The 67949-nt window shown below is 49.6% G+C and overlaps 6 protein-coding genes across 8 annotated transcripts; 3 read left to right on the top strand and 3 right to left on the bottom strand.

Moving 5' to 3' along the window:
• Positions 1–2452: 2452 nt before the first annotated feature.
• PVRIG (PVR related immunoglobulin domain containing) lies at positions 2453–4048 on the bottom strand. Its single transcript, XM_067705090.1, is given in 6 exon segments — positions 2453–3020; positions 3124–3184; positions 3267–3390; positions 3482–3832; positions 3921–3972; positions 3974–4048. Coding segments are annotated over 6 exon segments (960 nt in total). The 3' UTR covers positions 2453–2723.
• Positions 4049–18453: 14405 nt separating this feature from the next.
• On the bottom strand, positions 18454–43816 carry STAG3 (STAG3 cohesin complex component). Its single transcript, XM_067705712.1, has 34 exons — positions 43669–43816; positions 42345–42527; positions 41132–41234; positions 40628–40744; positions 38808–38904; positions 38007–38083; positions 37517–37721; positions 36936–37087; positions 33817–33890; positions 32527–32650; positions 31943–32041; positions 31656–31735; positions 31218–31325; positions 30836–30950; positions 30568–30673; positions 30279–30382; positions 29945–30037; positions 29746–29835; positions 29285–29485; positions 29095–29165; positions 28900–28987; positions 28349–28429; positions 28169–28261; positions 27840–28008; positions 27608–27744; positions 26734–26835; positions 26067–26215; positions 25680–25808; positions 25423–25580; positions 21011–21185; positions 20661–20762; positions 20282–20360; positions 19142–19201; positions 18454–18861 (listed from the first exon to the last, which is right to left on the bottom strand). The coding sequence occupies exons 2-34, from the start codon at positions 42515–42517 to the stop codon at positions 18853–18855; spliced, it is 3720 nt and encodes a 1239-aa protein (XP_067561813.1). The 5' UTR covers positions 42518–42527; positions 43669–43816; the 3' UTR covers positions 18454–18852.
• A 533-nt stretch (positions 43817–44349) lies between these two features.
• Positions 44350–50841, top strand: GPC2 (glypican 2). The gene is made up of 10 exons (XM_067705701.1): positions 44350–44720; positions 45382–45540; positions 45863–46185; positions 47000–47080; positions 47814–47976; positions 48227–48357; positions 48568–48717; positions 48807–48946; positions 49051–49226; positions 49973–50841. Exons 1-10 carry the CDS (start codon positions 44555–44557, stop codon positions 50218–50220), a joined length of 1737 nt encoding a protein of 578 aa, XP_067561802.1. The 5' UTR covers positions 44350–44554; the 3' UTR covers positions 50221–50841.
• Positions 50842–52682: 1841 nt separating this feature from the next.
• GAL3ST4 (galactose-3-O-sulfotransferase 4) lies at positions 52683–57161 on the top strand. 2 transcript variants are annotated; one of them, XM_067705703.1, is made up of 3 exons: positions 52683–52952; positions 53133–53436; positions 55718–57161. In XM_067705703.1, exons 1-3 carry the CDS (start codon positions 52828–52830, stop codon positions 56738–56740), a joined length of 1452 nt encoding a protein of 483 aa, XP_067561804.1. In that variant the 5' UTR covers positions 52683–52827; the 3' UTR covers positions 56741–57161. The 2 variants fall into 2 exon arrangements, with proteins under 2 accessions (XP_067561804.1, XP_067561803.1); XM_067705702.1 differs by having other exon boundaries at positions 53133–53577.
• A 227-nt stretch (positions 57162–57388) lies between these two features.
• On the top strand, positions 57389–61834 carry TRAPPC14 (trafficking protein particle complex subunit 14). The gene is made up of 11 exons (XM_067705700.1): positions 57389–58025; positions 58238–58333; positions 58439–58568; positions 58735–58821; positions 58971–59091; positions 59197–59344; positions 59475–59557; positions 59660–59823; positions 60366–60520; positions 60752–60945; positions 61057–61834. Exons 1-11 carry the CDS (start codon positions 57618–57620, stop codon positions 61208–61210), a joined length of 1740 nt encoding a protein of 579 aa, XP_067561801.1. The 5' UTR covers positions 57389–57617; the 3' UTR covers positions 61211–61834.
• Positions 61835–62081: 247 nt separating this feature from the next.
• On the bottom strand, positions 62082–65508 carry LAMTOR4 (late endosomal/lysosomal adaptor, MAPK and MTOR activator 4). 2 transcript variants are annotated; one of them, XM_067705711.1, is made up of 4 exons: positions 65367–65508; positions 64772–64852; positions 62768–62885; positions 62082–62418 (listed from the first exon to the last, which is right to left on the bottom strand). In XM_067705711.1, the coding sequence occupies exons 1-4, from the start codon at positions 65367–65369 to the stop codon at positions 62321–62323; spliced, it is 300 nt and encodes a 99-aa protein (XP_067561812.1). In that variant the 5' UTR covers positions 65370–65508; the 3' UTR covers positions 62082–62320. The 2 variants fall into 2 exon arrangements, with proteins under 2 accessions (XP_067561812.1, XP_067561811.1); XM_067705710.1 differs by lacking the exon at positions 65367–65508 and adding an exon at positions 65224–65359.
• Positions 65509–67949: the final 2441 nt, after the last annotated feature.

Genomic DNA, 67949 nt, shown 5'->3' with positions numbered 1-67949 from the left:
GGAGTGTGTCAGGGTCGGGCCAGGGGGCGAGCCCGAGGGTGGGTGCGGGCTGGACGGCAGAAGGAGGGCTCCGGGGCCGCAGAGGGGCAGAAGACTGGGGTGGGTGCGTTCGCAGGGACCCCCTGCTGGACCCGCTGTGGGGTGGGGAGGGAGAAGCAGCTGACTGGGGCTGGGGGGCGTCACGGGGAGGGAGGGTCATGAGGCTGGTCTGGGGAGTGTTGAGCTCGGTCCCGGGCTCCGGGGTGGGCTCCTGGGCCAGCTGCAGTGGGACCCTTTAGAGTGTGTTGGTGGCGCCACGCCTCCCCTCCTCCCCACTAAAAACATCTCTGCCTCCCAGCTGCGTGACCTTGGGCTCTGTTAAATGGGCTTATAACATGCCGAAGTGGTAGGTGTTTTCAAAGTAGTAAATAAGATACTTCGTGCCAAGCTGCTTAGTACTTGGTCCTGGTTTACAATCTCCACACTCCCCTCAGGCCTTACCTCCCCTTATGTGAGGAGCAAAGTGAGTCTCTTAGAGACTAAGTAAACCACTTGGGGGTCCCACAGCAGGGGAGTGGCCCCTGGGATTCCAAGCCAGGTCAGCTCAGAGCACAAGGCTTTTGAGGGATTCTGGCTGAGGGCGTGTCCTGGATGCCTCGTGGAGGTGCTGGGGCTGGTTCAGTCCTGTCCCCTTGGGCCAGTTCTCTCCCTCTTGGGCTTCAGTTTCCCCATGTGTTGAATGAAGGAATAGCAGAGCATGGTCTCCACGACTGGGTTCTGCGGGGGGGCCTGGATGCTGCTCTGGGGGGCCGTGTGCAGCCACACCTCCAGGTGCAGGGCCACAACTTGGCTCTCTCAGCTGGTCCCTTCACTGCTGCTGGTTCTGGCACTTGGGACTGGGCAGTGGGGGTCAGGCCAGCTGCGGAGACTTCCTGGGTCCCGAGGATTTTGGTTTCATGTAGTGCAGGACCAGGCTGGGCTGTGGCCTCCTGAGCTTGTGGAAAGTGGGCTCAGGCCCGGGGTTGGGGGGGGCGGGGGATGGAATGGGGCCTCTCCCCTGACGCTCTGATGGGCAAGTGGCCAGGCTGAGGGCCTGGGAGCCCTAGAGCTGCCCCCCCACCCCATGAATAGTCTCTTCCTAGGGAAGTGAGGCTTCCTACAAGGCCTCCCCTGAGCCCCGTTGCCCACACACCCCTGTGCTTGGTCTTGACTTGGTCCCAAGGCTGCCTGACCCTGAGCTACCCCCTCCCTTACATCTCTTTACCTTCCTCGGGGACTTCTGCAGCCCCACCTCTCTCCCTTGAACCCCCAGCCCTGCAAGGACTACTGAGCTGCCCAGGCCAGTGCTGAGGGCGCCTCAGAAGATGACGATGCCCACGGGCTGAGGAAGGCAGGCCTGATGACCCTTAGCCACCCCCTCACCCTGTCTGGTTCACCCTCTCTCCTGCGTGGTATAGAGCTGGTGGCTTGATGGGGATGGGTTCTGAGAGCACCATGTCTGAACAATGCCTGCAATAATAAGCTGGGTTTCTGGAAGATTCTGTGGTTGAACATAGCCTCTGGGCAGGCCCTCCCTGAGCCAGGCAGAAGGAATGGTTCCTGGGATAGCAGGTGGCACTGCCTGGGACTTTCCACATGCAGGACCAAGGAAGGGGCTGAGCGCCAGCTGTCTCCCCCAACACCCCCCACCCCCCAGTATTCACCCTGGTTGGGTGCTGCCTTAGCCTGGTTCCAGGCCCAGGCCTCCACCTGTCACCGGAATCCATCACGTTCTGTGGAGCCTTGCAGCTTACAGAGCTCTCTCACCATGTTGTCTCATGTGGCAAAAGTGCGATGAGGCCCAGGCTGCTGGGCCTGTTTACAGGAGGGCTGCTCCCGGATGGGAAGATGAGTGGGCGGGGGAGCATGGGCTCAGTCCCTGTGTCTGAGCGGGCCTCTGCCTCCCCCTGACTGGCCAGTGGGGAGTAGTCCTGGTGCCCTAGTAACAGGAGAGGAGCCGGAGGAAGCCACTGTGGGCAGATCTGAGGTGGGTCCCCTGCCTCTGAATGTCCACTCTGTGGAGGGAGGGCATCAGGGCCCCACCCCCAGGCCATCTCAGGGAGCCCCTGTCCCAGGGACTTTTCTGGGTTGAAGCTCCAGAAGCCCTTGCTGCTGTCCTAGGACACAGTGGGATTTGAATATGGGCCATCCTGTCTGGGGGCCACCAGACCCCCAATCCTGTCTTCCCACTTGGCATCCCTCAGCAAGGTCTTCAGGGCCAGGAACACCCCTGTCCCTTGTCAGGCAGAGGAGAGATCCCCACGCTGAGTCCCCCTCCCCCTCCGGGTCTAACCTGGCCCCTGCATCCCAGGGGGTTGAAAACCACTCTAACATCTTAACCGCCACCCTCCCCCCCCAAAGAAAAAAAGGCCCAGCCAAAGCCCAGGTCAGAAAAACCATTCTTGTTGGTTTAGTTATCAACCTCATCTGGGAGGGCTGGGGACTTGAAAACAGGAAACGACCCGGGATGGGGTTTTGTCACTTCACATACATACACGTGCGCCCACGCATGCACTCGTGCTGACCACATCCACAGCAAGTGGGCCCTGGAGGGGTATGTGTGGAGACACTTACTGGAAGCCTGAGAATAAAACAAGCTGTGCAAAGACAGTGGACCACCAGGACACACACCCAACAGAAGGGGGTTCTAGGGGCCCAGGAGAGGAGAAAGGCAGAGTGGACTTGGGGTCCCTCTCATCGAACTCCTAACGCCCCTCCATGGCTCTGCGCCCCAGACAGTCCGGGAGCGGGATGAGGTCGGTGCCGGCGTGGAGAGGCCCCTTTTCTGCTTGAGCATAGAGTCGGTTCTCAACAGAGATGAAGCTGCTGCGAGTGGAGGCCGGCAGGGCTGCCCAGGGGACGGGGCTCTGGCTGGGGAGCGGCGCCCACCTGGGTAGGGGCTGGGGTGGGAGGACCCGGTGCAGAGTTGCCGGGCTGAAGTAGCTGGTGTTGATGGTGGCATAGGGGATGTGGAGAGAGGTCAGGGAGGCTTGGCCGGCTGCCTGCAGGGGAGACGGGGAAGGAGGCTCAAGTGAGGCTCCACCTCGTGGCTCCCACCTCCAGCCCCCTCCATTCCCCTCTCCAAAGCCATCCCCCGATCCTCACACTTGCTCTCCTCTGTGTCTGGGGGCTGCTATGGCTGGGTGGCTGAAGCTTCATGACAGACCTGGGAGAGAGGAGGGTCAGAGGCAAAGCATGTGGCTGGCCCAGTGCCATGGGGATTTGGATCAACAGGGGCTGGGTCTCACCAGTGCCTTTGCCGACGCAGGAGGTAGAAGAGGTAGACACAGCCAAAGAGAAGGACCCCCGAAACCCCCAAGATCCCAGCCAGGTCAGCTCGCAGCATGGTGGCTGGAGTAGGAGCAGGGAGCCCTGTGCACAGGGAGAGACATACTGGTTAGGTGCCTGGCACCCCCAAGTCCCTCCCTGTCCTCCCAGGGCCCCCTCTCCTCATCAGCCCCACCTTGGTCTGGGCTGAGGGAGATGTTCCCACAGGCCTCCTGGGAGCCCTCGGGGAAGGAAGTAAACTTGCAGCAGAAGGTGGTGTTGGGACTGGAGCTTCTCCCCTCGGACTCTTCCAAGGTGAGGGAGATGCTGGTTCTGGTTTCCCAGTGGGCCCGGCAGGCAGGGTTCCAGTGCTGGGTGCCGAACTTTGGGTGCAACACAGCCAGCGTGCTCCCTCCGGCACCATCGGGGCCCCCGTAGCTTACAGTCACCAGGGAGACAGAGCCAGATCCCAGGAATCCACAGCGGACAGTGAAGGACGGGGACTCGGTGGCCTCCATCTGAACCTGCACCCACACCTCAGGAGTCCCTGTGGGATATGGGCACAGGAGCTAGGACCCAGGCCTGGGTCTCTGCCCCATCCCCATGGCCTCTGCCTCTCTCTGGCCCCCACTCACCAGCAGTGATGCAGAGAGTCAGCAGCGCCAAGAGCAGGCCCAGGGCCCGGGGCCTGTCCATGGCTCCCCTCTGGCCCAGGCTCTGGGGGCTGCCGTGGTGGGGACAGCACCTGTGTTTCCGGTCTCATCGCAGGAAGTTTTTACGTGTGAGCGGGCCCTAGGAGCGCTGCTTGGTGCTGTCCGCAAACCTGCCCCACTTCCTTCTCTGTCTTCCTCAGGGTGGTGAATCCAGGGTCGAGGACCCCCTCCCTCAGGAGACTTAAAGTGACAGTGACAAGGTTTTCCCTGTCCTCAGGCTGTGCTGTAGTGTGAGCAGGCTGGTGGCTCAGGCTCCCTTCCCAGCCCTGCCTTAGGGTACCAACCCTGGGCAGGCTCTGGGGAAGGGCGGGAGGGGGAAGGGAAGAGACGCCACAGGGGGACCTGAGATGTCCTTCCCGTGGGAGGGAGGGCCCCCCTTGTTTCTCCTTAGGAAGAAGGCTCTGACACCCCTCTCACCCCCAGCTAAGGGGTAGGGAAGTGGTGGAACTTGGGAAGAGGAAGACCTGTAAGCAGGAGAACCAGCAGGGGAGCTGCCTAAGGGGCAGGCACAGCTTGACCAGTGGCTTGCCTACGGAACTCTGCCCCATCTGCAGCCTTCCTTCCCACAGCTGAGGGCAACTGGTTTCTAGCTGCGAAGGCCAAAGGCGCATAGCCACCTGTGACTCTTCACGCATCTCCAGCCCATCAGGAAATTCTGAAGGCTTCCCATCCTGACCACCTGACCTCTTCTTACCACTCCCACCTCTCGGACACAAGCCATCTTTCCCCGCAAAGTGTTGCTGTAAATTGCTTTCCTGTGTATGTTCGTTTACAGAATGAAAATTGACCAGCATGCTGCTGTAAGCAGTGACAAGTGATCAGAAGGCTTTGTGTCCTGTCTCATCCTGTGCTGAGCTTGCATCTGGAGTGAGAGTAGCTTGGTGAGCTCAAGCTTAGAGCCACGGGTCTGTGTTGAGGACTCCTGTCCAGGGTGTGGTGAGAACTGAGAGGTGGCCCCACCTCAGGGCTGTGGTCCCCTGAGGCCTGCCCTGCACACATGCCCCTGACTCAGCATCTCTTCTAATCCTGTGGTGTTAGCCAGTCGGCCTCTTAAGTAAACTCTACCACCCCATCCACACCTGAGAGGCTGGATAAGCAGGGCCTCCAGTCACTTCACTGCTCCCAGCCCAGGTAGCATTCATTCTCTCAACCCTTTGAACTTCTCTCAGGCTCGGTGTGCCAATCTCCAAACCTGACTCTGACCCACTCTCACCACTTCCTCCACTACTGTTCCCGACACAGGGGAGGCCTGTGCAAAACCCACCCACTTCAAGGAGGCCCAGCCCAGCGTGGGTGCCAAGCAGCTGGGCACGTGGGGCTGCCAACCTCAGTCTCCCTAGCCTGGAAGACCCTTATCTTCTCCCCAGTTTGCAAGGGTCAGATCAAATCCCACCCACTCCAGGAAGCTGAACTGAGTGAGCTTTTCCTTCTTGGACAACCATTGCACAGATAGCGGGCCCTAGGTGGTGGCTCTTTTATTAACCTCCACACAGTCCAAGTACACATAGAGGAGCTCAATACTGGGTGATCAATGGATGAATGAAAAGCCACGGCACGAAGTTAACTACTCACAAAATTTTCCATTTTTTTTAGTCTTGTAAGCCACGTTGTCCCCAGTAAGTTCTCATTGTATAAGATTCAAAAAACAGAGTAGAAAACATTACTGTTTTTCACCAGCCTGCCCATTCCCTTTTCCCTCCCCATTTTAATTTTCAATAAGGCTAAAATTATCAATCTTTTATTGTTTCTGGATTTTGTGTATTGCTTAGGAGGGCCAAATTATAAAAATAACTTTATAGGTTTCTTTTTATGCTTAACTCTTATGAGGGTTTATTTTTAGCCCATGAATAATTTTAATTTGGAGGTGGTGTTATTTTACAATTTAGGTGGACAGCCAGATGCCTTCAAACTACTTGTTGAATAGTCACTTGCCATCTTTTAAATTTATTATTATTATTGATGTATAGTTGAGTTACTAGTTTCAGGTGTACAACACAGTGATTCAAATTTTTAAGTAATTATACTCCACTTAAAATTATAAAATATTGGCTATATTCCCTGTGCTGTACAATCCTTGAAGGCTTATTCTTTTTTTAAACTGAGGTACAATTAAGGTACAAAATTATACAAGTTTCAGATGTACAACACAGTGATTCACAATTTTACAGGTTATATTCCATTTATAATTATTATAAAATATTGGCTATATTCCCTGTGTTACACACTAGATTGTTGTAGTTTATTTATTTTATACATAGTAGTTTGTACCTCTTAATCCCCCACCCCTATCTTGCCCCTCCACACTTCCCTCTCCCACTTGGAACCACTAGTTTGTTCTCTATATCTGTGAGTGCTGCTTTTCTACTATATTCACTAGTTGTATTTTTTAGACTCCACATATAAGTAATAACATAGAGTATTTGTCTTTCTCTTTGTTTATTTTTGGCTGTGTTGGGTCTTTGTTGCTGCGCACGGGCTTTCTCTAGTTGCAGCGAGCGGGGGCTACTCTTCATTGGGGTTTGCAGGTTTCTCATTGCGGTGGCTTCTCTTGTTGGGAGCACGGGCTCTAGGCGCGTGGGCTTCAGTAGTTGTGGCGTATGGGCTCAGTAGTTGTGGCTCGCGGGGTCCAAAGCGCAGGCTCAGTAGTTGTGGCGCATGGGTTTATTTGCTCCACAGCATCTGGGATCTTCCCGGACCAGGGCTCAAACCCATGTCCCCTGCACTGGCAGGCGGATTCTTAACCACTGTGCCAGCAGGGAAGTCCGTCTGACTTATTTCACTAAACATAATACCCTCCAGGTCCATCCACACTGTTGCAAATGGCAAAATTTCATTCTTTTTTATGGCTGAGTAGTTTTCTATTGTATATATGTACACCACACTTATTTATCCATTCATCTGTTGATAGACACTTAGGTTGCTTCCATATCTTGGCTATTGTAAATAATGCTGCTATGAACATTGGGGCGCTTGCATCTTCTCAAATTAGTGTTTCATTTTCTTTGGATATATGCCCAGGAGTGGAATCGCTGGATCATATGGTGGTTTTATTTTCAGTTTTTTGAGGAACCTCCACACTGTTTCCACCAATTGGCTGCACTAATTTACTTTCCCAACAACAGCGTACAATGGTTCCCTTTTCTCCACCTCCTCACCAACATTTGTTATTTGTGGTCTTCTTGATGCTAGCCATTCTGAAAAGTGTGAGGTGATAACTCATTGTGGTTTTTATTTGAATTTCTCTGATGATTAGTGATGTTGAGCATCTCTTCACGTGCCTGTTGGCCAATATTTGTCTTCTTTGGAAAAATGTCTATTCAGGTCTTCTGCTCATTTTTTAATTGTTTTTTTAAAAAAAATATTGAGTTATGGGACTTCCCTAGTGGTCCAGTGGTTAAGACTCCGTGCTCCCAATGCAGGGGGCCTGGGTTCGATCCCTGGCTAGGGAACTAGATCCCGGATGCCACAACTGAAAGATCCCGTATGCCACAACGAAGATCTTGCACGTGGCAATGAAGATCCCGTGTGCTGCAACTGAGACCTGGCGCAGCCAAATAAATAAATATTTTTTTAAAGTATTGAGTTATACGAGCTGTTTATAAATTTTGGGTATTAATCCCTTATCAATCATATAATTTGCAAATATTTTCTCCCATTCAGTAAGTTGTTTTTCTGTTTTGTCAGTGGTATTTTTTGCTGTGCAAAAGCTTTTAAATTTAAATAAGTCCCACTTGTTTATTTTTACTTTTATTTCCTTGGCCCTTGGCAAAAGATTTAAAAAATACATTGCTATGATTTATATCAAAGAGTGTTCTGTGTTTCCTTCTAGCATTATGGTTTCCAATCTTACGTTTAGATCTTTAATCCATTTTGAGTTTATTTTTGTATGGTGTGAGAAAGTGGTCTAATCTCATTCTTTTACATATAGCTGTCCAGTTTTCCCAGAACCACTTATTGAAGAGACTGTTTTTTCCCCACTGTATATTCTTGCCTCCTTTGTCATAGATTAATTGACTGTAAATGTATGGGTCTATTTCTGAGCTCTCTCTTCTTTTCTGTTGATCAATGTGAATGTTTTTGTGCCAGTACCATACCATTTTGATTACTGTAGTTTTGTAGTATAGTCTGAAGTCACAGAGCTTGATACATCCAGCTTTGTTCTTCTTTCTCAAGATTGTTTTGGCTATTTGGGGTCTTTTGTGTTTCCATACAGATTTTAGAATTATTTGTTCTAGTTCTGTGAAAAAAAAAGTCATTAATATTTTGATTGGGATTGCACTGACCTTATAGATTGCCTTGGGTAGTATGATCATTTTAATAGTATTCTTCCAACCCATGAACACGGTATGTCTTTCCATCTGTTTGTGTTGTCTTCAATCAATTTCTTTCAGCAGTGTCTTAGTTTTCCAAGTACAGGTTTTTTATCTCCTGAGGTAGATTTATTCCTAGGAATTTTATTCTTTTGATATGACTACAAATGGGATTATTTCCTTAATTTCTCTTTCTGATAGTTTGTTGTTAGTGTAGAGAAATGCAGATTTCTGTATTTTAATTTTGTATCCTGCATCTTTACTGAATTTGACGAGTTCTAGATTTTTGGTGGCACCTGTATGATTTTCTACATATAGGAAATCATTAATCATGCCATCTGCAAATGGTGACAATTTTACTTCTTCCTTTCCAATTTTGATGTTTTTATTTATTTTTCTTTTCTGATTATTGTGGCAAGAACTTCCAATACTATTGTTGAATAAAAGTGGTGACAGTGGGCATCCTTGTCTTGTTTCTGATCTTAGAGGAAGTGCTTTCAGCTTTTCACTGTTGACTATGATGTTATTTGTGGGCTTATCATATATGGCATTATATCAAAGTATATTCTTATACCCATTGTGGAGAGTTTTTTTTTTTTTTTTTTTGGCAATACGCGGGCCTTTCACTGTTGTGGCCTCTCCCGTTGCAGAGCACAGGCTCCAGACGCGCAGGCCCAGCGGCCATGGCTCACAGGCCCAGCCGCTCCGCAGCATGTGGGATCTTCCCGGACCAGGGCATGAACGCATGTACCCTGCATCGGCAGGCGAACTCTCAACCACTGCGCCACCAGGGAAGCCCAGTGGAGAGTTTTTATCATAAATGGATGTTGAATTTTGTCAAAAGCTTTTTCTGCATCTATTAAGATGATTATATGATTTTTATGCTTTAATTTGTTAATGTGATGTAACACATTGATTTGTAGATACTGACCCATCCTTGCATCCCTGGGATAAACCCCATTTGATCATGGTGTATAATCCTTTTAATGTATTGTTGGATTTGATTTGCTAGTATTTGGTTGAGGATCTTTGGATCTATGTTCATCAGTGATATTGGCCTATACTTTTCTTTCTTTTTTTTGTGATATCTTTGCTTTTGGTATCAGGGTGATGCTGGCTTCATAGAATGAGTTCAGAAGCATTGCTTTCTCTGCAAATTTTTTGGAATAGTTTGAGAAGGTTAGGTGTTAACTCTTCTCTAAATGTTTGGTAGAAGTCACCTGTGAAGTCACCTGGTCTTGGTCTTTTGTTTGTTGGGAGTTTTTTAAATTACTGATTCAATTTCATTAGTGATCATTGGTCTGTTCATATTTTCTGTTTCTTCCTGGTTGAGTCTTGAGAGATTGTACATTTCTAGGAACTTGTCCATTTCTTTTAGGTTGTCCATTTTATTGGCATATAGCTGTCTAGTAACTTTTTATAATCCTTTGTACCTCTGTGGTGTTGGTTGTAACTTTTCCATTTTTGTTTCTGATTTTATTGATTTGGGCACTCTTTTTTCCTTGATGAGTCAGGCTAAAGGTTTATCAATTTTATCTTTTCAAAGAACCAGGTTTTAACTTCAATGATCTTTTCTATTGCTTTTTAAATCTCTATTTCATTTATTTCTGCTCTTTATGATTTCTTTCCCTATACCAACTTTGAGTTTTATTCTTCTTTTTGTAGTTTTAGGTGTTAGGTCAGGTTGTTTGATATTTGTTTCCTGAGGTAGGCTTACATCACTATAAACTTCCCGCTAAGAACTGCTTTTGCCATGTCCCATAGATTTTGGATTGTTGTGTTTTCATTTCCATTTGTCTCCAGGTACTTTTTAATTTTCTCTTTGTTTTCATTGACCTATTGGTTATTTAGTAGCATTTGTTTAGCCACCATGTGTTTGTGCTTTTTGCAGTAGTTGATTTCTAGTCTCATAGTATTGTGGTTGGAAAAAATACTTGATATGACTTCAATTTTCAAAAATTTGCTGAGACTTGTCTTGTGGCCTAGCATGTGATCTAACCAGGTGAATGTTCCATGTGCACTTGAAAAGAATGTGTATTCTCCTGCTTTTGGATGGAATGTAATATATATATAAAGTCCATTTGGTCCAGTGATTCCCTGATTTTCTCTCTAGATGATCTGTCCATTGATATAAGTGGAGTGTTAAAGTCCCATACTATTACTGTTACTGTCAATTTCCCCCTTTATGTCTGTTAATATTTGCTTTATGTATTTAGGTGTTCTATGTTGTGTGCATATATATTTTTATTCATTGTTATTGGATTGATCCCTTGATCATTATGTAATGTTCTTGTCTCTTGCTCAGCCTTTATTGTAAAGCCTGTTTTGTCTGATACAAGTATTGCTACCCCAGCTTTCTTCTGATTTTCATTTGCATGGAATACTTTCCATTCCCTCACTTTGTGTATCTTTAGATCTGAAGTGAGTCTCTTATAGGCAGCATATATACGGGTATTATTTTTGTATCCATTCAGCCACTGTATGTCATTTGATTAGAGCATTTAGTCCACTTACATTTAAAGTAATTACTGATAGGTATGCACTTATTGCCACTTTCTTAATCGTTTTCTGGTTGTTTTTGTAGTTCTTTTGTTCCTTCTTCTTTTATCCTATTCCTTTGTGAATTGATGACTATCTTTAGTGTTATGTTTGAATTCCTTTCTATTTTTTGTGTATCTATTACAGATTTTTGGTTTGTTATTACCATGAGGTTTACATATAGCAATCTATATATGTGTGATTAAGTTGCTGATCTCTTGATTTCAAATGCATTTTAATATCTTTTTGTTGTGTACCCTTTAACTACTTATCGTGAGCATACATGATTGTACTACTTTTGCCTTTTAACCTTCCTAATAGCTTGTATGTGGTTAACTTACTACCTTTCCTGTGTATTTGCCTTTACCAACGAGCTTTTTCTTTTTGTAATTTTCATGTCTCTAGTAGTGGGGTTTTTTTTTTTTTTTTTTTTTTGCTTAGGCAAGTCCCTTTAACATTTCTTGTAATGCTGGTTTGGCGGTGCTGAACTCGTTCAGCTTTTGCTTGTCTATAAAACTTTCGATCTCTCCATCAAATCTGAATGAAAACCTTGCCGGGTAGAGTATTCTTAGTTGTAGGTTTTTCCCTTTCATCACCATATCATGCCACTCCCTTCTGGCCTGCAGTTTCTGCTGAAAAGTCAGCTGACAGCCTTATGGGAATTCCCTTGTATGTACCTTGTTCCTTTTCCCTTAGTGCTTTTAACATTGTCTAATTTTTGCCATTTTAATTACAATGTGTCTTGGTGTAATCCTCTTTGGGTTGATCCTGTTTGGGACTCTGTGCTTCCTGGACCTGAATGTCTGTTTTCTTTCCCAGATTATGCAAGTTTTCCACCATTATCTCTTCAAATATGCTTCCTGCCCCTTTCTCTCTCTCTTCTCCTTCTGTTCTGGGACCGCTATACAGTGTGTGTTAGTGTGGTCCAGTTGTACTGTCCTCACTTCTTTTTATTCTTCTGCAGCAATTGCCACTACTGTCTTCCAGCTCACGGATCCATTCCTCTGTTATCACTTTAATCTACTGTTCTTTCTGGTGTATCTTTCATTTCAGTTATTAAATTCTTCATCTCTATTTCATTCCTCTTTGTATATTCTTTCTTAAAAACTTCTAACTCCTCACTCTGTTCATCCATTCTTCTCTGAATTTCTCTGATCATCTTTACAATTGTTACCTTCAACTTTTTATTGAATAAATTGCCTACCACCTCCACTTCACTTAGTTCTTCTTCTGGGGCTTTATCTTTTTCCTTCACTTAAAACATGTTCCTCTGTCACCTCATTCTGCCTGATCTGCTGTTTTTATTTCTATGTAACTGCTAGATTGGTTACATTCCCTGACCTTGGAAAAGTGGAGTTTTGTAGGAGACGTCCTATACATCCCAGCAGTGCACTCCCCTCTGGTCACCAGGTCTACATGCTCTAGGGGTGCCCCCTATGTGGGCTGTTGTGGCTAATTACCATGGGCAGTCTGGTAGGCAGAGCCGGCCCCCAGTCCAGGTGGCTTCTAGACCCTGCCTTGCGCAGAGCCCATCAACTAGTTGGGGCCGGGTCACAAGGCAGCTGGTTGCAGAACCCCAGGAATCTTGATGTTGGTGTCAGCTGGCTAGCTGGGTGGTGCTAGATCCTGGGTTCTCTGGCTAAGAGGCACAAGGTGTCCCAGAGCTGAAGCTGACCTGCTTGTGGGCAGGGCCAGGGCCTAGGGGATGCTAGGGCTGGTGCCTACCTGCCTGCTGATGGGTGGCCTAGGTCCTGCCATGGCATGCTGTGGTCTGTGGCTAATACCTACCTGCTAGTGGGTGGGGCTAGTGAATGCTCACTGGTGTGAGGTTGGTCCTCAGCCTAGTGCCAGCTCACTAGTACGTGGACTCAGGGCCCAGGGTGTCTTGGGACTGGTGCTTGCCAACTGGTGGGTGGAGCTGGGTCCTGGGTTTAGTGTGAGGTGAAGTCAGGTCCTGTGCCCCCCAGTGGACACTGGCTGTGAGCTCAGAGGGTCTTAAGGAAACCTTCCTGCTGGTGGGTGGGGCTGCCCTGGACCCCAATCTGGCCCACCAGTGGGCGGACACCAACCCCAGGACCACCCCAGCCCTGCAGTTTGCTATGTCAGGACCCAGCCAACATACCAGCAGCAGACGGGTACCAGCCCCAGAACCCCCTGAGCCATGGCTAGTTGCTTAGCCTGAGATATCCCCGAACTGGTGCCTACAGGCTGTTGGGTGTGAGGAGCAGTGGTGGGGCTAGGTCCCAAGGCTAACGAACTGGAGGGAGAATTCCAAAATGGTACTTACCAGCACCAGGGTCCTTGTGGCAGAAGCAGCTCCCCAGAATGGCTGCTGCCAGCATCTAGGTCCCCAGGGTGAACTCGTTGCGTTGCCTCCTGCCTCTCCGGGAGACTCTCCAAGATCGCACGTGGCTCTGACTCAGGCTCCTTTCAAATTACTGCTTCTGCCCTGAGTCCCTGAGCATGTGGATTTTGGGTGTACCCCTTAAGAGTGGAGTCTCTCTTTCCCACAGCCCTCTGGCTCTCCCCAAAGTAAGCCCCTCCAGCCTTCCAAGCCGTTCTGGGGGATTCATTTTCCCAATGGCTGGGGAGCCTGATGTGGGCCTCTGAGCCCTTGCTCCTTGGGGACAACCTCTGCAACTGTAATTACTTTTGTGTTTGAGGGTTGCCTGCTCCGGCGGTATAGGTCTTGACTATACTCCAACTCTGCCTCTCTTACCCATCTTGTGGTTCCTTTTTAATATCTTTAGTTGTAGAAGATCTTTTCTGGTAGATTCCAGTCTTTTTCACCAACAGTTGTTCTCTAAATAGTTATAATTTTGGTGTACCCATGAGAGGAGGTGAATTCAGCATCTTCCTACTCCATCTTGGTCAAATTCCCTCAGTCTCTTGGTGTCTTAATCATAAATTCTCACAAATGGGTCTACTTCTGGATTCTCCTTCCTAATCTATCCATTGTTTTGATTATTCCTGTGTCACTATCAAATGGTCCTAAGTAGAATGCTTTTACATTTTGATATTGAAGGTACTCATCCTTTCTCAGTTTCTTGGCTATTCCTGAACAGTATCCAGAATTTTGAGCTCTGGAGACACAAAAGGTCATTAAATCTAACTACATGAGCCCTGTATTCATCATTGTTGGCCTCTTTCCTCTTTTGCCTTGAGGTACAGGTTAGACAACACAGGTCTGGTTAATGGCCACCTCCTGCTCTAACATTTCTTGGTGAAATCCCTGCAGCCACAGCCCAAGTCCTGCTGCAGAGAAAACGGCCCTTGTGGTCAGTCTCTAGAATTAGGCCCTTGCGGCTTTGAACTGGTGCCAGAATTTCACAGCTCTTCAATATTAGGTAAAGCAGGAATAGCCCACCAGGGGACCACACTCTACTTGAGTGTAACTGAGAGGATTTTAGCATAGGTGCAGCACTCTGCTCATGACTGGCTCAAGCCCTCTCTTAGTGAATCCTGGTGACCATTCTTTTATATGAGACATTCCTCATTTGAGTTTGTAGCATGAGACTCATTTATTTTTACATCTATTTTAAATGTGTGTAATAAGCCACTTAAGTTCCTGCATCAAAACAATATAAATAGAAGATAATATCTGAGTATACACTACATGCTAAATTTGTAACTATGAAGCTAATATATGTGAATCACTCACAACAATCACCTTAAGAGGAAACACTGTTCAGCATCACAAGGCTAGTAGTACACAGTGAACAAAAATGTAGCTCCAGAACCCACACTATTAACAACCATGCTGAGCTGCTTCTCCCAGTGGAAAATTTAAATTGAATTACAAGGTTTTTGTCACAAAAGCCAGCAGCCCCTGCCACGTCAGCGGAGAACCTGTGCTGAGTTCCCAGATCGGGATGCCTCCCCCTCCTGATGTGAGCGGCTACAGCACCAACACAAGATGCTTTACTTTTCAGCTTCTACTGCACACTCAGCCCCATCACTGGGTCTAATCTGCTGAATTAAATATATTTTCCTTCAGGTTTCCCCAGGATTCTGGGCTCCTGTTCTCTAGTTTCCTGAGGTTCACAGGTTCATCTTTGGTGAGTTTGCTGGTTTTCTCACTGTTTCTCTGCTTCTTCCTGACCACACTCTTCAGTGCCTATTTCTCAGCCATCCCAACTAAACACACAGGGTTTTCAGTGAATCTGTGCTGAAGAGTGACTTGTTCTGTGGACCCTTTCCAGGATCGCAATGTTCCACCCTATCCCCTGGGAAGGAACTATAGAGCTCAAGTAAGACTTCAAAATGTTTTCATGTGAAAATACCTCACCCCCGCAACCTCTCATGTCATCCAAGCACAAATTCTTCTTTCATCCTGTAACCCCCAGGGTCAGTGTTGACTGGAGTTCAAAGGACAAAGTGAAGACTTTAAGTGTCACTTAGCTGAAGACTTTTCTCAGCAATCTGGAAAAGCCCTGTTCACTTTATAATTTAGGAGAGAACAACAACTCACCTTCTGGCAGAGCTCATGGTCACAAGGGAAGAAAAAGTCTTACTGAAAAATATTTTAAATGATTTAAAAGCAATGATTCAACAGTAAGATTAACAGGCCATGCACAGCAATGCCAGTTCCCTGAAAAGCATTCCTTGCTGTCACTTGTCAACATGGGGAAGGTTCAGCCTGTGCAGAGGCCTCCACCTCTCCTGCTGGAACTGGCCTCAGCTATGGTTCCATCCTGGCCTGGGCCTGACCAGCTGGTGTTGCTGCTCATGAAGCCCACAGCCCTGCCTCTGCCAGCACAGGGCTTACTGGCACAAAACGCTTCAGAGCTGTAGTTGTCAAGGTGGGGCATTTGCACTGCACATGGTACAAAATATCCACTGGCGTCATGCAGGAAAAATTAGTATTTCTAATTTTTAAAGATAACAGTAATAAAAAGTTAACTTCATTGTATTTTTAAGTGACACTGGTACCCTCACTGGGATCCTCATGCCATGGTTCACCTCTAACAAGATCAGTATCCTAAGGTCAGAGAGGCAAATTCAAGATTATGACCAACTGCAACTTATGTGCTACAGGATGTAATGGTTTTGTGGTCCCAAACAGTATATACCCCCTTTAAGAATGCTGTTATTTGAATTTGGAAATCATTTTCTGACCTGTTGACAAGTCTTCCAAATGAAGAATCTCAGTGGGTTTTGACTCATTTATTTAAAAAGTAATCAATGCAGCCAAAGAAGCACCTATTCTACTTGGATTTACATATGTTTGAGACATACTCTTTTCAGTTATGAAGGTCAGTTTATTTTGAGAGTTTTTAATGAAATTTCAACTAGAACTTCAGAAAATGTTAAGCCATGATTTTAAAATTGTTTCTCAAAACAGGCGGAGTAGAAAGACGTGAGCTCACCTCTTCTTACGAAAACACCAAAATCACAACTGCAAAACAACCACTGACAAAAAAATGCTGGAACCTACCAAAAAAGATATCCTACATCCAAAGACAAAGAAGAAGCCACAACAAGGCGGTAGGAGGGGTGCAATCGCGATAAAAATATTTCTCACTTTGCTCAGTACAACGTTTCTTTTAGAGCAAAAGTGTTTTTTGTACTGTTAACCAATAAAATACTTAAAAACATTTATTTCACCATAAATTCATCCATTACATCTTAATGTGTATAATAAATAAGTGCTAAATTTTAATATATAAATAATTTTTAAACTGATAAATATGTCCAAACTTCTGGCATCTTATGACTCTAAGGTTCTGTTTCAGTTCCTAGTGCTACGTAGCAAAACTAGTGGTGTAAACACCATTGTTTTATCATGCTCATGGATTCTATGGGTCAGGAATCTGGAAAAGGTACAAGAAAGATGGCTTGTCTCTGCTCTCTGATGCCTGGGACCTCAGCTGGAAGACTCAAAAGCTGGGTGTTGGGATCATCTGATTCACATCTGAACCATGTCTTGTGGCAGATGCTCAACACAGGCTGGGACCTCAGCTAGGTCTGCTGGAGGGACACCTACATGTGGCCTTTCCATGTGGCTGCTTGGGCTTTCTCACAGCATGGTGCTTGGGTGCCAAGAGTAAACATCTCAAGAAACAGGACGTGGAAGCTACCAGTTTCTTCAAGGTCTGGGCTTGGAAACTGGCCCAGCTACACTCCACCATATTCTGTTAATCTAGCACTCACAGAGCCCATATTCAAGGGGAAAGGACTTAGTCCCAAACTCTCAATATATTAAGAGTGGCAAAGAATTTGGGGAATACGTTATAAAACTTGCACAGATTCTAAGGTTGGGGCTCTATCTACCACACTGGTCTGTCAGCTGCATAAACATCTCCACATTTACAGAGCTTCCAACTTTCTCTTTTGATCTTGTGAAGTACCAGCTTGGCAGGCATTTAATAACTTGGGACTCTTCTTCCCCCTCCTGGATCCCTAGTGACCTCTACCTCTATATCTCTACCTTAGTTTTCCCACTCTGCTCCCAGATCCCACAGAAAAGCTCCGCTCTCTGGAACTGTTCCACTGAATACAGGCTAAAGATCCCCAGGGCACTGGTAGGCTGCCTTTCTAAAATGAGACTCACAAACCCAACTTCTAGCTTTTATTTGGCAGGGAGGGAGGGGGAAAGAAGAAATGAGCTTGTTTGGCTGAGTGACCTAATCACAGGAAATCATGGATCCTCCTGCAGAAACCCCTAGACTAGCTGGATGACTGTGTCCAGCCTGGGACACCACACAGTGAGAACTTGAAATTACAGCAGATGCCCAGGACAGGGAAGAACTCGAAGTCCTATTTAAAAGGAGAGGCTGAAGAGTTCCTTAAACCACAGAAGGAAACAGTGAAAGCAGAAAGAGACGACAGTGTTTTCATGTATTTGACTGCTTGTCAGAGGGAAAGGAGAGAACAGAGGCGCTCTGCTGTTCCAGGAAGCAGAACAAGAACAAGTCAGAGTTTTAAGGAGTCCAGCATCTGGAGGCTATTTTGTGGCAGTCTGGGTGAGAGATGATAGCAAGTACCGAGAGAAGAGAGAGATCTGAGACATTCTGGAGAATAACCTGCCAGGACTTGGTAAGGAACTAGCTAGGGAAGGAAAGGATGAAGGAGACAATGGTGTTGAGGATTTGGGGCTGGTCATTCAGAATAACTTCTAAGTTTCTTCCCAACTCTCAGATACTGAGATTCTATAAAAGTTCAAACTATGACAGGTGTCTCTGGGATGAGGGCATGAAATTATCCCTGGAAAGAACCTTTGAGTGAAAGCTGCCAAGATATGTGGACTGGCCTGGCCTCAGTGGAGGTGAGACGGGTAGGTGCACCCTTCAGCCGATCAGGATGCTACTCTTACCTTCCCTCTTCAGCATAAACTGTCTCCACTAGGTAAACTACTCAAAGGCAGCCAGTCTCCCACTTACTAAGCAATACATCCCTAAAAGCCAGCGTACAAAGCACCTAGCGGGTGTGTGTGTGTGTGTGTGTGTGCGCGCGTGTGTGCGTGCAATGCACCTGGTACATGGGACCACAGGGCTAGGCAGAGCTGCGTAAGACTCCAGGAAAGAACCTGACCTCCATCAGTTTAACAATCGCTCAAGCCACAACCTGGAATTGACTCAAACATGTTTATTGAGCTAAATCAGCAAGGCACAAAAGAGGCTAGGAAAGACATTCCCAAAATACAGAAAAACTAATGGGCTCCTTCCATTCAACACAGGCAGTGCCCCTCTCCAATACTGAGGCGAAGCTCCCACCCCTCCAAACAGCAGAAAATAGGCACTCTGCTCAAACAGAGGGACAGAGCCATGGTGCACCAGGAAGGACAGGGGGCTTATGACTGCTCTATCCTAGCAGCATCAGAGAAAGGTCAGTCAGAGAAAGGTCAGGTTAGAAAGGCACAGCCCACCTCTCCTTCCCCTGGGGAAGGGGAAGGGGAAGTGATGATTCCTTTTGCTCCGTTTCCCATTGGCCTTTTCCAAGTGGTCATGTCGTAGAGGTGCGGAGTGGAGATGGGGAGTGGAGATGGGGAGGGACATAGGATCATGTCAGAAATCCTACAATGAGAAAGATGAAAGTAAGATACAGAGACCTAACAACAGACCAAAGGGCAAAGAGATGATTGCAAGGTCCTCCAGAGGACAACTCTCATTCTCTTCCTGTATCACCCCTCCCCCAGCATACCCCTAAAGCCCCAAGGCAGCTGAGACAGCAGGCCAGGGGCTGTGGCCTTTCTTTCCACCTACTTGACAGGCACATGTGCTACCTGCCAGCGTCTCCCAAGGATGCACAACTCCTCTTAACCTGCCTTCCACAGTCTGTTTTGGGGACGCTCACCTCAGTGTTCAGCTCTGTAAAATCTAAGAGGTCCAGCCCGTGCTCACTGGGGGAAGACTGCTAAGAGAGAATGGGATCAAAAATCAGAAAGGTCCCTCCCCACTCCCATCACCTGCAAACAACAACAAAAGGTCCCTTTCCAGTCTCGTGACAAGCTTGAAGGCTGGGGTAGGTCCCTGAAGCAGCCAGGGAGGGAAGAGGAGCAAAGTCAGAGTGGGCAGCAGCGTCAGAGTCATCAGAGAAGTGCTTCCTCTCCTGGCCTGCCAACTGAGACCCTTAAATTTGTTCAGCTTTGGAACGAGAGAATGGGGTTTTTCCTGAGGGGACTTTAGGAAAGACTGATAGAGGCCTTGCTGTCTAGTCTCTGGGTTGAACATGTTATCTGGTTTTCCCTTTGAGCACAAGACCTCCACTCCCCTCTTCTACTGTGTCCTTTCTCCACCTTCAAAGAGAAGAGAAGGGAGCAGAACAGCAGCAGACACACAATCCTTTTCTGTTTATAAGGCGCCTTCACTTCGTATTTTGTGTAAAAGGTCCATTTTAAAGATGAGGGGATTGAGAGGGGTTAAGGAGCTAACTTGATAAAGTGGTAAAACGGGAAGACTTTTAGGTCTCCTCACTCGAATTGCATGCTTCTCCTACTGAACTGGCAGCATATCCTCCTGAGGAAGCAGGCAGGCAAGGGTAGAAAATGGAGTGACTGGAGGAAGAGGGACTGGGGCAGCCCTCTAAGGAGACAGGAAGGAAGGTCGGCTGTGCCTGTGTGCATGTGTTATGAAGAGACTTGCTGAACGGGCTGCAAGGTTGGAGACTGGGTGACCTTCCATCTCTGTCTAGCTCTAGGACTCCCTTTAATTCTTAGTAGATTAAGAGGCAAAATACCTATAAGGGGATTGAGAGTGTGGGAGTGCTATTCCAGTCCAATGGTATTTAAAATTTTCCCCCCCTATTTCCTTAAAGTCCAAGCAAAGTCAACAGCAACTTACAAACCCTTCCTCCTTTACTCTATGATTCTTTCAAAACATCTTGGGCAGCTTCCAAGGACAAGGCATCATCAGGACAGAGGAGAATCACAATAGTTTCTCTCCCTCACATCTGCTTCCAGTTCTAGAGGGAGAAGGGACTGTTGGATCCACTCACCTTGCCTGTACCTTGCCACTCTTCACTTGAGTCATTCTGAATTTCTACTTCTTCTTCATCCTCTTCCATCAGGCTGAGCCTGGAAACAGTGGCAAAGAGTAGAGGTTTTCAAGGACCCCGGAGAGTTTCTCAGAGGCATCCCAGGGGAACAGGGTGGGCAGTAAGCAGACCAGGGCTCCAGAGTCCCACTCCAGCTTCAATCAAAGCAGCTCTACTTATATCTGTTTTACATACTAGGGTTCCATGTTACACTGGAAGGAAGTGTTCTGTGGTTAAAACAAGTCCACAAAGCACCAGCATAGAAGCAATGAGAAGGAAAGAATCCCCTCACAATGGGTGACATCTGAAGTGAAGACAGAAGATGATGAGAAAAGCTCACCGGGTCAGCCGGCTGCCCAGACCAGGACCCAAAGAGTTGAGTGGAGTCTGGAAATGCTGTGGACTCGAGGACCTTAACCTCTGGGCACCTAAAAGGGGCTGGCTGTTGGGAATGAAGGTGGATCAGTGACAAGGGTTAAAAACAAAGGTAAAAAGAGGAGGTAAAGTGGCCAGCATGAAAGCCAGTAAAAAGCTCAGAGTGGAGGGAAAAAGAGAAAATGTAAACCTAAGAAAGGGGAAAGGACCGGAGAAGAACCCGAGAATGAGGGGGCGCTGTGGGAGGGAACAACGCAACAGAAATGACGAGACACCAAACTGGGACGTCACAGCCGGGCTCTCCTGGGGCCGCACCCTTGGGTAAATGCCAATTCTGAGCCGCCGCCTTCTTCCATCTCTTCCAATCCCCCCAGGGGCTGCCTACTTTTCACAGCCGTTGAGGTGAGGGTGGGTGTGGGTGGGATACTGTTCAGCTGTAGGCTTTCCTCCTGTGATGCAGAGATGTCCTCTCTGTGCCGCCTGGAGGGGCCTGCAAAGCAGCAGAGGCACATGTTAACTGTAAACCAGGTACCACCACAGACACTTTTAGTTTTTCAAGACCTGCTCAGAATTTGGTAAGGAAAAGTTATAAAAGAAGGGAATGGAAAACCTAGATGGTCTCATTATGACACGACTAAAAACGAGTACAGCCCTATGTACTATAAAAAGTAGGGTTTACAGAATTGTACCAAGGATTTGTCCAAGAAAAGCTCATTACACAGCTTAGAAAACAAGAAGGAAAGAGACATACATTCCACAGATAAACAGTAACATACAAACACGAATGTGAGAGAGGGTTGGAGTCCCTAAGATTGAGAGGTCTCAGTTAATCAATGAAGACATCTGAAATCCTATTCATTCAAGATTTCTGTAGTGAGAAAAAGCTTAGAATGGCCTGAAATGAGGGAGGAAACATGAGGGTTAAGGAGAAACAGAAAAACGGGAGACTGGATTTTTTAGAAGCCAGAAAAAATGAGATAACGGCAATGTCAGCACAGTTCTAATATGAAGGGTAAATGGAAGACCTGGGGCTCAAAATATTAAGGACTCCTGCAGAGCTCTAGGAAGGCAGAGGAGGAGAAAAAAACCCAAAATGTCTTAGAAAACCTAGGTAATGCTATTTTTAAAACATAAGTCAAATCCATATTAGAATTTGTCAACTGTAAACGTTCATACCCCCATTATCCTCCCTCCCCACAGCCTTGTTTGTACACTGAAACCGGCAACCGGAGAGTGAGCTGCTTCTGGTTTAAGCAGAGGGCTATCGAAACAGGGAAGAGCCACGTCCGTGAGCTGTGTTCCCAGAGAATAAACCTTGGGCCCCCACGTGACTCCTAATCTCTCCAACCTATTATCACTGGTGTAATGTCCACAGATTTAGCCCTGGGACCTCTCCCTATCTCCATCTTCACTGGCTCCCTTAGCCATTCAGGTTCATGACTTTAAGTACCAACTCCCACATCTATCTCAAGTCTGCCTGCCCCCCTCCTCCAAATTCCTGTCTGTCCAACATCTCCACCTGTAGTAACATGGCTCATACTAAAGCCCTGGTTTCATTTCTCACTCACAGCCTTCCCCATCTCAGGTGCTATCAACTCCATCCTTCCAGTTATTAGGCCAAAATCCTTGGAGTCATCCTCAACTCCTTTCTTTCTTACATCTTACATTCTTTCTTATTATGAGGTCCTATTAGTGATATCTTGGAAGTATGTCCAGAATCTGGCCACTTCTCACCATATCCGCTGCTCCCCTGGCTCACACACTCTCATCTCCTGTCTGGGCCCCCACAGCAGCCTCCTCACCAGCTCCTTGGCTTCAACCCCTGCCTCTCCTTCGGTCAGTTCTCAACACAGCAGCCAGAAGGAACCCCTTAAAATTTAAGGCAAATCCTGTCAATCCTGTGCTCAAATCCTCCAATGTTTACCCATCTCACTGTCAGTAAAAGCTGGAGTCTTTATTCTGGCTCGTATGCTCTGGACTCCTACGACCTCTTTGGTCTCATATCCTACACAGTCTCCATTCAGCAATACCGGCCTTCTCTGCTGTTCCTTGAATGTGCCAGAGACATTCCCACCATGGCCTCTGGACCGGCTGCACCCTCTAGTCTGCTATTCTGATATACACAAGGCACCCCCTCTTTCACTTCCTTCAGTTTTCTCCCCTGCATTCATGTTCTCTCCAAGGCCTTCCCCAATCACTCTTTGTAAGACTGCAATCCCCACCTCATCAGTATTTCCCCATCCCCAGTTCACTGCAGTATTCTCAGCACAACTGAGCACAAGGTGCTCAGTAAGTGTCTGCTGAATGAACAATGGAACCGATCTTTTCAGTTTTCTCCTACCTTTACAAACTCTGTTTTAGGCAAACCAATCTATACATCTATGTGCTTTGGCAAAATCTTACCTTTCTATGTTCTGCTTGTGCTCTTCTGCTAGCCCATGATACTCACTCCTCTGTTCAACTTATATAAATCTTACCCATTTTTCAAGATCCGGCTTAAATCCCATCTTCTTGATAAAGCCTTCACAGATCAACTAAACTTAAAATGATACCTTCCTTCCCTGAATTCTATAGCATTCCTCTGTCAAATCCCTGGGAATTTATTACTTAGTGGTGACTTCATAACTCAGATTTTCTATAAATGTATTTGCTTTCTTTTCTATTAGATGGTAAGCTGCTTGAGAATCCTTCATGGCCTCTAAAACACCTAACACAGTATCTCGCATATAGTATGTCCTTAGGTGGTATACAAAAGACATTAAAAGGAATTCATACCCTACCTCACAACACACACAAAAATTAACTCGAAATGGATCACAGGGCTTCCCTGGTGGCGCAGTGGTTGAGAGTCCACCTGCCGATGCAGGGGACACGGGTTCGTGCCCCGGTCCGGGAAGATCCCACATGCCGCAGAGCAGCTAGGCCCATGAGCCATGGCCGCTGAGGCTGCGCGTCCGGAGCCTGTGCTCCACAACGGGAGAGGCCACAACAGTGAAAGGCCCGCGTACCGCAAAAAAAAAAAAAAAAAAGGGTCACAGACCTAAATGTATTAGCTGTAACTAGAAAACTCTTAGAAGAAAACACAGGAATTTGTGACTTTAGGCAATAGCTTCTTAAGACATCAAAAGCACATGCAACAAAAAAAATAGATAAGTTGAATTTCACCAAAATTAAGAACTTCTGTATTTTCAAAGGACACCATCAAGAAAATTAAGACAACCCACAGAATGGAAGAAAATTTTTCTGTACCATACATCCGATAAGAGACTTTTGTCTAGAATATGTAAAGAACTCAACAAGAAAAGGACAACCCAATTTTTAAATGAGCAAAGGATTTGAACAGACATTTCTCTGAAGAAGATATACAAATAGCCAATAAGCATGTGAAAAGATGCTCAACAGCATTAGTCCTTAGAGAAATGCAAATTTAAACTACAATGAATGAGATACCAATCCACAGCCACTAGGAGATGGATAAAATAAAAAAGACAATAACAAGTGTTTGCATGAATGTAGAGAAACTGGGGCCCTTGTACATTGCTGTTGGGATTGTAAAATGATGTAGGCACTTTGGAAAACAATTTGGTAGTTCCTCATAAAATTACAGAGTTACCATCTGATCCAGCAATTTCAGTTCTTAGGTATATCTCAAGAGAAGTGAAAACCTACATCCACACAAAAACCTACACATGAATGTTCACAGCACCATTATGCCTAACAGAAAGTGGAAACAACCTAAATGTCAATTAACTGATGAATGGATAAATAAAATATGGCATATCCACTCAATGGAATGCTTTTTGGTCATGAAAAGTTATGAGGTACTGATAAATGCTAAGCATGGATGAACCTTGAAAACATGATGCTTAGTAAAAGACACACAAGGCCACATACCATATGATTCCATTTATACAAAATGTCTAAGAATAGGCAAACCCAGAGACAGGAAGTAGATTAGTTATGCTGCCTAGGCTGCGGGAATGGGGAGAATGGCGAATGACTACTAACATTTTAAAATGTACCCTAGGGCTTCCCTGGTGGCGCAGTGGTTGAGAGTCCGCCTACCGATGCAGGGGACATGGGTTCGTGCCCCGGTCCGGGAAGATCCCACATGCTGCGGAGCGGCTGGGCCCGTGAGCCATGGCCACTGAGCCTGCGCATCCGGAGCCTGTGCTCCGCAATGGGAGAGGCCACAACAGTGAGAGGCCTGCATACCACAAAAAAAAATTTTTTTAATAAAAATAAAATGTACCGTAAAAAGCACAAACATACACCTCAAACTTGTGATTTCTAGGATATTACCACTTAAGATGAGACTATATTTTTAAAAAAAAAGAAAATCAGTTTAAAGAAAACAACTGGTAAATTATAAGACAGGTAGTGATCTGAAGATTAAAAAATCACGAAGGTTATATAAAAATCTTTAAAAATTGGAAAATAACAAGACGTCACAGAGAGGCATCCTAAATGTACAGATTTCTGAGTTCAATCTCTGGTTTTATGATTAGTTTCTATTTAATTTTTCACAGAAGTTCGCTGTTTTTAGTTGGCTAGATAAACCTTGAAGAAAATGAGTACCCTTAATGATAGTAGGTGATTAATGAAATAATTATTTGACCAGACACAAGAGTTTGAAGGAGGCAAAAGCCAATATGCTGCGTATCTAGGTAGTGGCGATCAAGGAAGTAGCACTGAGCACCCTGATACCTGCATTCACAGCACTTTACCTTCAATGCGCCTCTTCTTGGAGCGGGGGTAGCCCTGAGGATTGGCCTCTGCTGTACTCTCTACAGGGCTGAGGGACTGGCAGTAGGTGGTGACTGGACCCCAGGGACGGCCAGGTGCCTGGGAGACATGTTGCAGACACTTTTCCAGGTAGGACAGTCTAAGAAAGGGGTGGGATGGAGAGGCTGAAGTGGTCACAGGCCCTCGCCACACCCTTCTTCTCTAACTCCCATCTTTATCCACCCACGCCCTAACTTACAGCAGCTGCTTGTCCTGATGGAAGAGTCGGGGGGAGAACTCTGAAAGGAGCTCCAGGAATGCCAGATTTGGGGGCTGACTGGAGGAGCCAGCTGGAGGAAGCTCAGACAAGGAGAACCTGATGCCTTCCCTTGGTTGAGCAAAATCATTTTAGGAAGAGAGTCCCTTCCCACTTCCCTCCCAGGGCTGAGGCATCCTGTCCAAGTGCTTCTTCCCCTGGACCCAGCCTGTCTCCAAAGGATACCCGCTCACCAACTCTACTGCGACTCCTCGACATGCTTACCCTCCCCCTCTGAGACCTCACTCCCAGCCCTCCCTGTACCCAGCCTCTGGCTCAGCCCTCTTAGGAAGATTCAAGTACCTTGCTTTCCAACCAATACTTCCTTACTTGTGTAGCATGACCACAAGGTCACGGTTCTGTAGCTGCTGGGGTCCAAAGCTCAAGGCAAACCTCCTGGCCAGGTCCCTCATCTCGATGAAGGCTGGAAGCTCATTCAGGCCCTGGGGCCCCTGTTCCTGCAGCAGTTCTGTGTATAACTGTGTCCAGGAGACATGGCACATTTGGGAAAGGGAGGAACAAGATAGAAACAAGGAAGTATAGCATTCCCTTCTCTGCCCAGAAATCCGAAAGGGCTTGGGACACCATCTGCTATTTTTACTCTTTCTTTCCTCCTAGGACACTGACCCTATTCCTGACCCCCTTGCAACAGAGAGAGGCTTCACCCTGCTCTGTAACAATAAAAATGTCTGTAGTAACTGAAGGGGTTGAGAGAGAACAGACTAGAAAAAGAATTAGGAATTCCCTATCACTTTATTGTTGGTGCTCCCATGTCCTAACTGACGTGGAGTTTCTATGGGGTTGGGGTGGAAACAGCCCACAGTTAAAAAAAATACTTTTTATGGCTCCGTTAACTGTGAAGGTGACTGTCATGTGGAATAAAAGCCAAAGTAAATCAGAAACTTCCTGCTCTGAAGGATCTCATGTTCTAGACAGCTGTGGGTGGGCTGCAAGGAGGGCACGTCAGGTCTGAGGCACTGTAGGCAGAAGGGCATACCTGCTTGAGGCTCAGCAGCAGGATTCGGGAACAGTGACTTCGGTCAATCTGCCTTGCTCTAGTTAACGTTTCCTTGATAATGTCACCATAGTCATTGTAGAACTGAGGGAAAAGAAGTGGAGAAGATACTGTTTGACCACAGGAAAAAACTATTTCTTTTGTTTTGTTTCTTCACAGCCCTAACCGTATCTCTTTCCGAAACAGCCTTAGGTAGGGAAATGTGAACCTAAGCATAAAACAACTCATACTAGACCATACTTCTAACCAACAGGTACAAAGCCCCAAAGAAATCAGTTTAGGCAAATAAGGGAAGAAACTCTGCCCTGAGCCCATTTCTTGGAGAAGAAGGATATTAAGCCTGCCAGAGCCCAGTGTCATCCAGCACCGAAGCCTTTGCTATTTGTCTCTCCCCACTAGAACAGAAGCTCCAGGAAGAAGGAACCGTTGACTATTTTGTTCACTGAGGTGTCCTTAGTGCCTGGGATAGTACGTACTCAATAAAGAGAAATCAACACAATGCTGGATTGAGGAAATGAGGTATATATCTAGGTATCTTGTGAGGACTGATCCCTCTTCCATTCTTATTTCCCTTTCTTACATTACCCCATTCCATAGACTAGATTCACACACACAAAAAAATCTGGACAAGAAGAATAAGATACTTTCCCTCCAATGAATTTCTTCCTCCTAACAGTTTTTTCTCCACTAACTATTTACTACTAAAGTCTCTTTTCTTTGTCCTTTTATTCTAAACTATTGGCCTTCCCCCCTGCTTCTCCTTTTAAGCCTGATACCATCATCTCTCCAACCCTCCTTTCTGTAGTGCTACAGAGTCTGCAGCCATGGCCATGCTCAGCTTGGCGCCCTGCTGTACCTTGTTGTAGTGTTTGAAAACATCCGAGGCTGCGTCCATCTCCAGCACCCCATAAAGCAACAGCTTGCAGAACCCAGCCAGGAGGCGGCGCCGCTGGTGCAGCTGCTCTATCTGTAAATGATCCTCCTGGGAATGACCTGCTTCACACCAAGTGCAGAATGGGAAACATCAGAATCACAGATTCAGACCTCCTGCCCTATATGCCTGAGCCCCAGGTATACAGCCCCTGTACCACTGCCCAGTCCTCCAGGCTGGATGAAGACGTGGTCCATGAGGAAGCTGGCCAGCTCAGACTGGAGAGTGGCTTCAGGAATAAAGACAAGGGGCCTAAGGAACTCTCGTCCCCCGACAATCATCTGAGGGCCGAAGATGAGCAGCAGATCACTTAACAATACAAAAGCCTGTCAGGGAAAAAAAGAACGCTTAAAAAGGACAGAATATTGACCAAGACAGAAATTACATTGCCAATTTCCCCTCAGAACGGGGTTTCCTCAGACCACAGGGTCGGGGTCGGGGGGATGACTCACATCCTGACATACGCTCACTTGAGAAAACGCTCACCTGCTCCTGAATCTCAGGATCCACATCTGAGAGGCAGTTCTGGCAGAGTTCACAGAAGGCCACCATCCTGCCCTTCAAATTCAACAGCTGCTTCTATGGAGACAATGGCTTCAGCAGGGAGAAATGAAGGAAGACACGGACTCCTCCATTCCCGTTCCCCCTACTCAGACCCATTTTCACCTGGGAAGCATCTGATCCAGATACGTGGGTTAGTGTCCAGAGAATGGAAAAATAGACAAGAGTCAAGGCTGGTAAGATCACCTGTAACAACCAAGTGTGACAAAATGAGGGTCAGGAGTAAGGGGCAGGTGGGGAGAGAGAGACAGACAGGCAGATACACACAAAGGAGGGAAAAAAGAAAAAAGCAGACAGAAGAGAGAAAATGAGATTAGGAGAGACCCAATTCCTTTTCCGGTAGAAAAAAACTGATTCTGGAAGTCTTCAGAGGATGCTATCCTGAGTAGGAATGCCACCTCTCCCTAATTTATTTAAAGTCTCCTAGACCCCCTCAATATTATCCTTGACTCTCCAGAAACCAGAGAGAATAGCTGTTTTCAGGTGCTGGAAAGTACAGTCACCTTCCAAGATTGGGATGGAAGGAACGACACACATGATCAAGATCTCTCTCTCTCTCATCTGCTCCACAGCCCCGGGACTCGAACTGCATATGTGGTGGCCACCTAGGACACAGCCCTTAAAACTCCTCTCCTGCCTCCAACTTGTCTACTTGCCTGGTGAGGAACCTCTCCTGTGTCCACAGCCTTCCGGAGGAGTCGGTAGCAGGGCTCATAGAGCTCCCAGCGAGTTAGGTCATGGGCACTTTGGGGGGCGGGGAGAGAAAAACGTTACACTGGAAGAGAATGAGAGGAATCAACCCCACAGACAGTGGTAGAAACAGAAGAAGGAGCAGGAGGGGAGCTGCTCACTTGTAGAAGGCAGAGAGGCGCTTCAGGGTGGCTGCCAGACTGTACACCTCATCCTCATCTAGGAAGGAAGACTGAGGAAGAAAGAAGGTCCACAGTGGGATTTCCCCAAGAACTCACAGATCCACACCCCCATCTTGGGGCCTCTCCCACAAAAGTCTGGGGTGTCCCATCACGCAGCCCCACTTCCAACCTGCAGCAGCTCTTCAAGCTCCTGCTGGAAGCGGTCAGTCAGCAGATCCACAAGTTGGCTGCGGGCAAAGTCCACCCGGCTGAAGAACGTGAACTCCGGATTACACAGCAGATAGAGGGCATGAGCACCAGCCTCAAGCACCGCTGGTTCTGCGTGCTTCACCACCACCTCCTGGAGCTGCTGCAGGAGCAGCTCCAGGTGCTGAGAGAGAAAACGGTGGGAGAAGACCGTGCTGTGGGGGGGGGCAGGGAGGACAACTCCTCCGGGAGGGTCTAGAGGTGGGGAGGAAAGAAACAGGGTCGAAAGCTTTAAACTTCAAGCATAAGATGCCTCAGAAAGGGAGGGCTTATTGGTTTTTCTAGAATCCAGGCTCTTGAGAAAAACTGGATACTGGCAGTAGAACCTTTGGCCCTAGGATGAAAGTAGCAAAGTATAGGGAATGTGTCCTCCTCTCTCCTCACTTTCTCCAAGCGCCTGGTGCAGTAGATGTTGAGGTCAAAGTAGTTGAGAAGCTGCAGCAGGGGAGCAACCTTCTCTGCATCAGCTGAGAACTGTGGTGATTGAGAGGGAAGCCTACTTATTACCTGCTATACTGCTAATCTGGAGGCCAGTTCCTTCCACCCGCTCATTCCCAGAGGCTGAGCAGTGGGGACCCTCTACCTTGGCCAGGAGCTGGGGAAGCAGGGGGATGAGGTGCTCAGTCAGCTTCACCTTGTCGTCGGCTTGGATCTTACGTTCTTTGGGTGTTAAGCCCTGGAATTACAATCATTTGGGGGTGGGGGTAAAAGTGTGTGTACATGTATTCCTCTGCCCAACAATTTTATCTTCCCAGGAAGGAAAACTCAGCAGCTCCCTTCAATTTCTTTCTCTGGAAATGGAATTCTTTGAGGGGCAGAGGAAGGAGCACCTGAACCTAAGACTTGAGAATTAGGACAGACAATACCTGCCTGGATTTAATATTGCTAAGCAACCTACCCTGCCCCTCTTGCCATACCTTCCTCCCCGTGACCCGCCCCACAGGCGGGTGACCCTCGGAAGCTTGCCGGACACTGGACACAAGGATTTCTGTCAGTGTGCTCTCCTGTACGTCGCCCAGGTCTGAGGTGGCAGGAGGATGGAAAACAGAATCACAGGGTGGCCACCCTCCATCTCCAAGGACCCCACCACCCCACCGCCCCACCGCCCATGACACCTATGTCTTTCACAAGTCAGGAGAGAAATCTCTCCTGGTTTCCTACTAGGAGATGAGAGGTCCCCTCCCCTGGCTACCAGGTGGCACACACTCTGGTCCTTCTCCAGCAGCAGGCTTGTCAGACTCTCCCAGTCCTTCAGCTGAGGCCCCGCACAGTCCCACAGGCTGTCTACTAAGTATGCAGCGTGGTAATGGAGCTGTGGAAGAAGACAGATGTTAAGTTACTGACGCCACATGTTAAAACTCTAGAAATTGGCTACTAATGAACCATTTCTCTCCTTCCTGCAGTGCCAGCTCCCATCCTTCTCTACCTGAAGGTCTTACGCCTGAGAGCCCAACAGCTCCTTTTCATACGTCACCTCACTCTCCACAAAAAAGGACAGCAGAAGGTGGAAGAAAGTCCTCTGGGAGCGTGGACTTCGGCGTCGCTCTCTCTCACCCACCGTTCTTGTCTCACACTCAGGGCAGAAAAGCCTGGTAGAGGGGACACAGGGAAAGGGCATAGCACGGAAGGAAGTAAGCAGTGCAACAGTTACCATGGAAGGAAGAAACAGTTCAAGGAGAGGATTAAAGAAAAAAGAGGCACAGAGCTAAGGAAAGCCCCAAGGTGTTGAGAAGGGAAGGAGACACCAAGGGAGACTTTATAGGTATGGGGAGCCCTTAGAAAGAGCACCAGCTGATGATGGAGAGAAAACAACAGATGATGGTGTTAAAGGAACAAACGAAAAGAGGCCCACTCACTTCCAGTACAGAAACTCCCCCACAGCAGAGGCCAGGGCTCTGTTAGAGGCATACACAACAGGGTAGATGCTCTCACAGTCTGCCTCTGTCAGCATCCCTTCCATGTTCCTGCCAGGAGAAACGCAGAACAAGCAGGTGGATATGGATGTCGTCCTCTAGCCTCTAACTAAGGCTAGAAACAAAAAGGGAAAACCAACAAGGATTAACTCACAAAGAACTTCCAAATGGAAGAGTGGAAAACAGAGGGATATGAAGAGTTAGAGAAGATAGGAAATTTGCCCCCTGAAGATCCTGCAACTCGGGAGTGACCTCTGTCTTTCAACCTGTATATAAACAAGAGTCAACCTATGATCCGCGGAGGGATAGGACTCTGGAAGGGCCTGCCTGATGCTGAAAGGTAAGTCTGAGATGCTTGCCTCTCCACTTCCCAGGACTCACTTAAGAATAAGTGTTAGTAACCTGACGGCCTCCACTGCCACGTCATACTCTCGGTCCATGACCATGGAAACCAACCGGTCCTGTAAAAAGGAGAACATTGCTCAATAGCTCATTATATCCATCCCAAAACACCGCTTTCTTAGAATCTGAGGGATTCCTAAAGACAGGGTGTAGAAGCAGACACTGGGATATCTATGGATATATAAAAGTAATAGACATGGATAAATGAGGTGGGGAAATGGGAACCGCAGACAGAGCCAAGCACAGGAGCACTGTCCCGATTTTACCTTAAAGCGGCTGGTAAAGAGCTCCAGGCGTGCAGTCCAGTCTCGGTTGCCATACAGCCCTTTTAGAGCCTTCAAGCACTTCAGACGGACTTCTCGATGCTACTGAGTAGAAGGGAAATGTGGCTGACTCCTCCTCTACTCACCCTCACTGGGCCTCCATACCTCCCTCTCAGATTACTCATTCTGGGCCTGGGTGTCCTCTGTATCGAGGACTCTGAGATGTCTCAGAGACAATGAACAGCTGTCTTCTCACTTAAAATCCAACAGGATCACAGCAGAATTTAGCAATCATGATTAAAAGGATCTTTTGGCTACCACCCTAGCACTTGCATTACCACCCTGTCAACTTTCTCGCCTTTCCATAGGGAAAGTCTTTCTCCACTCGACTGTGGTTTTGAGGCATTTAATCTCCTAGATATATCTTTCTCTCTCCTAACTTATCCTACCCTCACAAATACTGGGGGAACTTCGAGGTTCAGTGTCTTGATGAGTTGATCACTGACCACTAGTGAAACACCTAAGTGGCAGTACCAGGAAAAGCTGAAGCATCCTAGGGCAGGGAAGAGGACTGACTCAACTCTCACCTTATCATGCAGGGTCCAGCCAATATATTTTAAATAGCTGTCAGTGAGGAAAGAGGTACTGTAGCTTTGTATCCAAGACCCAATCTCCTCAATGCAGATAGCACGGATCTCAGGAAGGACATCCCTAGGCACAGAGAGAAACTGACCCTTATTACCTTCTCTCCAAACTCACTTTCCATCCCAGCAGATATCTCTGTCACAGGAGAATCTATTTTCTTGCCTAAACACCAGGTACTAGGCCTTTCATTTCCTCCTCCCAATGTGAATATTTTAAAAAGTGAACACTTTCTTTCTGTAACCAACCTATGAAATAGTTGAACTTATCCTCCATGCCCCTTTTAAAAACCGATTTTGGAATTTAATTTAGCTGTTGCCCAAACTGCGTGTGTGTGTGTGCGTGTGCGTGTGTGTCTAATTGAGGTACAGTTGATATACAATATAAGTTTCAGGTACAACATAGTGATTCACAATTTTTAAAGGTTATATTTATAGTTACTATAAAATATAAGCTATATTCCCTGTGTTGTACAATATATCCACCTGTCTGTTTTGCTTCCACTTCAAGAAAAGATTACATCAGCTAAAGGGTTCTGGAAAGGCAGAGGTTGAAATCTAGGTAAGAGTGAGACACAAATACTGAGGAAGAAGTTCTTTACCCAGTATAAAACTCCCCTGCCGGGCTTCCCTGGTGGCGCAGTGGTTGAGAGTCTGCCTGCCAATGCAGGGGACATGGGTTCATGCCCCGGCCCAGGAAGATCCCACATGCCGCGGAGCGGCTGGGCCCGTGAGCCATGGCTGCTGAGCCTGCGCGAACGGAGCCTGTGCTCCGCAAAGGGAGAGGCCACAACAGTGAGAGGCCCGCGTACCAAAAAAAACAAAAAAACAGAAAAAAAAACCTCCCCTGCCTTTAGCACAGTGTAAGGCACAGTGAAGTGGGCTAGGAAAAGGCTTGCCGAGCTGTACACCCTCAGAAAGGTCCTGCCTTTTGGCTCTCTGCTCTTGTCCTCTCAAGGCTCAAGCCCCAGAAAGATGGGGCAGGGGAGGTCTCAGGCAAAGCTGGAGCAGAAGAATACTCAGCAATGCCTTACCCTCTTATCGTCTCTCCCAGAAGAATTTACACGATCCTTTGTAGGCGGGGATAAACTAAACCTAATTTGGAACATTTGTTGCCCCAGCTGCGCTAGCTGTGGGACTAACCAGATAACTCAGGGTTAGGAGGAGACCTTGTCACTTCTACAGACTCCATAACTGAGGACCAGCCACTTCAATGAGAGGAGCCCAGTAACTCACCTGTACCGATGTACAAAGACACCCCTGAAGAGGGCATTCATCATTCCCTCAATCTCCTCTTGATGCTCTCTGAGCTGGAGGACAGGGAGTAACAGGTCAATCTCTCATGTCCCCCAATAATATAAGGCCACAAAAATATAAGAAAAGCATGACATCCACCTACTTCCTATTAATAGGAGGACACAGTCTGAACCTCTGGTATCCTTTGTTCCCTTTTAAACCTTCTAATTTTTTTTTTAAATTTTCAGGACATTTGGCTTTACTTCCCACACGTTCATAATACTTCTATCTCCCCAAATCATTTTTCCCCCACATGAGAAATATACATCTATAGTAAGGTATGAAAGTTACAGGCCTCTAACTTTCTCTCTCTTTCTATGGATTAGATAACTTGGAAAAGAGTATCACCTACTCATCCACTTGTGACAGTGGACAGGCCGGTGAAATCAGGCAGTCAATAGATACATCTAAAATACAAAGTTGATGAGAAGGGTGGAGTTTGCAAACAAAAGTAATTAAACTAATCAGTCAAAAGCAGCGAAAAAGAAAATGTAGCCAATAAGTTATCAGAATAGAAAAAGGTTAAACCTTCTAATTCTGGAAGAAGCCGTATAGTCAACTAATGCCTCAGAGATTTGTGTTTGGAAAAAATAATATCCCTTCTGTGTCTCATTATTTTGACTATCTTTGGCTATTCAGAGGCCCTAGCTGGTAGTTATACATGTTTTTGACTAACAACAATGGGGAAAAAAATTTTAATAAATGCAGTTTGACAAAAGAAGCGCAACAAAAAAAAGAGAAGGAAGAGATTGTATCAGTGGTTCTCAACTGGTGGCTCCCAGGGGACATTCAGCAATGTCTGTAGACATTTTTGGTTGTCATAACCTGGGAAGGTACTACTGCCATCTAGTGGATAGAGGACAGAGATGCTGCTAAACATCCTGTAATGCCAGGACAGCTCCCTAAATGTCATTGTTGAGAAACCCTAGATTAGATGAATAACAGATAACAAAGAAGCAGAATTACAAGGGAACATTCTTTAAGACAACTGCCCCAACTCTTCAATAAATCAATATATTGGGGGAAAATGCGGGGGGGGGGGGGGGGAGCAGAGGTTCTGTATAAAAGAGACTTAAGAAACACAACAACCCAATGTAATGCATAGTTCTTAATTAAATCCTGGTTGGAATTAACCAGATATAAAAGGTATTTTGGGGACAAGTGGAATATTTTAAATATGAATTGGGATTAAAAATATTAGGGAATCACTGTTAATATTTTTGGATATGAAAATGGTATTAGGATTATGTAGTAACATGTTTTTGAGATGACATACTTAAGTCTTTAGGTTGAAATACCAATATGCCCATAATTTAATACAAAATAGTAAAAAAAAAAATAGATGAAGCAAATATAGTGAAATATTAGTTAAAACTAAATTTAAATCTAGTTAAATCTAGATTTAAATTAAATAATCTAGTTAAATCTAGATTTGTATGTGGTGTTCATTCTACCAGTGTTATCTATTTTTCTGAACGTTTGAAAATTTTCATACTTAAAGGAAAAGGAGAGAGGGAGGGAAGGAGGAAAAGTGTGTCATCAGTACCAAATTCTATGTAAATCGAAAAGGGATACTGAAAAAAGGTCATTGGCTATAGGGATTAAGAAGTCACTGGTTTGGGCTTCCCTGGTGGCGCACTGGTTGAGAGTCCGCCTGCCGATGCAGGGGACACAGGTTCGTGCCTCGGTCTGGGAAGATCCCAAATGCCACGGAGTGGCTGGGCCCGTAAGCCATGGCCGTTGAGCCTGCGTGTCCAGAGCCTGTGCTCCGCAACGGGAGAGGCCACAACAGTGAGAGGCCCCCATACCGCAAAAAAAAAAAAGTCACTGGTTTGTTGAAAATAACTTGAAAGAAAAAAAATGGGGATAGAAGCTAGGTAGTGAAAGGATTCAGTTGGATATTAAGGAAGTAAGGAAATTCTAAAAGGAAGGATAGAAATGGAGTAGCTCATAGAGGAGAATGAAAGAAGATTCAAGGGCTTATATACATTTATAAGTGGAGAGAGGAAAACAGTGGTGAGGGAGAGATTAAAGACAGAAAGCAAAACGATAACTGATGAAGCAAGAGGCCAGAGAAGTCCAAATAATAGGAGTCACCCTAGTGTATATAATTTAAGATTTGACACAGACCCAGTACACATAAGATTTAAGACATACTGACAGTGAAAATAGCAAAAGAGAATCAGGAAAGTATAGATCATTCTCTAATGATTTAGCATGGAAGATATGTTTGGTGAGGGCTGGAAAACAGTCAACTGGCATAGTTACACATGATAAGTCCTGCCAACCTCATGGTGGGGGAGGTCTCAGATACTTAGGGGGAATGAGGGGAAAGTCAGTGTTAGTCTCACGATAGACACAGCTGTTTGAAGGTTTAATCAGTGTAAAAGATTTTGTTGGGGTTTATGTCCTCCAGTGGTCTTCTTCAAGTTTAACAGGCAACAAAGCAAGTACCTACTATGTGCCCAGCTAGGCAATTTATTCATCTCATTTAATCTTCACAAAAAGAATTATTCCCTTTTTAAAGGAAAGGAAACTGAAGCTTAGAGATTACATAAGGCCATGGAGCTAGTAGCTAACTGGAACAGAATTTAAACGCAGGAGAGATTGAAAGGCCTGTGTCCTATCCATTTCTTGAACACTTGGCCTCCCGCATCAGTGGCTGGCCTTCAGTACTCCTGTGGTAACCTGCATACTGCACACTTGACAAGAAAGTCAATGCTTAACCCCCTGCACAAGATGCAGGCACAACATTTAAACACCTGTGATAATGAATGCAGACAATGGAAACTGAGCAAAAGTGGAATCATAGAGAACTCTAAAATTTACTCTAAACTAGAAATGCTCTATTGAGCCCACATCCCAGAAACAAAGTGAGCATGCAATAACCTCTGACCGGAGGAGTCTATTAAACTATTGCCAGACTCCATCATTCATGATCTCAAAGCTTGCCTGGGGGACTGTGCCTTAGCAGAGAGAAGCTTGGGGACTGATAAGGTGGGCTGCAGCAGCTGTGATGGAAGCAGCAGAGGAGGGAAGAGGCAGGGAACACTTCTCACCTCTTTGCGTTTCTCCAACAGGCTCTCCAGTCGCTCAGGTGCTCTCTGTCCTGGCCCCTTGTTTCGTTCAGTCTCGTACTGACGTTGATTGTTGTCCTTGTGCAGACTCAGTTGGAAGGCAACTCTTACCAAGGAGGTCATCAGCTTCATGGCTTTGAGTCAGTAAAAATAAGATAACGAGATCATTAATTAAGTCAGAGAGAGGGAGGGTAGGTTCAAAAAAGAAGGAAAAAAAGGGCAGTGAAAAAGAAAAGCTAGAGCAGGGTGACCCTAAAATCCTAAGACTCACTGTTCTGGAGTGGATTTTTTCTCTCCCTAACTCTTTTGGGCTTCCTTTAATGCTTAGCATATTCCCAGTGGTGAGCTATAAGAAACACGTTAAGGCTGGAAACTATCACTGTAATCCACTCCTTTTTACAATTCCACTAATGAGAAACTGGATGGAGGTTTGGGATAAAAGAAGCATGACCCTGAAGTAAAGAGCTAGAATGCAGGTAGGAAAGAAGATCCAGGACTGGAGAACAGAGGAAAGTTCTACCAACCCCCAAGAGAACACTGACAGAATAAAAGTGACTGCTTACCAGCCAGGGTGCTAGTGTGACGGAAGGCACGGACTTGGGAGTCTGAGAGGCCAGTGAGCAGAGAGATGAGGTTGTCCATAGGGAAGCCATCATAGAGGAGGCTATACTGGCACCGATAGACCAACGTCCTCACAAATTCACAGAAGCTGCCCTGGAACTTCTTCCAGGATGGGCCTGGAGCTATCAGAGGATAGTCTCCTGAGTCCTATAAAAGAGGTTATGAAAAGGATGGAAAAGTTATTACCAGGTCTATGAAGTCACAGGGACTGGATGTCAAAACCCAATAGTATAGTAAAAATGTATCTCTTATACCTCATTTTCAACTCTACAGGCCTATTCAGATAACGTGTATAGGTCCCTTTTGCTCCCAAGAGATTAAACTCCTCTTTCTAAAAGCTATCCTATTTCCCAGAATCAGAAAGAGGAGGATAATGGGCCTTGTATTTTGCAAAAAAGAGTGGCAAGAGGATCCTGGACTGTCTTCCTCCACCTCATTAAACTGTTCTGTTAGCTGCTGGATGATCTCCGAGTTGGACATCTTCTTGAACATCTCAGGGGTCACAGTGCCTGAGAAATGGAGGAGATGAGGTACTTAGAAGGCAAATAACAGGACACCATGACCATTTAACATACACATTTGAAGATGAGCTAGGAAATATACTGAAAAGAGCTTAGGTGGGGAATCAGAAGACCTGAATCCTAGTCATAAATCTGCTGCCATCTAACTGAGTACCTGCTATAAGGCAACCTCTCTAGAAAACCCAAGGGAATCAAACAGTGGAAAACTATGGTTAAAAAAATATTCCAAACAATCAAAAAACAAAGAAAACTATGCCAGATTCTTATAATACAATCTGCAGACGTATAAGACTAAAGTTAGGTCATGGCCTCTGGGGACCTGGGGCCCCACAGCTTCAGTGGAGAAATATGCGATGAAGTGGCTGAGAAATAAGGAATAAGAAAATAAAAGATTATTTCATTTAGAGAAAGGAAGAGTAAAAGTCTGATGGTCCATTTCCAAATTTGTAAACATCATACCATCACAATAGCATGATTATTTATTTTTCTCCAAAGTGTCTTGTCTCCAAACCAACACATTTCCTTACTGGATCTCTTCCCTACTTACCAATCAACAATGTAGTCGGCACTAGTTAAATAAGTGAAATTTTTCTTACGCTTTTCCCTCCCCATTTATTTAGGAAATGCCTAATCCTACACATCTAAAAGGAGGAAAAGTTTTACAATATAGGAGCAAAGCCTGGGGATTAGAAAAGGGTAGGAGTTTCCTCACCTTTACATCCACATGATCGGATGAAAAAGTTAATGAGCTCCAGGAATCCTGCATCCTGGTCTTGCTTGTAGCTATCCAGCCACTCATCTACCAAAGACTAGGAAAACAATGTGGATGATTTCTATTTCTGGCAACATGACAGACTAGAAATTCTGTATAAGCTTTCTAACTGAAGCATCTAAACTTCTAATTAAAATATTAAAACATCTTTTAAAATGTATTGCTAAACCAGAATAAAAGGTAAAATTCCAATAAAAGCCAAAAATGAAGTGAAGGTAGCAGTTCTGAGAGATAAGCAAGCTGACTTTTGCTCTGAGGGGTCTCTTAACTACAGACAGTTAGGAAACTAACTTTCTGTCCAGATGGCTGCATGGAATGTAGAGCATAGGAGATAGAGCCTAAGGGGCTTCCAAAAACAGTAGTCCAAAAGGAGGCTCCTGCAAAGAGTCACACCCTCATGAAAGCAAGAATGAGAAATAAACCTATAGGTAAGATGGGGACAGCAAGAAAACTAGCTTGTTATGACCTTAGTGTGGGGTAGAGGGAAAAACAAATTGTCCCTTGAGAATTCAAAACCATAAGCCAGTTCCCATATTTGGATTTGCAGTCAAGATCCACATTACCTCTACAGTCAAAATAACCTCAATCAGATAATTTAATTAAAAGTGACTCTGGGGGCTTCCCTGGTGGCGCAGTGGTTGAGAATCCGCCTGCCAATGCAGGGGACACGGGTTCGTGCCCCAGCCCGGGAAGATCTCACGTGCTGCGGAGAGGCTGGGCCCGTGAGCCATGGCTGCTGAGCCTGCACGTCCGGAGCCTGTGCTCCGCAACGGGAGAGGCCACAGCAGTGAGAGGCCCGCGTATCGCAAAAAAAAAAAAAAAAAAAAAAAAAGTGACTCTGGAGCATCCTCACTCAACCACCAAAAGCAAACGTAGGTTTCCTCTCTTAACAACCCATCTTCAACCCAGGCCCCAAAGAATTCCAACACACAGAAACCAGTAACAAAAACAGAAAAACTCCGTATGTTTGAAAATTTTTAGTTTTTCTAAAAACTAGAAAAATCCACACTATACATCAATAAGGGTCAATCTCAAACAACTGAAATAATTTAAGTCATAGAAAACTAATGAACGACTCATTCACTTAAATTAAGGAAAACACATTCATTGGTGAGAAAATTATAATGAGAGACAAGGGAATGGTTAACAGAAAATTCATTCTAGTAGTTATCTCTGGGTGGTGAGGGAACTGGGGGAGTAAGGTGGAGGGAGGATACACAAGGGTCTCTACAGCACCATTAAGGTTTCATTTCTTGAGCTGGGGCTAGAGGCCTGGGTGATCACTGAAAAAAAATTTTTAAGCACATATATGCCTTTCATGTTTTTAGATGGTAATTACAATAAAATTATTGAAAAAGAAATGTAAGAAGAGAAAAAAGATATGTGGGGAGGGAAAAAAATTAGGTATAACTGTCGAAGTGGAGCTAAAAAGTGACAAGGGTGAACAAGTTGCCACCCAAATCCAAGCTTCTCCTCTACATTATCCAATGCCTTTCCTTGTCTCCTCCATCAATCAATCAAGGGAAAATCTATTCTGTTCTGTGATACTATTAGGAAAGGAACATTCCCTCTCATGTAAGATTCCCCTTACATCAATCCCTCCAAGGATTCACTCTGTGGTCTTATCTGCCTTTCCTGATACAGGTTATGTTCACTAAAATGTCTACATTAAATCAAGTTTGTAAGCACTTGTACTTATCTTTCCACCCAGCGAGGGGTAAGATGGTATCAAGAAACAGAGATGAGACACTCTGTTTTACCTGCATGTCACTTTTGGCAGCTTTCACAGCCTCAAAGAGATCACTGGCTGGTGGCTCTGACTCTTTCTGACCATGAGCACGTACCATTTGGGACCCCTTCTTTGGACGTTTTGCCACCTAGTAAGCATAAAGAGATCACGAATATCTTTAAAAAGTGAAAGTGACATTAACGCTCGGTCTCATCACACAGGTAGGCTTAAGCTGCCAATTCCACAGCAGAGTTTGAGTTACTGACTCAGATTAGAAATAACTGACTTTATATTGTAAACGTTATTATTTCTAGCCTCTTGTCCTTTTAAAAGTCCCTAAGCCCCATTCCTGTTCCTCTATACCCTAATACCCTCTTCTCTTATTCTTTGCTCTTCAAAATCTGCCTTCTTCCTACTTCTGTCCCTTAACACTTTTTAAGCCTTGTCTTTTCATCAAGCATATCAGCTGACCTCTTCTAGGTTTTCTTTTGCTGCTTCCCAGACCAGGTTCAAAAACAGAACAAAACTGACTCACTGGGGTTGTTTTGAGTGGTCGTTTTGCTGCTCTCTTCTTTACATTTCGTCTCAAGTTGTCTTCGAAGTCACTGCCTTCACCAGCTGACAAAGATTCACTATCCCTGTGAGGGAGTGTGGTTCTGCTTAGATACAACACCCTAGTCCCTATATATAAAAGGGTAAATGAATTATAGTTTCTTTTTGTCTCTAACTTTACATCCCTCTCCATGAGAAAAATATATTCAGATTTTAAGAAGAGATGAGCTTACTGTTGCCAGGAAGTAGGGACAACGTCTTAAGGGAAAACTTTCACTTGAATAAACCATTGGAGATGAACAACTGAGGTAGGTAAAGGACAACCCTTTCTTAATATCCTCTCTGAATAAGAAAATCAAAAGATATTCACATTTAAAAAAAGATATTCACATAAGCAGTGAGGGGATCACTGCTGAGTAGAGAAAAATGGCTCAGTAAGTCATGTATTACTAATACACAAACCAGAGATTAATACGTGCCTGGTGTTAAATTTTACCTCTTGAAAACAAATTCACGTCTTGTTGATTAGGGTTAAATTTACAAAATAGATATAACCTGGTGCCAAACAGCTGCACTGACAAATAGAAATGATTCAGAAGAGACCAATTAAAATTACCATGGGATACTCTTATAACTGAAGTATAACCTTTAAAAATTGTGAATCATTATGTGGTACACCTGAAACTTATACAATATTGTATATCAACTATACCGCAATAAAAAAAATTACCAGGGGATAAATCAGACCTTGATTAATTTTTTCCTGGAAAGATTTTTTTAAAACCCAAGACATACTCATACAATCTTCCAGAATAAGCTCATAAATGCCAACAGCTACGGACCTCTTTATAAAACCACAAACAAAAGAACTACAGGACACCAACTACAAAGTATACACTAGTTTTCAGGTACCAAATAAAGAACTCTTTTCCCTTTCCCCCATCTGTGGGCCCCCACCGGAGGCTGTCCGTGAACACACAAAAGTGTTCAAGAAAGGTTCAGACAAGTTGGATGATGGATTCAGAACAGGATGGATTATTCTTGACGCCTCCAACACGTAGGGCAGCTGAAACCCAGCCTGTTCTGAACCAGTATAGCATCTCCTGGCTTTTCATAGTCACACACGTGTTGCCACTTTACCCGTCTGTTACATGAAAATGAGAAAAGCTGCGGACAACGCAACCAACCCCACTCACCCCTCCGATGTCTGGTCCGAGTCCCTGTCATCGCAGGGCACAGCGACAGACGAACTAGAAGACGCAGACATGCTCCTCGGCCCAGTCCCCACAGCTCTGCGCAGCGGGGAGGACCCACTGCTCGGGGAGGAGGAGCTATGGGACTGGGAGGACGACGACCGCAGGGTGGCCATGGTGGTCCAACTGCGGGAGAGAGAGAGAAGGGGTAAGGCTTCCTGTCCCACCACGTCTCCATCCGCAGCCCTGACGACCCCCCTTGTTTCCAAGGGAACTGCTTTGGAACTCGGGGAGTGGGGGACCCACAAAAAAATAAGACGGAGCACACACTGTAGATCAACTACAGGTCAAATTAAAAAAGAACAGCACAGCTTCTATGGTTTCTCCTGGGATAAACCATAATAGAAAAGAATATTTTAAAAAACGTATGTGTATATATAACTGAGTCACTCTGCTGTACAGCAGAGACTAGCACAACACTGTAAATCTTCTATTACTTCAACTGAGAAAAAAAAAAAAAAAAAAAAGAGACGGTGGGCTTCCCTGGTGGCGCAGTGGTTGAGAGTCCGCCTGCCGATGCAGGGGACGCGGGTTCGTGCCCCGGTCTGGGAGGATCCCACATGCCGCGGAGCGGCTGGGCCCATGAGCCATGGCCGCTGAGCCTGCGCGAACGGAGCCTGTGCTCCGCAACGGGAGAGGCCACAGCAGTGAGAGGCCCGCGTACCGCTAAATAAATAAAAAAAAAAAAAGACGGAGACAGTCCCGACCTGAGGCATCAGGGCGTTAAAGACACCACGGCCCCAACGCCGACCTCCGGTTTGGAGTCACTCCCCAAGCACCGAGGAAGGCACACACCAGGGCAGCTTAAAACACACCCCTCTCCCCAGGATTCGGAGTTAACTGCCAGTGAAAGAAAACCAGCTCACAGAGTGCAAACGAGAAACAAGAACCGCCCCCCCAACCCCCCCCCACCCCCACAGAAGCACCTAGACTTCCATTTCTAAAAGGCTAGAACGGGACTCCTCAAGGACCCGGCTGTGACGCGCTTAACGATTTGGGGCTAGAGGCGCCATCAGAACCAGGCCGGAAACGCTGAAGGAGTCACGGAAAGCTCGCATTCTCCATTTTTCCAGAAGAGGGGATCTCTACTCAACGCTGGGCTACGCTATTTGAGCGGAGGAGCCGTCTAACCGCTGAGGAGAGCGACTATCAGCCTTTGGGTCTGGGATTCCTGGCCACTGTGGAGGAGGGTATGGAAAAGGGAAAGTCCTCTCTCAGGGCCAGAGTGTGGGGGAGGGCGACCGCCTGGGTCAAAGGGGAGCCTCACTGTCTGAACCCGGAACAGCGACTTCTGGCCGAGCTGCGTTGAGGAAAAGTCACCACCGCGGGTCCCTTGGGTCTCTGTGGTCACCCTTCCCCACCAGCCCCACAGTCCGGCACGGGCGCCCGCCGCTTCCCTTCTGGGTGGCAGAAGACTCCAGAAAAACGCGGGAAGGCGCGGGGTGTGCGGTGCGCAGGCGCGAGCCCAACGGCTCGTCTCAGGGCGGGCAAACTGTCGCGAGGCTTGGGCGCGTGCGAGCTCGTGCTCACCACGTTCCAGTCACGGCGCTCCGGCAGCCTCGTGCGGCCACGAGCTCTTCAGCGTGCCGCCGTGTCACGTGGGCTCCCGCGCGCTGGCCACCTGCTTTAACTCGGCTCCTCCCGGCCCCGCCCCAGCCCCGCTCCTCTGCCCCCAAGTTCCCCCCCCATTGGCCGGGTTTCACACTGCACTAGTAAGAGCTCCTTTAATCTGGCTTCATCAACTACCACACGCTGGGTTCCACCCGGGCCCCGCCTTGCGAACCAAATAGCCATGCCCCCGAGGAAGGCCACGCCCTTCCCCCAGCCTCCTTAGTCCTGCCGAGTCCCGCCCCACTGCCGAGCTTCCCCAGTACATTGGCTTAATTTCTCCCTTGACCCCGCCCCTGAGTCCGGCTCCTTACCATCATTGGCCGGGCCCCGCCCCGGGCCCCGCCTCCTGTCCGGCTCCCGCTCCCATTGTCTCGGCAGATGCCGCCTAGTCCAGCGATCGTGCTCCGTGTTCAGTTTTCGGAGGTCGCGCTCTTTCTCTGGCCGGCGGGGCGATCCCGCGGCAGAGAACCGGCTTCCTGAGTTCGGGCGGCTCTTCTTAACCTTCTTAGGACCCACTTTGCCGTCCCAAGGTGGCAGCAGCTATGTACGCGCTGCGATCTCTTCTGCTTCTGCTGTTGCCTCTGTGTCCCGGTCCTGGTCCTGGACCCGGTATCGAGGCAAAGGTCACCCGGAGTTGCACTGAGACCCGGCAGATCCTGGGGGCCCGGGGATATAGCTTAAGCCTACTCCCTCCCGCCCTGATCTCAGGTGAGGAGAAAAAGGAAGACTAGAGAATTGGGGGCGAGGGAGGGGGCGGGGGCCGGTCCCCCCATCTCACAATAACTCTCTTCCCTTTCAGAGTGACCGTTATAATAATCTTTTCGTCTCATAGTAATAATGTCTCTTCTCCTCCGGAACTTCTTTACCAGGATCACAATAACACTCCTGTTCAGATAATAGCTCTCTACTCCACCCCCACCCCAGGAATCCCTTTCTAGTAATTAGCACCCGCCTCTGTGTTTCTTTATTCACAGCCCAATTTGTTCCCCTCGCTATTTCCATGAGCCCCTTCTATGACAATACTTTCTTTCTTACCAGGTAATCCCACCCCTCCAAACCCCATTCTTCCCATTGAAGCCATCCTGTAAGTCCTTAGAGGCCTGGGGTGTGCGATGTTAGGCAGGCTACCTAGGACCCTCTGATCACTAAATGGGCCCATCTTTATTTGATCCTATCGCTAGTGCCAGTGGACCTGGGATGGGTGAGGGGACAATAAGAAGGGGGTAGAGCCAGGTGGGAATGTGGTGGCAGACAATAGAAAAGAAACCAGACAGTTCAAAGAGAAAGGATGGCCCCCAGAGATCAGCAGGAGAAGGAAGCAGTTTCACGACACGACTTCCCACCATTCCTTCGTGTCTCCTCTGTCCAGGTGAGCACCTCCGGATCTGTCCCCAGGAGTACACTTGCTGTTCCAGTGAGATAGAGCAGAAGCTGACCTGGGAGACTGAGGCCACCTTCCGAGGCCTGGTGGAAGAGAGCGGCTCCTTCTTGGTTCACACACTGGCTGCCCGGCACAGAAGATTTGATGGTGAGGACCTGGCGTCCGCAAACCTGGCCTCGCACCTCCTCTCTGTGCTCATGACCCGAGCAAGCATCCCGTCCCTGCTCCTGACTCTATCCCTAAGGCACTCCGGCCCTGGCTTAGCCCCCGCATCCCCACCCTAGGCTCTCTCAAGGTCCTGCCCTCCACCCCCAGCCCCAATTTGCCCAGACCTCTAAGAGTTGCTTAATTTCTGACTCACTTTTCTTTTCTCTCCCCATGCCCATCTCTTCCTGCCTCTGCCCTTTCTCTTGTCCATCCTTCTCTGGCCTTACCCCACCTCACACCCCTTTCTCTGCACTTGCCACAGAGGTTTTTCGGGAGATGCTCTCATCAGCCGAGCACTCCCTGTCCCTGCTCTTCCAGCGCTCCTTCGGCCGCCTGTATGCCCAGCACACCCCCTTGTTCAGTGGCCTGTTCTCTCGGCTACGGGACTACTATGAGAGGTCTGGTGAGGGGTTAGATGATGCCTTGGTGGATTTCTGGGCTCAGCTCCTGGAGAAAATGTTCCCCCTGCTGCACCCACAGTACATCTTCTCCCCTGACTACCTGTTCTGCCTCACGCGCCTGGCCTCTTCTGCTGATGACTCTCTGAAGCCTTTTGGGGACTCACCCCGCCGCCTCCGCCTGCAGGTGAGGGGCCCCAAGGCCTGAGTTTCAGCCACCTTTGACCTAGTGACCTCTGAAGTATGTACTACTCACCTCCAGCCCAATGACCCCCTTTCCATGCCCCAGTCACCCCTGACCTAGTGATCCCTCTATCCTGCATGGCAGCCATGTCTGACCTGGTGACCCCTATCTTGAGCCTCAGTCACCTCTGCCTGACCCAGTGCTCCTTGGTCTCCTTTAATTGGATGGCCCCCTTTCTGTGTCCTAGTTTACACAAGTTGCTGACCCACTCACCTGCTCTTGCCTCCCCTCACCCCACCTTTCTGCCAACTCCTCCCTAATCCCAATACCTTGGCTTCCTCTGGTTCAACTAACTGTGAATTAGACACTTAATATTTAAGAAGAATTTTCATTTATAGTCTCTCATTTAATTATCATCATAACTCTAGGAGGTAGATATTAGCATTCCTATTTTACAGATGAGGAAACTGAACTTCCCAGAGGTTAAGGTCTCACAGCCAATACGTGGTAGAGCTATGTTTCACACCCAGGTCTCCTGGCTTCGGGTTCAGTGTTTGTTCTGATACAAGCCCCTCTATCTCCAAGCCCTGTAAAATGTAATCCCTCCACCTCTTCCCAAGCCCAGTTCCCCTGGGTCCTTCTAGACTGTGATTCCTTTGATCCTCTTGAACCTGCCTCCCGGGACCACCTGATACTCCTAACCACCCCAAGATAACCCTACAAACCTCACCCCCCTGCTCATGCAGTCTCTTGGTCCCAGTGTTGACTGACCCTCAACAGTCCTGTGGTTTTTCTCACCTTCTTTCCCCTCCCCCAGATAACCCGGGCCCTGGTGGCTGCCCGGGCCTTTATCCAGGGCCTGGAGACCGGAAGAGATGTGGTCAGCGAAACGCTTAAGGTTAGAGGGAGCCTGAGTATGGGCAGGGCCCAGGGAGGGAGACAAGAAGCAGGAAAGGTCCCATGAAGAAGAGTCCGGTGCCAGCTGGCAGGAGAGGCCTGGGGCCTTCCCATATCAGCCTTGAAGCCCTGGCATCCCAGGGTAAATCAGAAAGGCTGGAGTCTCCCTTGTGTCATGACCCATGATCTCCTCCCACCTCTGACCCTCTGATGACTCTTACCCCCTGCCAGCCTCTACGGGCCTGCTCATCTCCATAGCATCTCTGAGATTGGAGTACTGGCCCTCCTGGTTTTCTCCAGGACCACTCAGTGGCTCCCTCTTCCCTGCTACTGGAGGCCAGGTTCCTGGCCTGGCCTTCAAGGCCCTCTCTCTACTGCTCATTCTCTCCCTGACCTCCCAGCCTTACTTCCTGCATCCTCATCCTCCTCTCTCCCCAACCATGATGGGCTCAGTCTTGTCCTTGAACCTTTTCTCAGATCCCTCACCGCCCCATCTCTCCCAAGAAGCAGCATCTGCAACCTGGCCCCTAGGAGCCTCCCTCCTCTGATCTGTGGCAGTCCTGGGGCCACTCCTGCTACCACATGGGGTCATCAGTCCTAGATGTTCACATCCAGCTCTACACTGAGAGCCTGGGAAAGGTGGGGTGGGGCATTTGACTTCTCTCTGTGCCCAGCACCAGGCTTGGCTGAGGGCAGCCAACCGTGGATGACACAGGCCTGCTCTCTGCTCCCAGATGCCGCTGTCCGAAGGCTGCAAGCGGGCTGTGATGCGTCTGACAGGCTGCCCCCTTTGTCGGGGGGTCCCCTCGCTGCCACCCTGCCGGGGCTTCTGCCTCAACGTGGCCCACGGCTGTATCAGCAGCCAGGGACTGGATCCTGACTGGGGGGCCTATCTGGGTGAGGGGATTCAGGAAAGCCCGGGAGGGCTGTCTGTGTGGGGGTGGGCAGGGTGGACCAGGGAGGGAGTGTTAAGCGGTACTGAGGGGAGAGGATGAGGAGCGGCTCTTCTCATGTCAGTTTCCCCCATCTAAGACCTGCTGCTTCCCTCCAAGGCCGGGGTCAGGATTTGCGTGAACATCCTACTTCAGTGAGTATCTCCCTGGATGTCCCCTCATTTCACCCTTTCTCTTTCTTTCCCTCTTTCAAGATGGTCTCCTGTTCCTGGCCGAGAAGATCCAGGGCCCCTTTTCCTTTGAGCTAGCAGCACAGTCCATCGGGGTGAAGATCGCGGAGGGTTTGATGCATCTGCAGGAAAACAGCGTGGGGCTGTCAGCCCAGGTACAGGGGCCACGAGAAGAGTGGGAGTTGGCGGGAGGACCGGAGAGAGAAGGGTGGAGGGGGAGGCCCCAGGCTGGGGGTACAGTGCAGGGTGTCAGTGAGACACTGTAGGGCCTCTGGATAAACTGGGGTGTCGGGGGCGATTGGAGTATTGGAGTGTAGTTTTTACCGCGGGACGACTGTCTGTGGGGTCTCTTTCCGGTGCCGCAGGTGTTCCAGGAATGCGGGAGCCCCCAACCGGCGCCGGCCCGCGCCCGCCGTGCCCCAGCCCCCCGGGAGGAGGTGGGCCGGCTCTGGTCGGCGGTGGCGGCGGAGGAGGAGCGGCCCACGACGGCTGCGGGCGCCAGCCTGCCCCGGCTGGTGAGTGGCGGGCGGCAGGCGGGGGCGCAGGCGCGGCGGTGGGCGGGGGGCGCGCGCACCAGCTCCTCCCGGGCTCTCTTTGCGTCCAGGTGTGGGAGCTCCGCGAGCGGCTGGGCCGGGTGAGAGGCTTCTGGGCCGGGCTGCCCCTGACAGTGTGCGGGGACCCCCGCGTGGCTGCGGACGTCTCCCAGGAAGCGGCGCCCTGCTGGACCGGAGCTGGGCGGGGCCGGTGAGAGCCGGGCGGCGACGGCGGCGGCGGCGGCGGCGGCGGGCGGGAGGGCGAGGCGGACTCCGGGGGCGGGGCGGGAGCCTCCGGGGCTGCTCTGCTCGCAGGTACCTGTCGCCCGTGGTCGGGGGTCCCCAGGCCGGGCAGATCGACAACCCAGAGCTGGATGCGGAAGCCTCGAGCCCCGACCTCCAGACGCGGAGGCGGCGGCTGCAGCTCCGGGCGGCCACGACCAGGATGAAGGCGGCCGCCCTGGGACGCGACCTGGAGCTGGAGGACTGGGGTGAGGCCCCGGGCCGCCGCGAGGGCCTCGCTCCGCCCGGCTTTCCGCGATTGGACCCGGGCCAACCCGCAGCCCCGCCCCCTGCTTTCTGTAGTCCCTCCCCTGGCGTCTCTCCGTTACCATCCATTCATTGACTCACACATTTTACACGCACGTATTGAGCGCTTTACTCAAAGGTAGGGGGTAGAGCACCAATGACAGGGTCTCTATCCTTGAGTTCATGGTTCCCTGGGGGAGACACCAAAACACTCTTACAGAACGGTGGGAAGCTCCTAAGAGTGGGCAATCCCGGGAGGTGGGGAAGTGGGGTGCGGGCGCCATGGGGCTGGCTCCCCAAAGTAGAATTTGCCAGGGAAACAAGGCACTGACATCTATTTTTTTCCTCTCTCCCACTGTCTGTCTCTGTCTCTCCCCCCTTCCCGTCTGCTCGCTGCTTCTGTGTACGTCTGTTTTCTCTCTTTTCCTGTTTATCCTCTCTCTCCATCTGTCTCTCCTTTTTGTCTGCCTCGTTGTCTCTTCCTGTCTCTCGTTGCCTTCCCTCATTCTCATGTGTCTGATCTCTCTGCTCACCTTCCTGTCATTCGCTTTCTCCCTCTTCTCACCCTGCCTGCTCCTCCACCCGTCCACCTATCACTGTTTTTATCTCGAGTTCTCTCCCTCGCTGCCTGTGGCTCCTTCTCTCTCTCTGTCTCCCGCTACCTCTCTTTTCCATCCCTGTCTGTTTCCGATCCTCCTCCTCCCTGCAGAGGACGCTAGCGGCTCTGGAGAGGGACAGCACTATGCAGATGACTGGATGGCTGGGGCAGCAGCTGTGGCCCCCCCGGCCCGGCCTCCTCGCCCTCCTCGAAGGGATGGTGCTGGGGGCAAAGGAGGAGGTGTCATTATCCGCCACAGCCAAGACAGGAGCAGGACTGGAGGGACGTCTGTCAGTTTTCACACCCAACCCCTCCTCATTCTCTTCCTCTCAGCCCTGGCCCTGCTCGGACCTCGATAACTGGGGAGGGGTGCCCTGGCATCAGAAGGGTTCGTGGCCCATCCCCTCCTCCCCCGTCTGCTGGGTCTGGGGAGGAGTCGGAGGGGGCTGCAGAGAGGGTAGAGAAGGGACTTTTTGGGTGAATGGCTGGGGCCCCAAATCCAGATTTCCATTGGTGGGTTGGGTTGGGGATGGGTGTTCACTATATTTATTTTTTCATTTGGTATCTGGGGAGGAGGGGCTGGGGGTATTTATTTAGGAAGGAGGTGTGGTCTCTCTAACCCAGCCTCTATGGTTGGGCTGGTGGTGAGCCCCAACAGAGAAAAAGGGAGGAGTTTTAGAGTTGCGGGGGGAGGGGTTTGAAGGAAGTTGAAGGTGGGGAATGGGTGGGGGCACCCGGTCTCAGAAACAGACAAAGCTGGTGTTTGCGGGGTGCAGGGCAGGGGACTAGGATGTCAGGATCTATGGGTCGGGTTCTATCGAGTTTTTTCAGTATCACTTTCTTAAACTAGAAAAAAGAAAGAAGAAATAAAAGCATATCTCATGGCCTCTGCCATCCGCCACATCCTTCACAAGCTTCCCCGTTTCATGTTTCAGTGTTCGGCTCGATTTTATTTATAAATAAATGGCTAATTTATTGGACCCTATGTGTGACTTTCTGTACCTTTAGCCCAGAGCCTCTGTGACCAGCAGTTCATTTCTGCCTGCTTATCTTGGAACCTGTCCCCTGGGATTGAGTTTGGGCAAGCTGTCCACCCTCTGGGTCTGAGCACCTTCATCTGCAAAATGGGGAGAGTTGCGGGGAGGGGACTGCAAAACTCTTTTGGACCCAAGCCACCGTTAATATTACCACACCACTGACCCTGCCGTCAGAGTCGGGGCCCCAGTTCTCTGTGTCAGCCTCTGGCTACCTTGTCATGTCCTTTACAATGTCTGCTTTCAACTCTTGTCTGTCATTCTCCTTTCTTCTTTCCTTCTTTCCTTTGGTCGCCTGAATGAGGCTTTTGTTCTGCAGAAAGCTGAAAGAAAAAGTATAATTGATTCCTAAGTGCCAAAGGAGGGTAGGACTGGTGTCTTCCAATGGCAGGCTGGGTGCCCTGAAGGAGAGGGAAAGGTGCAGGGAGGGAGAGACCCAGAGACGCGATCAAAGCCGAATCAGCTGCAGAGACTGGCGGGACAAAGGGAGGGAGGGGGAGGAGCCTGGGCGCTGAGAAAGTTTAGGGGGAAAGTTGAGCCGAGCGAGAAACCGGGCGGTGGCTGGAGCAGGCGGGAGGGCCAGACCCCGATTTCCCTGCTGCTCCTCAGGTGGCCTGGTGAGTGGGCATGTGAAGCCGAGGCCTCGGCCAGTGGAGGGACTCTAGAGTTTATGGGAGGAGACTTGGGGGGGTTTCATAGAGAGAACCCCAGAGGGAGCCGACTCAGGGCTGGCAACAGACTGAGCAGTCACCAAAGCTGGAGGGAACTGTGGGCTGGAATCGGGGGTAATGGGAGGAGACAGGGATGGATGGAAGGAATAGAAGAAATCTGGACACAGGAAGGAATCCAGTGCGGGGCTGGATCCTGGAGGCTGGGTTGGGGGAGGAAATTGGGGGATGATGCCAGAGGGGGCGGGTCTCTAGGTGGCCAGTGTGGGTTCTCTGCCTGGGGTCGCTCCGGGCTCGTCCTGGAAGGGGGCCGTCGGGGCTTGGTGGAGGGGCTGCGGGTTGGAATTGAAGGGGCAGGTCTGGACTCTCAGTAGATTGGGAAGCTGGGGCCTGGGAAGGAATTCTGAAGCTCGGCGTTCGGGTTTTGTCTCTTTGTGTCGCAGTCTCTCTCCAGCCCCACCCTCTCAATCCCCTCTGGGTGCACTGCTGGGGTTGGAAAGTGGGAATGGGGGTGTGTGGGATCTGGGCTTCCTAAACAACCCTATACCCCCCCAGGCCCTCTCACACACTGGGCTCTGCCTGGCGCCAAGAGGGAAAGCATACCTGAGCTTAGATGAGCTGGTCGGCTCTTATTCTTTACAAAGTTGCTCCTGTGGTTTCACCTCCCTGGGTTCCTAAGCTGGTGCCCTGTCTGGCCCTCATTCGCTCCTTATGGCTTCTCCTCTCAGCCTCAGAATGGGGCTCTTCAGCCCGACATGTCACAGACAGAGGGGCAGAGGAGGTGGTCAGGGGCCCGGTGATGTCTGTTTCACTGGTATGAGCGGACCGGTCTGATCTTTCTCCCCTTGCCTTCCAAATCCCTGGGGCTCAGTGAGGAGCTGTCAGTGGAGGTTGGAAGGAGCTGCAGGTTGACAGCAGAGAAGCAGTCGTGGGGCACCTAGAAGATCTGGGTGTAGAGGGGGCTCCCCCCTCCGCTGCCCCCCTGCCCGGAATGAGGTCTCAGCTGCAGCAGCAGCAGGAGAGAAGGCTCTACCCCCTCCTTAGACTCTCCTCCTTCCCCCTCATTTCCCTTCTAGACGCTGACAGAGGCAAAAATCTGCTAACTCAGGGGGCAGACTCAACCGGGGCTGCGAGCAGACCTGGGGAATGAACCCCCAAACTCGAACCGGCGCCTTCCGCGGCTGCACGGCTGTCTCAAGCTGTCTCTGCCTCTGTGCCTGGCCCTTGCCCTGCCCCGCTCTAGCAACCCCCTTCCCTGTGCCACATGGGCCCTCTGTCTCCTACCAGGACCATGCGCCTCTGGGGGCCTCGGAGCCTGGGGGTGGCTCTGGGAGTCTTCATGACCATCGGATTTGCCCTCCAGCTCTGGGGGGGTCCCTTCCAGAGGAGGTGAGTTCCCATCTTGTCCCAACGCCCCACAGATGCCCCCCCACTTGCTCCTCCCCGTCCCACCTGGGGCTGTGACTCTTGGGGACTCAGAGGACGCTCCACGCCCTCGTCCTTTCTCCTCAAGACACTCATCCACCTGCTGGTGAGGGACACGACACTTCCCCTCCCGTCTCTCCCCAGGCTACCTGGGCTGCAGCTCCGACAGTCCTGGGCCTCAACCCCGGGACCAGCTGTTCCATCCTGCCCGCCACGGCAGCGACTCGTGTTCCTGAAGACGCATAAATCCGGGAGCAGCTCTGTGCTCAGTCTACTTCACCGCTACGGGGACCGACACGGGCTGCGCTTCGCCCTCCCCGCCCGCTATCAGTTCGGCTACCCAAAGCTTTTCCAGGCCTCTTGGGTCAAAGGCTACCGCCCTCAGGGTGGAGGCACCCAGTCCCCCTTCCACATCCTCTGTCATCACATGAGGTTCAACCTGAAAGAGGTGAGGAGTGTCGAGGGGGTGGACAGGACTGGCGAGAGATGGGCTCATGCCTGTAGCCAAGACCACCAGGGGAGGAGACCCCAGGCCTGGAGGCTCCCCAGGCATCCCCTCACCCAAGAGTTGGGCATGGGGGCCACAAAGGTGAGTCCTGCTGCCCCCTCCTCAGCTGTCCCTTCCTCAGAATTTTCTGGCAGCCGAAGTTCTGCCCTCTCCATCTAGAGTTTACTGCAGTCTCTCTCCTTGACCAATTTATCCTGCTGGCATCAGTGTCCCGCCAACTCTGACCCCACCCCGCCAACCCTCCCTCCAGGTACCTGGCCCTTCCTGGCCCCTTCCGCTGGCACTACCAGGGCCCTGTGCAGTCACTGCCTTCTGACCCGGCTGCATCTCACTCCCCTCACCACGTCTGCCAGATTTTGAAGATCAGCTACATGCCAAGCCCCAGCCCCAGCCCCACCCCCAACCCCCGGAGCCTCAGTTCTAAAGGGGGAGATGAGTGCACGCACTCACAGGTCATCCGTGTACACACACACACACACACACACACACACACACATGCGCGCGCGCGCGCGCGAACCTCTTGGAGGAAGAAAATCAATGGGCAAATGAACACATACAGGGAAAGAGCGAACTTTCACTGAATACTTCTTGGGTGCTGGATAGTCATCTTACCGTCATCCTGCCAGGAAGGCATTATAAGTGTCTCCACTACACAGATGAGGAGGTTGAATCTCAGAGAGGCTCAGTGACAGGCCTCTGTTAACGGAAAGCCACAGAGCTAGCATTTGAACCCAGGCCCAGCTGCTCCAAAGTCAAAGTGCCTTCTGTGGGCTGTGTGCGTGTGTATGTGTGTTTGTATTTGGAACTGTGGGGAGAATAGTCATCAAAAGAGGTGGGGCTTTCTGGAGAGGTGGGTTTTATAGGAAAGGGTGGACATGACTTTGTAGTAAGAAAAATATCAGGTGTTCTTAGAGCAAAACATCTTAAAGACATGGTGGCAGTGGTGTGTGTGCGTGTGTAGGTGGTAGAACTTCAGTGGTGGCTGCAAAGGCAGTCCTGTTGGAGCTGGAGCAGGAGAAAGCAGCTGAGCAGCATGAATGTGATCTAATGGGAAGCGAGGGGGCACTGCTGGGAGTGAGGCGAGGACAGCGGTCACTGAGGCAGGTTCCTCTGGAGTTTAGGATGATTGTCACCACCCCTCACTACCCCCCATGTTCCCCACACTTCCACATCCTTCAAGGTAAGTGTTAACCCAGATTTACTGATGGAGGCTCTGAGAAGGCTCTGAGAAGTTCGATAACCTGCCCAAAGTTACAGGGTTGGTAAATGGCTGAATTGGGATTTTATTCCAGGTCCATCTGATGCCACAGACGTTCTCTGCACTGTTTCCCTATGCCTTCAAAGAGACATGCAGCTCACAGGCTCGCCCTGCAGGCATGCCCACATCGGCAGAGCAGACTGGAAGACTTGTCAGGGAGTCAGGTTCAATGACAGAGGTCGCGTTCAGAGGCAGAAACCCTTCAAGGAGCCCCAGAGCTGAGTTCTGGCATGGATCTGCCTGAAGGACCACGCTAGGGTGTGACTCAGCCCAATCCCCACCTTCCTTCTTGCCCAGAAGTGGGACCACACATCCTAGGCCTCAGAGCAGCACCCTACCGAGTGGCCATGGCTCCCCAGTGCCCATTCCAGGGGTGTCTCTTGCTCTGCAAGATGCCAAGGAGCCCCAGGAGTGCCCTGTCCTTCGGCCATCCTGGGCTTGGCCTGCCCCTGACGCCTATACCTGAGACAGCGTTGCGACTGCTCTGTCTCCTCCCTATTTGCTGCCAGTGATCCTCCTGAGAAGGCCTGAGGCCAGCTCCTTTCTTGGAGTCGTGACAGAGTCCCAGAGTAGGCACTTAGGTTTTTGTTGGAGAAGTGAACACAAAGCTTGATTCCTAGAAGTGTTACTGACCAAGGCAGACAGAAAGGCCCAAGGAAGTTAATGTTCTCCAGGAGCTTCCCATGTTCCAGGTTCCTTCCTATCCTTATCTCATGTAACCTCCATCATCACTTGGGAAGGAAGGTATGATGGATCCCCGTTTTGCAGATAAGCAAATTGAGTCTCAGAGATGTTAAGTGCCTTACCCAAGATCTATGTAGCTGGTGAAGGAAGCTGGGGGTTCCCAGCAGAGCTGTCAGAAGGAGGTTGGAGGAGGCTGGGGGATCCGTGGGCACTGGGTTTGCTCTTAGTTTCTTCCTGGCTTAGTTCTCTCTCCTTATGTCTGTTTCCTCTTCTCTGCAGGTACTTCAGGTCATGCCTTCTGACAGCTTCTTCTTTTCCATTGTCCGAGACCCAGCGGCTCTGGCCCGCTCTGCCTTCTCCTACTATAAATCCACATCATCGGCTTTCCGCAAATCACCGTCCTTGGCTGCCTTCCTGGACAATCCCCGAGCCTTCTACCAGCCCGGGGCCCGTGGGGACCACTATGCACGCAACTTGTTATGGTTTGACTTTGGCCTCCCCTTTCCCCCAGAGATGAGGACCAAGAGAGGGAATCCTCATCCCCCCAGAGATCCCAACCCGCCACAGCTGCCTTCTGGTGTTGGCCTGCGAGCCCACACCTTGGATCCCAATGCTCTCTTCCATCCCGTTCCCACTGTTGCTGATGGTCACAGCCAGACGTCCAGCTCTGCCTCTTTAGATTTGAGGTCTTCATCCTTCATCCAGTGGAATCTGGCCTGGCTGGACTCTGTCTTTGACCTGGTCTTGGTGGCCGAGTACTTTGACGAGTCATTGGTCCTGCTGGCAGATGCCCTGTGCTGGAGTCTAGATGATGTGGTGGGCTTCATGCACAACGCTCAGGCTGGAGGTGGGCAGGGCGGAAGTGCTGTCGGCGATGGTGGACTGACTGCTGAGGACAGGCAGCTGTCTGCAAGGGCCCGAGCCTGGAACAACCTGGACTGGGCTCTCTATGTTCACTTCAACCGCAGCCTGTGGGCCCGGATAAAGCAATATGGCCAGAGCCGGCTGGACAGTGCTGTGGCGGAGCTCCGGGCTCGCCGAGAGGCCCTGGCTAAACACTGTCTGGTGGGGGGTGAGGCTTTAGACCCCAAGTACATCACTGACCGGCGGTTCCGCCCTTTCCAGTTTGGATCAGGTAAGGTTTTGGGTTACGTGCTTCAGAGTGGCCTGAGCCTCCAAGACCAGGAGGAGTGTGAGCGCCTGGCTACCCCTGAGCTACAGTACAAGGACAAACTAGATGCCAAGCAGTTCCCCCCAACAGTCTCTGTGCCCCTCAAGACTTCAAGGCTACCCTCCCCCTAGGCAGCAGGCCACTAAGTCTTAGGCTGAAAAGCAGCTGAGCCACAGGGGCACAGTGATGAATGTGAGGCAGCCACATGCCCTTTCTGCTTCCCCCAGAGACCATGTCTGCTCCCCAAAGGACCAGTGGAACTTAGCACGGATGTGGGCCCCACAGGCCCCAGCCTGTGCCGAGGAATCCTAGTCCTAGAAGCATCCTCCCCCCATCTTGCCCCTTTCCCTTCCCAGCACCTCGTGCCCCCCCCCAGGTCCAAACAGCACTCTCAAAGCCCCCCTGGAGGAGCAAACCATGGAGTACGGCAGAAATTGTTTGGGACACAAGGGATAGGAATAACGCGTCCATCTCTCTATGAAATATTTGTTACTGGGCTATACTCATTTCACTATGAAATGTTTGTTGAATGAATAAATAATTTGAAACTTTGACCTGCTCTATATAGGGCGGAAGGGAAGGGGATGGAGCATCTTCCTGGGAGAAACGGGGTTGGAGGGGGTTCTCTTCATAGTTCTTCTCTAAGAAGAGGTCTGTCTGCAGTCTCACCTAAACCCTTCACGCAGCGGGCTAACCACAGGAACATGCCGCTCTTCTTGTCCAAAATCCGGTTGCCCACAAATTCCGGCGCCTCCGAGGCCACGCCCCTTCCCTTCCGCTTCCGGTGTCTCTCCAGTCATTCGGCCCAGCACCCCGGTTCCGGCCCCACGGGGTCTCGGTTCCGGGCTCGTTGCCCCGGTTCCCGGCCCCGGCTGGTCTGTCGGGCCGGTCCGGCCGCGCGCAGCACCGGTCGGGGCTCGGGGCTCCCCGGGCCCACCCCAGCGGCCCCCTCGCCCTCCGCCGGCCACGGCCCACCTCGCTCCCCGGCCCGCGCCGCCTTCACCGCCCATGGAGTCCCAGTGCGACTACTCGATGTACTTCCCCGCCGTGCCGCTGCCACCACGCGCGGAGCTGGCTGGGGACCCGGGCCGGTACCGGGCGCTGCCCCGGCGCAACCACCTCTACCTGGGGGAGACTGTCCGCTTCCTGCTGGTGCTGCGCTGCCGGGGCGGCGTGGGGTCCGGCGCCGGAGGCGGCCCGGGCTTGGGCTCCCGAGGGGCCTGGGCAGAACTGGCGACCGCCCTGGCCGCCCTGGCCTCGGTCAGCGCCGGAGGGGCGCCCGTGGGCGGTGGCTCCGGCGACCAGGATTGCGAACCCCCGGGGGGCGGGGACCCTGGTGGTGGGGGGTTGTTTCGAGGCTGCAGCCCCCTCCTCACCCACGGCCCGGGCCCTGCTACCTCAGGGGGAGCGACCACGGTGAGGAGCTCGGGGCGACACGGCACAGGGCGGAGGGGCGGTCTGCTGGGCTCCAAAGACCGGAGGGGAGAGGGACGCTGGAGGGAAGCGGGAGGCCGATGACGGGTGAGGAGAGGGGAGGGCGAGAACCACGTACCGCGGATCTTAAAGGGAACGCTGGCGCTGCGGGCGGCCTTGACTCTTCTGACCTCTTCACCCTTTTCACAACCCAGCTGCCTGTGGAGGAACCAATTGTGTCCACAGATGAGGTCATCTTCCCACTCACCGTTTCACTGGATAGACTGCCCCCAGGGACACCTAAGGCCAAGGTAAGGCTGGCACGGGGTGGAGCTGTTGTCCTAATTCAGACGCCCTTTCTGAGGCTGGCTGTGTGTCTTTTCTCTCGACTGTGGTCCTGTGTCCCCTGTGCTCAGATTGTAGTGACCGTGTGGAAGCGGGAGGTTGAGGCACCAGAGGTCAGAGATCAAGGCTACCTGCGCTTGCTGCAAACCCGATCTCCTGGGGAGACCTTCCGGGGCGAGCAGAGCGCTTTCAAGGCCCAAGGTGGGGAGGAGAATGCAGAGAGGAAATGCTGGAGTCTGGAATTTGGGGGACAGTGGAGGGGTGATACTGGCAAGTGCCCAAGCTGGAGAGAAGAGCAAGATTAGAACTGTGGGTTGGAATGAGGCTCACCCAGCCCATCATCTCTTGCCTCCGCCCTCTCCTGCAGTGAGCACCCTGCTGACTCTGCTGCCTCCTCCAGTTCTGAAATGTCGCCAGTTCACTGTGGCTGGAAAACACTTGACCGTGCTCAAGGGTGAGCAGATTGGCGGCTCAGTTCTTGGGCAGCAGCAAGGGCACTGACTGGGTGTCAGTTACTCTGGTGGGGATAGATCCATTTTAGGGGGGAAAAGGTGGGGTCCAAGGGGTCCAGATACTCTGAGCTGAGCTGGTTACCTCCGACAGTGCTGAACAGCTCCTCCCAGGAGGAAATTTCCATCTGGGATATCCGCATTCTCCCAAACTTCAATGCCAGTTATCTGCCTGTCATGCCCGATGGCTCTGTGCTGCTGGTGGACAATGTCTGGTGAGGTCCTGGGGAGGGGCAGGGCCGCACAGTGGTGGGGATGGGGGCAGGGCCGAGAGCTCTGGTGTGAAAAGATCCAGCTCTGGTCCCTTTCTTCTGAACTAGTCACCAATCTGGGGAAGTCTCTATGGGCTCCTTCTGCCGGCTCCCTGGTACCTCTGGCTGCTTCCCCTGCTTGCTTAGTGCTCTGGAGGAACACAACTTCCTGTTCCAGCTCAGAGGGGGTGAGCAGCCCCCTCCAGGGGCCAAGGAGGTGAGTATAAGAGACTGGTGTGTTCAGGAGAAAGGGTGAGAAAATGCAGTGGGAGGAAGAGGCCAGGGGGTTGACTAAGGGGAGAGGGAACCTCTAATACATGTGATGTTTCCCTTTGTCCCTCTGGCAGGGCCTAGAAGTTCCCTTGATCGCTGTGGTTCAGTGGTCCACGCCGAAGCTGCCCTTTACCCAGAGCATCTATACCCACTACCGGTGAGTTTGTGGGACACCCCACCCTGGCCCCGCCTGGGTACTATCCTGTTCATCTTTGTTTCAAAACACACACATCCTGCTTCCCTCTCTCATTGCTTCTAGCCTGCCCAGCATCCGCCTGGACCGCCCGTGCTTTGTGATGACTGCTTCTTGTGAGTCCCCTGTTCGGACCTACGAGCGTTTCACTGTCACCTATACGCTGCTCAACAATCTCCAAGACTTCCTTGCTGTGAGGCTCGTGTGGACCCCGGAGCACGCCCAGGCTGGTAGGTGGCTGCCAGGCCTAACCTTGTCCCGAAGGAGGGGAGGGGAAGGGAAGCAGTCACAGAGATGGGTGACTGTGGCCGGCTGCTTCGGCTCTGAACCAGGGTGGTCTCCATGGTGTCACAATGGAGAGTTTAGAGAGGCCGCGGGGCAGAGTGATTTTAAGGGCCTTGACACTGGAGCTGGGCTCCCTAGTATGTTTGACTTGTACCTCTTCCACTTCTTAGCTGTGTGACCTTTGGTAGGTTACTTAATCTCTCTGACCCTCAGATTTCTCATCTCTCAAACAGAGAAAATAATACCTCGTGAGGCTGTTACAGCGACTTAGTGAGTTAATATTATGTGAAGTGGTTAGAATAGATCTCAATACACAGTAAGTATTAGCTACTGTTATTTATAAAATTCAGCAAACAATAGCATATACTCAGTTTACTCCACAGAGTGGCTCTGAGGATCAAAACAAGACTGTGCTCGTGAATGCCCGCTGCAAACTGAGGAACACCATACAGATGTGTTTCCCAGCCCCCGTTTCTGTCCCCCCCAGGAAAGCAGCTGTGTGAGGAGGAGCGCCGGGCCATGCAGGCAGCCCTGGACTCCATTGTCTGCCATACACCCCTCAACAACCTCGGCTTTTCCCGGAAGGGCAGCGCGCTCACCTTCAGTGTGGCCTTCCAGGCTCTGAGGACGGGACTCTTCGAGGTGGGCTGGTGGGGGCCAGGCTGTGTGCTGGGTGAGGCAGAGCGTCAGGTGGAAGGAGTCAGGGCCGCTGGTTTCTGTGGCTGAAGCATAATGGGTGGTGCTACAAAGCCGCGCGGAGGGAAGGTGGAATTTAGATCCGACTTCGGCCTGTCAAGTGGGGAAGATGACCTGAAAGGAGGTCCGGGGCCTGGAAGCCGAGCTGGGTGGCTGATCCGTGTCTCCCTACCCCAGCTGAGCCAGCACATGAAACTGAAGCTGCAGTTCACCGCCAGCGTGTCCCACCCTCCGCCAGAGGCCCGGCCTCTCTCTCGCAAGAGCAGCCCCAGCAGCCCTGCCGTCCGGGACTTGGTCGAGAGGCACCAGGCGAGCCTGGGCCGCTCTCAGTCCTTCTCCCACCAACAGCCCTCCCGCAGCCACCTCATGAGGTACGGAACCGCGGGAGGGGTGCCAGTGGACTTGGTAGAGGCTGGAGTTGGAGAGGGAGCAGGGAGGGGCCCTGGGTCCAACCAGAGCTCATAGCCTCTGCCTTCCCCCAGGTCGGGCAGCGTGATGGAGCGCAGGGCCATCACGCCCCCCGTGGCCTCGCCTGTCAGCCGCCCCCTCTACCTGCCCCCGGACAAGGCTGTGCTCTCTCTGGACAAGATCGCCAAGCGCGAGTGCAAGGTCCTGGTGGTGGAGCCCGTCAAGTAGCGCCATCCAGCTCTCCTCCCTCTCACACTCCTGGAAATCAACAGCCCCCGGAGCGGTGCTCCCTCCAGGCTGTGCCTCCCCTGGGATGCCTCCCACCGAGGGTGAGGAGGCCCTCAGGGCCGCCTGTCTGTGTCTGCTGATGAGGGACGAGGGAAGAAGCTGTGAAATGGACAGGGATGGCTGCGGCGTGAAGCCAGCAGTATTTCCCGGACCTCCTGGGGGGGCTGGCCCCACCCCTCGGCCAAGGCAAGGGCTCCAGGAGCTCCCTTGCCCCCTGCCTTGCACCCTGGTTCTAAGTTTACAAAGTGTTTCCCTCGTTCCTTTAAGTTGTCTTCCCTGCCTCTGACATTCCCTCCCTCCCTCCCACCCGCAGGGCTGAGATCAGAGGGTGGTGATGGTAAAGGGACCCGACAATGACATGACCCTCCTGTCTCAGGTCAGGGGAGAGAGCTTGGTGGCCTCCCCTCGTCCTCATGTTTACGTTTGCAGTCTGAAGCACTTTATGTGGGGTTTTTTGGTTTTTGGGGTTTTTTTTTTTGGTTTGTCTGTTCCTGTAACTTATTCTCCAACTACTGCTTCCAACTGAAATAAGACTATTAAATACCTGTTCAGGAGGGAGAAGAATGACTGTTCTTTGTGTGTTGGTGGCAGGAGCAGAGAGCCAGGGGCTCAGAAAGATTTCCTTTAGCATGTACACCAAATAGCTCTCCTCAGTTCCCTTCCCACCCATTTTCTTTTTCTTCTGAGTCCCAGTTTTAGATGTCTAGAGGTGGCCTTGCTCCACTCCTCTGGGCTGAGGCCCTAGAAGCTGGAAGACACATGGGGTGTGACCCTCCTCCCCCAATACACACGACACATCCCTGGGCCTGGGAACATCAGACTCACGTTTATTAGGAGGGAAGGTGAGGAGAGGGAGGTCCCCTCGCCCTCACTCTCCTTAACATAGTACAGAGTCCCCAAGCCTCTGCCCTTCCCGGTAGGGGTGGGGAAGTGGGTGAGCAGACAGCCTTAGTTCTAATGGCAATCAAGAGAGGCGGGGGGAGGTTTGCGTCTTCCTCATCACAGAGGCTCACGGCCCCGTCCACCTCTGCCCCTCGCCCTCTGGCAGGCTCACACGTCAAGGGGCTCCCGGCCTCGGTTCTGCCTCTTCACCACAAACACCCTCTGTCCCGACACGGTCACCAGCAGCGTGTGTTCTCCAAAGACCACTGGAGGGGAGACACACCTTCCCCCGCCCCGGGAGAGGGAAGGGAGCAGAGAGTTAGTGGGGTGCGAAGGCCTCCCTGGGGGTCACCATAAACTGGCTGGGCTCCAAAGCCAAAGAAATTTGACAGTTGCAAGCTCAGAGATTTGAAGATGGGAGGTCTCCATTAAATCCCCTTCTCTTGCTTTCTCATAATTCTGATGCAGGGGTGAATACCAAGGGGAACAGAGTGGCCAGAACCAGGGACCCCAGGGAGGTGGTGGGCGGCTGGTAGGAGACAGGTGCTTTTCCCTGAGAAGAGAAGCCTCGGGGAGCAGCACCCCCCAACACCGTCACCAGGGCCAGGGGCTCACCCGACAGGCGCTTGAAGGGTACGTTCATGCTGTGGTGCAGCCGGAAACCGCAGGCCGTGCTGACCAGCTCAGAGATGGCGCTGGCTGCCTGCTCGTCATTCTCTAGATCCCCAGATGACTGCATGCAGACAGAGGAGGGAAGATGGCAGGAATTAGGGAACAGAATTGGGAGAAAATTCCGAGGACACTTTGGCTCTAGCACTTGTAACCTGCCTCCACTTTCCAATACCCCAAGGTCACCCCCGGTTTTGGAAAGACCCACCTGAAAACTGCCCTGTGACGTTGTTGCCCCTCTTGATGCCATCCTGTTTGTCAACCTTAAAATACCGGGCTTCCTCCTGGGAAGCAGTGACTCTCATCCATTTCTTTACTGACGCTGTTTTCCTAATCCCTGAATCTTGATTTCTCTCCCTGTTCCCACTTACTTGATAAAATCACATTCTCAAACATCAGTGCCCACCCACCACAGACTTGTCCCAGGCGCCGTCTTTTCCTCAGTCTTCCTGTTTGTTGCCCTGTCTGCAGAATCTGAAACATAACATCCCCTTTGTCCCTGAACCCCTTCCTACTACCTAGCCCTTGGGTAATGATGTCACAGTGGCCTGGGCTTCCTCTTTTCTCGTGATGATCTCAACTTCCTCTTCCTACCTCCTCAATATGGGCCTCCCACTGAGTCAAATTCAGCACGCTTTGCTCTCTTGGACATTCTGTACCTCAGTTACCTCATCTGTAAATTGGGGACAACAATACCTATCTTATGGGCTTGTTGTGAGGGTTACAAGAGCATATTAGTAAGATGCTTAGAATAACTCCTAGCATTATATATTTAATTGCTATTATTCTATATCAAACTCAGTGTTCAAAGTTGAGCCACCAAAACTCCCCTTACCTCTCCCCCTCCCCAATCAACTTCCTTTCTTAAGTCCCTGTTTGTTAAGGCACCATAATTCTAGGCTTGAGTTCAAAGTCTTACAGCATGGAAAAGTTATCTCCTCTATTACCTATCTCTAGTCATTACGAAGACATATCGATTCTTCCTTTAAAAAATCTCTTCTCTCCTTGCTCCTTCTCACTGCCACCAGCTGTTTCATACCTAGATTTTGGCAACAGCATCCCTGCTTCTGAATCCCTCTCCTTCCGGCTCATCTTTACACCTAATAGAACAATTCCGCTCAATCACTTCATCAGCTGTTTCTGTTCAAAAACCCTTCAAAGCTCCTATTACCCCCCAAGATTAATCCACAGGTGTTAACCCAGCCTTGAAAGTCCTCCACAATCAGATCTTTCCTTAACATATCCTCTTCTTCCCCCAAACGTTTCCAAATCTTTTCAACATAAACCCACCAGCAATTCAGACAGGCTGATGTCACACTCCTGCAAATATGTCCACCTCCCAGCCCTGAATATGCTCTTTCTTTTCTGCCTGTTCACAACCATCCATCTTTTAAGGCCAGCTGAATTCTTGTCTCTTCCAAGAAAGTTTCCTTGCCAAAACACAAGTTATAACACAAAGGGCTGAATCCTTCACTCTCTGGACTCCTTCAGTTATCTTTACCACGTGCAATACTTTAGCTGAACTTTTAACCTTAAGCCTTGTCTCTCTAGCTGAACTTTTAACCTTAAGCCTTGTCTCTCCAGCTAGATTGAAAACTTCTAGAGCACTGACACTATATTGTACTGCAGAACAAAATACCAAGCCTCTTCAATAAATACCAAATAAAGACATACTCAAGAATAACTCAGGTAATGTCAGTTATCAACAAACCTGTAACTACTTTGGCTTTGGTAAAGTCAGTAAACCTCTTTTACCTCAAAACAGTTACAGGACTAAAATTCCAGAGATAGATTAATTGATTTAATTCCTGAATTTAATTCCTATATGCCAGGCATGATACCAGGTAAAAATCAAGAACAGAGACAAATCAGGTTAAACTGGGCAACGTTAGAAGGCATCATCGGGCGATGTGTATTGGAGGAGCCCCCCCTCCCTTTTCCAAAACGCACCGCCAGCACTGCGCCTTCACTCAGCACCAGGTAGCCGAGCTGGTCTGGGATTCGCTCCAGCCCCTGGGTCAGTGCAGAAGTCTAGTGGGTAAAGATGCAATCAGTGAGCAGCAGGCTAAGAGAACAGCCCTTGGCAAACCCAAGAACAGCCCTTGGCAAACCCAAGACTCTCTCTTGACAATGGCCCCCCAGGCCTCTTTCCCCAGCCAGGGCCCTTCCAGACCCTCTTCCCTCTACATGGCCTTCAACACTGATCTTCCTGAGCCTCCGTCAGTCCTCACTCTCTGCCCCTGGGCTCCACCGGCCTTCCACACCCCACCTTTGCTACCCCACAGACAACTCCCCTCAGCCCGGTCTCCAATTCCACCTGTGGCCCGCCGCTCCCCCTCAGATTACTCCCCAGCCTCTGTACACCCTCCCACCGTCCCCTGCTCAGCCCTCTACGTCGCCACCCCTCCATCTCCATTCCCTCTCGGTCCCGGGGCGGATAGGAGGTGAGGGCGGAGTGCAGGCTCAGGACTGGGCGACCAAGGAGATGGGGGGGCAGGGACACCGAACCCCCGGCGCGTAGTCCCGCGCATGCGTCCTCACTCACCATCGCAGCCTTAGGTGCTGGGGGGCGCTCACTGCCAGACGTAGCTTCCGGCTCCAGTCCCAGGTGACGTGATTCCACCCGGCGGTCTCCTCCTCCTGCCTTGCACCGCCCGACTTGAGTCCCGCCCCCAGAATGCGGATTGGAGAGTGGCTACGTCATCAGACTTACTCTGCCAGTGTGGAGCGCCGCTTCCCGGAGGCGCACGCGGATTGGCCGCAGACCCTCTTTAACATTCATCTCCTCTTCCCTCAGCCCCAAAGCGCCGAGATAGGGGGGCATGTCGGCGGAGGGGCGGGCCTGGGGGGGCGGGGCCGGAGGGAGGAGGTTGGGCTAAGGGTTTGTGCCTGCGCAACAGAGGCGACCCGGGTTCCACCTAGGGCTAGACCGCCCGCAGTGGGACAGTAAGAGAATAGAGTAAAAAAACGTGAAATGCAGATGAAGAGCTATTCAAGTGCTACTCTTGTGCCTACTCCGGGCAGCTCTCTAAGACAGAAATTTGTTCCCAAAGTGGTTTTTTGTCCCGGGATTCTGTAAGAAACGGTGTGATGGTGCATTGATCCCTCGCTAGCCAAGGCAGCTGCAATACTGAATATTCTCTGCCAGGAATAATTAGAAAATGACCTTGGAGTCATTTTTAAATATATGAGTGTCATAGAAATTTTTTGTTTTAATTTAAATAGTTTTTAGGGCTGCTGCAATGTTAATGTGGGTGAGGGAAAATGATAAGTAGTAATAAAACAGTAAATACTTGATGAGGATGTGGAGAAATTGGAGCCCTCATACATTGCTGGCAAGAACGTAAAATAGTGCAGTTGCTGTGGGAAACAGATTGACAAGTTTCCTCTAAAAGTTAAATATAGAGTTACTATATTTATAAATGAGAATTAGATGTAGAAAAGTTAAATATGACCTAAAAATTCCACTCCTAAATACATACCTAAAAGGATTGAAAACATACATTCACACAAAACTTGTACACAAATGTTTATAACAGCATTATTGACAATAGCCCCGAAATGGAAGCAACCTAAATACCCATAAACTGAAGACTGGATAAATGAAATGTGGCATGTCCATACAGTGGAATATTATCCAGCTATAAAAAGGAATCAAGTACGGATCTGTGCTACAACATGGATAAACCTTGAAAACATTATGCTAAGTGAAAGAAATCAGACACACAAGGCCACATATTGTCTGGTTGTATTTATGTGAGATGTCTACACTGGGCAAATCCAAAGAGACAGACAGCAGATTAGTGGTTGCCAGGAGCTGAGTGGAGGGGGAAATGGGGAGTGACTAATGGGTGTGAAGATTCTTTTTGGGTGATGAAAACGTTCTGGAATTATAGAGTGATGATGGTTGCACAACCTTGTGAATGTAATGAAAACCACTGCATGGTGAAGCTTAAAAGGGTGAATTTTACAGTATGTGAATCATATTTCAACAACATAAAACAAAGTGTTGTTGCTTGAGGAGAAAACTAATTAGAGAAGATGGATGCCTTTTTTAAAGATGAGGTATGATTATAATATAAAATTTAAATTGGAGGAGGATGTAGAGAAAGTTCTGTGGGGATGCTTGATCTGCAAAGCCTTCCCTGGCCTTAGATATTGATGACAGTTTGTGGTACCAATTTTTTTTTTTTTGCACATACTGGTTCTGAGCGTTTTCATCTGTATACCGGCCTAACCCACTCATCCCAGATACTATACAGATGAGGAAGTGGAAACAAGAGAGATTGAGCCTTGCTCACGGCACACAGCTGGCGACTGGCAGAGCCAGATTCCAGTCTAAGTCGGCTGGCGCTGAGGCTGATGCTTTTTCCATTGCTCCATTGGCCAACTACTTTTTTTTTTTTTAAGCTACATTTAATTTTACCTCAGAAATTCCCTGTTCTCATTTTACTTAACACAGAGGAAACTTTTACAGGACATTGCTCATCAGCCATCGTTAGAATTGTTTCATTTTCACAAACAGCTTGAATCATACTACTCGTGTAGGGAGCAAAGGTTTTCATCCTTTCATTCAACCGGTGTTATTGAGCACCTTCTATGTACCAGACGCTCTTCTTGGAATTGGAGATACAGCAGTGAATAGAAATAAGACACATTTTTTATTGGTTTCAAGTTGTGAGGAAGAAGGTGAGTCAGATAATAGATAAATATATTAAGTGGTGAAAAGTGCTATGAAGAAAAATGAAGCAAAGTTTCCACTCACAAGACCCAGACCTAGTGAATTCTGTAAAACAGACCTTATTAAAATAATTCCTTTCTTTCCTTAGCCTCCCCACAGTTCAGTTACTTTTCTACAATCACCTCTTTTTGTTCTATCTGGTATAAAAGCACATAGATCTGGCCATTTCTTTGGGTCTTCATTTTCTTGTGAGGGCTCCCACGTCACGTAAAACTTGTACTAAGTAAGCCTGTATGCTTTTCTCCCGCTACTCTGTTTTATGTCAATTCGCAGACCCAGCTGAAAACCCTAAGGGGGTAGAGGTAAAAAAATTTGCCTGCCCTACGCTTTGAAGGTACTTCTAAGGTAGGGTGAGTATTTAATTTTGAACAAAGCACATTAGCCTCC

The sequence above is a fragment of the Pseudorca crassidens genome, chromosome 15 (assembly GCF_039906515.1).
Source record: "Pseudorca crassidens isolate mPseCra1 chromosome 15, mPseCra1.hap1, whole genome shotgun sequence".
Taxonomy (NCBI): Eukaryota; Metazoa; Chordata; class Mammalia; order Artiodactyla; family Delphinidae; genus Pseudorca; species Pseudorca crassidens.
This window is presented reverse-complemented; position numbering and strand designations above follow the sequence as displayed.

Coding starts and splice junctions, on each gene's coding strand:
- STAG3 (XM_067705712.1), bottom strand. CDS start 42,517: ATGGCCACCCTGCGGTCGTCGTCCTCCCAGTCCCATAGCTCCTCCTCC. Junction 32,651..33,816: donor GTCTTTGTACATCGGTACAG/GTGAGTTACTGG, acceptor CTCTGTGCCTAG/GGATGTCCTTCCTGAGATCC. Junction 29,836..29,944: donor TTCCCCAGCTCCTGGCCAAG/GTAGAGGGTCCC, acceptor CAATCACCACAG/TTCTCAGCTGATGCAGAGAA.
- GPC2 (XM_067705701.1), top strand. CDS start 44,555: ATGTACGCGCTGCGATCTCTTCTGCTTCTGCTGTTGCCTCTGTGTCCC. Junction 47,977..48,226: donor TGACTGGGGGGCCTATCTGG/GTGAGGGGATTC, acceptor CCCTCTTTCAAG/ATGGTCTCCTGTTCCTGGCC. Junction 48,358..48,567: donor GCGTGGGGCTGTCAGCCCAG/GTACAGGGGCCA, acceptor CCGGTGCCGCAG/GTGTTCCAGGAATGCGGGAG.
- GAL3ST4 (XM_067705702.1), top strand. CDS start 52,828: ATGGGCCCTCTGTCTCCTACCAGGACCATGCGCCTCTGGGGGCCTCGG. Junction 52,953..53,132: donor GGGGGTCCCTTCCAGAGGAG/GTGAGTTCCCAT, acceptor GTCTCTCCCCAG/GCTACCTGGGCTGCAGCTCC. Junction 53,578..55,717: donor TGGGCATGGGGGCCACAAAG/GTGAGTCCTGCT, acceptor TCTTCTCTGCAG/GTACTTCAGGTCATGCCTTC.
- TRAPPC14 (XM_067705700.1), top strand. CDS start 57,618: ATGGAGTCCCAGTGCGACTACTCGATGTACTTCCCCGCCGTGCCGCTG. Junction 58,334..58,438: donor CAGGGACACCTAAGGCCAAG/GTAAGGCTGGCA, acceptor CCCTGTGCTCAG/ATTGTAGTGACCGTGTGGAA. Junction 60,521..60,751: donor TGAGGACGGGACTCTTCGAG/GTGGGCTGGTGG, acceptor TCCCTACCCCAG/CTGAGCCAGCACATGAAACT.
- LAMTOR4 (XM_067705710.1), bottom strand. CDS start 65,352: ATGCGCGGGACTACGCGCCGGGGGTTCGGTGTCCCTGCCCCCCCATCT. Junction 64,853..65,223: donor GAGGGAATGGAGATGGAGGG/GTGGCGACGTAG, acceptor TTTACCCACTAG/ACTTCTGCACTGACCCAGGG. Junction 62,886..64,771: donor GTGAAGGCGCAGTGCTGGCG/GTGCGTTTTGGA, acceptor GTCTGCATGCAG/TCATCTGGGGATCTAGAGAA.